Genomic DNA, 60,948 nt, shown 5'->3' with positions numbered 1-60,948 from the left:
AATCATCGTCGGAACGGGCTGTTGAAGGCCTCTTTTTTAAAATATAATTACCGATGGAAGGAGAAAGACTTTTTGTGTAACCTGCCTTTGTGTTAAATTTTGTATTATTGATCAAGTCGAAAATGCTATCTAAAACACATACCACTCATGCAAAAAGAGGTGTCAGACAATTTTTGTTATCATACTGCTTTAATTACATTAAAGATGTCTGTTTCCGTTTTTTCCGTTAAATACCAATTCCTCAGAGCAATTGGTACTTTGCGGAACGGAACGGAACGGAAAAATAAATTAAAAAGTTTAAATCAGATTCAACTTGATCACTGTCTCTAATCATCGTCGGAACGGGCTGTTGAAGGCCTCTTATTTAAAATATAATTACCGATGGAAGGAGAAAGACTTTTTGTGTAACCTGCCTTTGTGTTAAATTTTGTATTATTGATCAAGTCGAAAATGCTATCTAAAACACATACCACTCATGCAAAAAGAGGTGTCAGACAATTTTTTTTTATCATACTGCTTTAATTACATTAAAGATGTCTGTTTCCGTTTTTTCCGTTAAATACCAATTCCTCAGAGCAATTGGTACTTTGCGGTACGGAACGGAACGGAAAAATAAATTAAAAAGTTTAAATCAGATTCATTTTGATCACTGTCTCTAATCAAGGACGACGTGAGGTCAGTCTAGATATCATAATGCATGACTTGCAAATGCGTTAATTTCATGATAATTTATCAGGACAATCCGACATATTCATCTACAGAATATTTTCCGATGTTATACATTATTACACATTTCACCTGTGAAGATGAGATTAAGTATACATTTGTGTTATTTGTATATGGAAAACCGTAAAACACAGAAATTTTAACGTTTGTTTTGTTTTAAAGATTTTTCGAAATTTTGATAAATGCCCCCTTTGGATACCTTAAATGAAATTCTTTTCCGTTCCGTTCCGTTCCGTTCCGTTCCGTAAAGTACCAATAGCCGGTTTCAACTTCAATATTCGTTAATTTTCAGACTACCGCTGTTTTTGACACCAACACTATGACGTCCGGCAAAAGCTTTCTATAGTTATTATTTATATATATAATTGTTATCTGCATTGATATATTATACAATTATAGCCTTTGTATTAGGTCGATACAAGGTATACATATTGACCTCAATTCTAATATGACGTGATTCTTTCACTTTGTGAATAAACCCATGCTCTAAATCAAATAAAATGTTTGCACATGCGTATATTGACTACTGCAAAATAATGAATTTTATCAAATTGGCATGCATTTAATATATTTCATTAACTAAACCACTTAAATGATGCACATGTTGTTATTAATTCATTAATTAGGTCTTTCCACTTTTCTGTGGAAAGACCAATTGTATTTCTTCTGATCATTATCTTTTTTTCCGCCATGCACATTCTGAAATTTTGTTTCGCAATATGTCGCTTAGATATTGATAAAATTGTATCGTATGGTTTATACGCTTTTAAATATCACCCTGCTAAGATAAACAATTTTCTTTGTAAGAGTTATCTCCCCAAACACTGTTTTCCTTGTGTCCACTACTCCTTCGCAACCATAAAAGATTACGAAAAATTTATTTTAATAAATTGCTCGTTATATCCTTCGCATGATTTGTCCTATTTTAACTGAAGCGATATAAACACTCCATATGAGAGTTATTTCCCCTTATGCATTTGATATTAGTAATATGCATTTCTAACTGGTAAACCATAAGTGATAGAGACCTAGGGTCTTTTTATTTAAGGTCCTTGGTCCAAAAAATGAAAATAAGGCCAAGGTCAAAGGTCAAGGTCATATTATAAATTTGGATTTTGGCTTATTTTCATTTATTTTCAAAATACATATAAGATATCAACAAATTATTTTGACTAAATTGTTAGTTGCGACATGTCGTTACTTATACATTTTGGCTGAAAGGTTAAGTAAACAATAAATGGAAGTTTTTGCCCATCTTATGTTTAGAGTTATGCTTAAAGTGATTTAAACCATTTACCATCCATATGAAAGACCTCGCGTCTTTTGATTTAAGGTCATTGGTTTGTGTCCTTGAAATTGAGGTCAAGGTCATTGGTGAATAGAACGTCTATATTTTGACCTTTGCTTTAAATTCATATTTATACATCATATATCCATAGGAACTGACATTCTAGACTGATTTTTAATATTTTAATATCAAAATAGATCTTTACTGGTGGAAAGACGAACAATTGGTTTTTAATTATGACTGTCTTATGTAGCGTTTCGAAATTGAAATATTTGACCTAGATACGACAACCGCTCGTGCTTATTACTATCATTACCAGTCACGTCTCAGTCATTACAGCTGAACGGACGTGCTGGGTCAGCTATCCTTTATCCGCTATCTTCAATGAGGGTTTGCCGATGGATGCATCACACACTTACTTCTTTAGATGACAGAAACCAATCCAACGCTGTACAGTCAGAATACATCAGGCATTATCCGCGTATAACCGGCCGCGTCAGCATAAACTCCAAAACCCATTATGGATGGGGGAGTGTTATGCCGGCTGACGTCCGAGGGCTGTATCCGAGGTGTTGAATAATGGACCATCATTTCACTGTCTCACGACTTTGATGATAATTTCCCTCTGCCTGAACTAATCTGCTTAATTTTTTGTTATAAAAAGCTTTAAAAATATCAAATGCATTGACCCTGCCATAACAACGTTGACTCGGACTAACGATGTCAAATGTTTGAACCGACGCTAATAAGATTGACCCGAATTTATCACTTGGAACTATGAAAAGTTTCAATTTGTTAAGTGGAATCAAATTTCGAGGACGCCATCACGAGTTGGATTTAAGAATTAAATTCTTTTTGTAAATTTACTGGGGTGTAAAAAAGTTGACCGATGTACATTTTGTATGAAGCGCGGAAGTTTTTCCCATTTGGCAGTAAACTAAGTTTCAATGCAAAATACCTTTCGTTATCCAACATAACCTAATATTTCAATCATTTAAGAAATAATTCCTTCATGTCATGCTCTATGCTCATTTTAACATGGGTAGGCATTATATTTGTCAATATTTTACACTGAGCGTGAGCATAGAGCATAACATGAAGGAATTATTTCGATTCTAATAGGACAAATACAGTATTTTTTATAGGTCGAAGCGTACGAAAATACCGTAAAAATGTTTAGCTGTTCCCGTTTCCTCCCCGAGGAGTCTGAACATCACATTTCATATTTGATAAGTTTAAAAAATACGAGCAGGGTAAATATATGTTGTTAAATAGAACATATATTATAAAAGTTTTTGTAAGCTACTTGAATGTATATATTTTATAGGATAACGATGAAAATAACTTTATTATAAACAGTAAATTTGTGCTCATGTGTCGAACATATTTTGTGCTCATTACAACACGGCTTTGTTTACAAAGCGTAATAAGGACGTCATATTAGAATCCTTCGTAAATTATACGGACGCTGTCACGAGCTGATTGACCGTTATGTAACATCCGTTTCACAGATTATAGTGGATATGTTCCTCATGTCGTAAATACAATCGCTTTCTTGTCCCTGAATGTGACCTACCGACATGTGGAACTAGACGGGTGTCCAGTTTTTTGTGGGGTTCGTGTTACTTTAATTTTCTATGTTGGGATTTGTTGTCTGTTGTTTGTTTGTCTTTTTCTTTTTTAGTCATGGCGTTGTCATCTTTCGTCTTTCATTTTCACTGACCTTCCCGCCGAACTTACCTGTTGTATTCATTGTAAAGTTGTTCTTGTCTTTATCATGTATACACTATTTGCCACTGGACAAATAACAACAATCAATAAATCAATCGATCATAAACGAAATGAGGAAGTTTTATAAGTAAAATATCCCTGCATAGTTTTGTTCTGAAGTGCAATGAGTTTACGATTGACAACGGACAATGATCGACGAATAATACTTATGTGATAAATAACGTCTGTTCCAGAACTCTAACTCATTTATCATGAGCTGATGATATACTCATGGACTGATATACCACCCGCAGTGATATATATTAACCCACTGCTAGTATCATGCAATAACAGTTTAAACCTTAATTGTGTCTCCAAAGCGCTTAAATCTGGATTTACTTACATTAAGTGCTAAGAGAGACACTCATGATATCTTTGAACAATGCATTTCATAATGATAAATAAATTCATTGGGTTCAAAGTTTAAAAAAAATCACATTCTCTCAAAGTTATTTGTCCCTCAAAAGTTTTTAAAAGTTATAAATGTTTTTAAATTTCCGATTTAAATTACAGTTCTCCCCTTGATGAGTTAGGGTGTATCAATTCTGGATTAGTTAAGATTGACAATGTAATCTTTGTTTATTAGTATATATATGGAACGCGTAAAGCACATTAATAGATAATCACAGTTTATCGGCGACAATGATAGATTATCGGTCGACCATTATAGATGTACGGCGTAAAGTATACTTTACGGTCGACCATCATAGATGGTCTAATTAATGTGACTCGCGCGCAGACAATGATAGTTACTTCTTTGATAATGCATTTACAGTCGACAAGGTGAATTGTTTCGACAATGATAGTTATAACCTCGACCAAGTGAATTAAAACACTAGTCGTAAATTCGATAAGTTTAGATAAAACCGGAAATGCTAGCCAATTGTAAAATCGATTTTGATTGGCGGTCAACTTTTTTCTTTGGAAGTTAATTCCTTGAAGTTAATTCCTTAAAGCAAAAGTTACCCTTTCTAAAACATGTTCAACAGGTGTTTTAAAAAATAAATTTCGGACTTCACATCCTTGTATTAACTATGATGGTAAAGTGCATCGGACTATTCGTGCAACAGAATGGACATAAGAGGAACATAGTTTCCAATTTTCAATACAGAATATTGAAGCTTCTTGTAAAATTTAAAAGTTCCACACATAAATAATTAAAGTTTTGTTTTCTCTATCGTTTACAAAGTAAAATACCTTTTATTATCATATACATGTATATTTGTATTTTTTCTCTAAAAGGTTTGATTTTTACAGGTAAATGCATATTACAGGTAGCTAGATTATCACATGTTTACCTGTAATATTGCTAAGAGGTGTCAGAAGTTAAATTTCTATAACAACTGGCCCCAATAAACGTTGACATAACAGGGAAAAAGAAATAAAAGTTTTTTTTAAGAATGTTATAATCAATAAACTAATTCGTGACTGTTTAACAGTAAGAAACAAATTTTCAACATTCATAAACAAGAAATCTTTAAAGATTTATGCTCTATGGTTCTTTTTTTGTGTGTAATTATTTGGGTTGTTCTTTTGTTCAGAAATCTATATATCATTTCATATAATATTTTATGAAGTTAGTGTGTCTTTACACTGATTAGGACTCCTAAGTGCACTAAGGACTTATAATATGACACTCTTGACAAGAAGGAGTACTATTACATGTTAAAAAAAAATCATGTTATGTTAGAAATTGATATTTAATGCATAAACTCAAAATAATAAAATAAACAGAATAAAAATAAATGAAGTATTTAACAATGTTAATTTTGCCGGTTTTTCTTTGATTTTACCGAAAATCGATGAACCGCAAGACATGGGTCAAATTACATATCTGATTACTCTATTAATTCTTTAAAAAAAAAATGAAAATTTTAAACTTATTTGCATAAGAAAATATCTGAGACATTATATATGTTTAACATAGAAAATACTTTAAGATTCCGTGATTATTATTTTTAATAAGACATCTATAGATAAAAGCTTAAGTGCACCTTGGTGAATTCAATGTTGTGATGTCATAGCAGATCTTAGAATACAGAAAGTTGTTACTTATAACGATATTTTTATGAATTGACAAAAAAAAGTTTGTCCCGGGTAACCGCCCTTCCCCCCTCTATGATTTGGTATTGCCGAAGTGGGAGGCTAAAGTTTAAAATAAAAAACCGCGACCTAACAGACTACAGAACAGCAGACAGTGGATACAACATTTGATATGTTTTAAAGGCACCGTTGGACACAAAATGATTGCACTGAATAATTTCAACTACCACATGATGCCCTATGAATTAATTGACATACTTGAGCTCGTCTTAGGAATATATTCTCAGTGAACAAAAACGAATTCAGTAAATGTTTACTATAAAAACAGACAACAGACTTGCTGTCTTGAATACAATTGTGGCTTGTATTGTTTAATTCATTTTTAAAGCAACATTTGATCGATTGTTGGTATGTGTTTTCTCATATTTACGGCTGCAATTTTTTTTCAGCTTTGCCAAATTAGTGGAGATAACTCAGATAAAGTATTTTTACAATTATAGAAATGACCTATTTTAATATGTTACATTAGTAAAAAAAAGTTCGGTGACCATATTTTCTTTTTCTTATCGGCGAGCATGTTATAAGGCAGCAACCATTTGATTTTCGGGGGGGGGGGGGGGGGGCTATGGATTTTTTTGTTTCCAGGTTTTGGAGAAAAAAAATATCTGTTTTTGACCCTGAGAAAAAAAGTGTTTGTTTCACCCTCAGCTGCCACTATATGTAATTCTAAAATTGAAAGAAAAAATTGTTTTCGTCTTTTCGCCAAAAAAAAGTTTGTCCAGAAAAAAAAATCCTTGCCCCCTCCCCCGAAATTCAAATGGGAGCTATATACCGTAATTTTGATTACTTTTTTCTCAGTAAATTTTTAAATAGATATAGAATTAATGAGTGCAATTTAGAAAAAAGGAAAATTCATTTACATTCTTCACTCAAAACAAACTTGTTGATGGCGAGATGTTTCAACTAGTCTTTGAAATTTTACTAGGGAAGTCAGAGGACTTAAATTCAACATTCTCTGCAATATTGGATACTGCTAACACCCAACGTTAGATTCACCTGAACCCAACAAATTGCTTTATTGATCACGAAGCTGTTGTCTAGATATATGCCAGATCAACCTTTCCAAAAATAAGTATTAAAGGTTGTTTTCCAATATTCCCGTTGTTTGTGCAGTCAACATGACTCTTCGATAACTAAAAAGAAGAACCAGACTTTCATAAAAAAAATTAAGAAGATGTAGTATGATCGCCAATGATTCAACTCCAAAATAGACCAAATGACACAGAAATTAACAACTGTATGTTACCATATGGCCTTCAATAAGGAGCAAAGTCCATACCGCATAGCTATAAAAGGCCCCAAAATGACAAATGTAAAAACAATTTATGCACGGAATCATGACCGGAAAACAAATATGTTTTACAGCAACAAACGACAACCACTGAATGGATCCTGACTTGGGACAGGCACATATAGAATGTGGTGAGTTAAAACTTATTCGAAGACACTAACCCTCCTAATATCCTGTGACAGTGATAAAACAGTACAACATAAGAATAAACTATTAAATTTAGTGGACAAAAGCTTATATCATCAGTTGGGTACAAACAAAAATACATCTAACAAACCAAAAAACACAGAGTGCTATGACTATAGGATATTCATCAAGTGACTGCTATGATTGTAGGTTATTTTTCACGTAACTGCTTTGACCAAAGAATATTCATGATATTCATCAAGTAACTGTTTCTACTATATAATTTAAATCAAAGTAATTGTTATGATTATAGGTTACTTATTAAGTACATGCTATGCCTATAGGTTATTCATCAAGTGTCTGCTATGACTATAGTTTACTATAGAATATTCGTCATTAAACTGCTATGACACTACGATATTCATCAAGTACCTACTTTGACAATAGGATATTCATAAAGTACCTGCTATGACAATATTATATTTCTCGTGAAACTGCTATCACAATAGGATATTCCTTAAGTAACTGCTATGATTGCAGGATATTAATCAAGTAATTGCTATGACGATAGATCATTTAACAAGAACCTGTTATGACTATATGATAATCAACAAGTATAACTGCTTTGCCTATATGATATTCGTCAAGTAACTCCTATGACAATTTGATATTCAACAAGTACCTGCTTTGAGTTAGTATATGATATTTATAAGGTACATGATATAGCAATAGGATATTCATCATGAACTGCTTTGACTATAGGATAGTCATCAAGTACCTGCTGTGACAATAAGATATTCATCAAGGAACTGCTATTACTATCGGATATTCACAAAGTCCCTGCTTTGACTATAGGATATTCATCAATTCCCTTATTTGAATATATGATATTCAACAAGTAACTGCTATGACTGCAGGATATTCATCTAGTAACTGCTATGACAGCAGGATATTCATCAAGTAACTGCTAGTACTATAGAAAAATAAACAAGTACCTGCTATGACAATAGAATATTCCGCAAGTAACTGCTATGACTATAGGATATTCATCAAGTACCTGATATGACGATATGATATTCATCAAGTAACTGCTATGACTGGATATTCATCAAGTACCTGATATGACGATAGGATATCCATCAAGTAACTGATATGACTATAGGATATTCATCAGGTACCTGATATGACAATATGATATTCATCAAGTAACTGCTATGACTATAGGATATTCATCCATTCTCGTATTTGAATGTAGGATATTCAACAAGAAGCTGTTATGACTATAGGATATTCATCATTTAACTGCTATGACTATAGGATATTCATCATTTAACTGCTATGACTATAGGATATTCATCATTTAACTGCTATGACTATAGGATATTCATGAAGTACCTGATATGACAATATGATATCACTCAAGGAACTGCTATGACTATAGGATATTCATCCATTCTCGTATTTGAATGTAGGATATTCAAAAAACACCTGCTTTGACTATAGGATATTTATCAAAATACTGATATGACAATATGATGTTGAACAAGTACCTGCTTTGAGTATATGATATTTATCAAGGACTTGAAATAGCAATAGAATATTTATCAAGTTCCTGCTTTGACTATAGGAAATTCATCAAGTAACTGCTTTGACAATATAATATTCATCAAGTACATGCTTTGGCAATAGGATATTCATCAAGTAGTTGCTATGACTATAGGATAGTCATCAAGTACCTCCTATGACAATAGGATATTCATCAAGTAACAAATATGACTATCGGGTATTCACCAAGTACCTGCTTTGACTATAGGATATAAAAAAGAAGATGTGGTATGATTGCCAATGAGACAACTATCCACAAAAGACCAAAATGACACAGACATTAACAACTATAGGTCACCGTACGGCCTTCAACAATGAGCAAAGCCCGTACCGCATAGTCAGCTATAATAGGCCCCGATAAGGCAATGCAAAACAATTCAGACGAAAAAACTAACGGCCTTATTTATGTAAAAAAATGAACGAAAAACAAATTTTTAACACATAAACAAACAGCAACCACTGAATTACAGGCTCCTGACTTTGGACAGGTACATACATAAATAATGTGGCGGGGTTAAACATGTTAGCGGGATCCCAACCCTCCCCCTAACCTGGGACAGTGAAGTACGTAACTGCTATGACTGCAGGATATTCATCTAGTACCTGCTATGACAAAAGGATATTCGTCATGTATCTGCTATGACTAAAGGATATTCATTAAGTTCCTGCTATGATAATAGGATATTCATCAAGTAACTGCTTTGACTACAGGATATTCATCAAGTACCTTCTTTGACTATAGGATATTCATCAATTCTCTTATTTGAATGTATTTACATGTACATGATTTGGAGCAGATTTTATTTTGCAGGAATAGATTTGTATTTCAGAAAGAAATTTATTCATAAAATAAGAAGGATTAGCATTTATTTTTAATAAAATAGAAATTGGATTCCAAAAAAAGGAGGGGGCTAGATGGGTTTTGGTGGACATTGGATGATTTACAAAGATAAATTGCATGTACGCATCATGATAGATGTAAATTCTTCAGCTATAATTAGTTAATTTGTTAGTTTTTCCATTTCAGTGGCATGAAAACCCCCAAAATACTAAGCGTATAATTTCGACAAATACTCTCGACTTAAATAATGTCATGAGTAACATTTTGCTCACATTTTTTAAAATTTTACCCCGAACATTTTTCTGAGTAAAAGCAGTTTGAAGTGAATGTCAAAATTTGAACATGACCTTGACCTTGACCTAATTTTCTAAGTTGGGACCCAAGGACCTTGAATAAAGCGACTCTATGTTTATACAGCTTACGGTTTATGAGTTTATATGCATATCACTTATATCAAATGCATAAGGGGAAAGAACTTTGGTGCAATCCAACTCATCATCTTGAAGATATAGCAAGCACTTTGGTAAAATAAATTTGTCGTAATCTTTTACGGTTGTGAAGGAGTAGTGGACACAAGGAAAACAGTGTTCGGGGAGATAACTCTTACAATGTATTTAAGTGTACGGTTTAACAGGGTCAGTTTCAAAAGCGCAATAACTGTTCGATATCATCTGCGAAAAAATCTAGGCGACATCTTGCGAAACCACAATACTACGCAAGAACAAAATGTGGCGGAAGAAAAAAAATAAATCTCAGAACAAAACCAATAGGTCTTTCCACGGAAAAGTTTAAAGACCTAATAATCAAAACTAAATAAATGGGTCTTTCCACGGAGAGGTGGAAAGACCTAATAATCAGAACAAAATCAATAGGTCTTTCCACGGAAAGGTAGAAAGACCTAAGTAATATGATTGTCAATGAACTATGAAAGTTTTACTATTATTCTAGCAAATAACCTTATGTCATCTCCGTGCCTATATCATCGTTCTAAGAATATATGAAATATTTGCCTCTGAACGTTAATCAACTAATAATCGATAATTCATTTATATGTCAAACCATTAAAGGTAACATGGAAACTACGTACAAACTAGTATGATTGTCAATGAACCATAAAACTTATACTATTATACTACCAAACAGCCTTGTCTCTATATTATAGCCCTAAAAAACATGAAATATGTGCCACTAGATGTTAAGCGACCACAATCAAGAATTCATCGCTATATCATTTCAAACCTTATACAGAACATCAATATGACTGACAATGAACTATGGAAGTTATACTATAATACTAGCAAACAACCTTATATCATCACTATATCATAATCCTACACATACATGAGATACTTGCCACTGGGCTTTAAGCAACCAACAAAATATAATTCTTCGCTTATCGTATCAAACCTAAGAAGGTAACATGCAACCTGATTACAAATAATATGATTGTCAATGAGCTACCTATGGAAGTAATGCTATTATAATACAACAGATCGTTGGCGTTTTAATGGGCGGAGTTGCCTTCCTGAAAATATTTGATATTGCTATATTTGACAATGACCATAATAAATTAATAAACAATAAAATAAAGCAATACCTTACAAAAATAATATCAAATTGCACAAAAGAACGAGAAATGATGGATTTAATATATTCAAAGAAGACGGTGAACAAAAAACTATTTGAATTTAATTCCTTTACAAATTGCGAGATTTATTAGAAACAATAGCAACATGTAAAAAATTTGTTTCTGAATATATTCTGTCTACAGATATTCATTGGTTATAGTTCTGCCAAATTAAAATATTTTGATTCTTTCGAGTTTAAGCCGTCTGCCTGTGAGGCTTACTTTCTTTAAAAGTGTTTCACCGTCTATATGATTTTATTGTTTTTCTCTTGATAAACTTTATTTAATTATGTACAATTAGATATTCATTAGACAGTATCTATCGGCCTCTGATGAGGGTTTACCTGGGAATATTCCTGAAAGAACCCGAAACATTGCATATTAAATTCTATAGAATTTAGCAATATAAAGTACGTAGTGTCAGGTCAGAAATATTGATGCTATACCATGAATAAGTAGATTTATGGTTATTTTATACAACAAACAAATAAAAAGCTACTTTCTCGGCATTTCTTTTAATTTAAAAATTAAAATCTGGTCATGATCAGTTGATATTGCAAGAAACTTTTCTGTACCGCATCTATTTGCTAAGGTTTGCTTCTTATTACACAGTGAAATTATATGTGTCCGATTTTCCAATAATTAGTTCTGTAGCCCGAGTTGTGACTGGATTTACAGGTGTGCGATTGCGCAATTTATTGCCCTCCAATTAATCACCTGAAATTAAGCTGGAGGTCAGGAAGTTCTAAATGGATTATCATTTTGTAATTGTTTTTACAACTAAACAAATTACTTTATTTAAACAGAAGCACTGGGCAATACTATGGTATTCAATCCGGAAAAAAACAATATATGTCACGGTATATATATATATATGTGTCTCTGAACATTAATATAAAAAAAAATATGCTTTTTTAATATTAAATAGTTGATATAAAAAAAAACTATTTTGTTATATTAAAAATGATAAATGATGCATTAATACTGATAAATAGAAAGTAAATTATTCTTCAACGACTTGCCATGTATATGAATTTAGTGCCAGTTATAACTTATTAACTTTGTAAAATTATTATAAGTATAATAATTAATATTCCCAGGATTCGTGTCTGTTGATCTCTGTTGCAAACGTAAAAATAATTAATAACTGTAAACTTGCATGTAATTAATTTCGTCTCAATTTTTACAGATAAATACTATTAATTGCCGGTTGTTGAGATCTAGCTAGACGATCAATTTTACTTAAACGTGTTGTCATTTGAATCGATGGATATGATTGGACAAAATTAATTAGCATTGTCAATAACCTATTGTGATTGGGTACATATGAATTGCTATCGAAAACAGGGCGTTAATGCATTTACGAATCGCCCGTTAAACTGTTATTATCCAATAATGTGGTTCCCGCGTTCCTTTATTATAGATTGTCGACTGTTAATGCATTTATGATCGATAATGATAGATTGTCGACGATAATTTCGTAAATGCATTTACGACCGTAAAGTATACTTTACGCCGTACATCTATAATGGTCGACCGATAATCTATCATTATCCCCGATAAACTGTGATTATCTCATTTATGTGGTTCCCGCGTGCCATATATATAAGAAAACCCGGATTGACGCCTTCTTGGTTATGCCATATGTTACCAAATCTTGTGTCATCAAAATAGTTTTAATATAGGTAACCCATTTAATATCTTCATTGAGAAAGTTTTCCCTTGCGTATAAAATAATTGATTTCCTGATTTTTACTGTTTTATATACAAAAACAAAATTGTATTTATGCATGTCGACGAAAAATTTATTTGTATGTTACAAATATTTCTCAAACAGTTAATACTAATATATTAATATGAATTATTAGAGCGTTGATAATGCGTGAACAGCTATAATATAATACACAATAATAGTTTTTATTGGTTTGATAAAGTTTTAAAAACCTCAATCTTTTCTATTTATGTATTTTATTTTCTTCCCTTTTAAAACAGTAAGTAAATCAAAAGTAATATGCATAAAAAAAAACCCAAAACAAACAGATTAAAAACACGCTTTCTAAACGAAAGTAATGTTTATGTTTTCACTAAGGTTATCATTATTTTCGTTTTTATTTAAATTAATTACTAGAAAGCATTCATTTCATCCAGGCAACAATATATTTATACAGTCGCAAATAGTTATGTTTTATGCTTTAGATGTAAATCATGTAAAGTGAATTTGTGGCAAACACATTACAGTTATGTTCTAAGTAAAATTTGAATTTGCTTTAGACGACAATTCTTGATTGGTTAAGGAAATTTTGTTTCACTTTCTAAAGTTGCATTTCAAAGTATATTTGTTTAGTTTGAAGAAAAAAGACACATGTATGGCCTTCCTTTTTTTCATAAAATGATTTCAGCCCCTATTACTCAACATTTATCACATGATATCAAAGCAACAAGGTAATTTTAACAATATCAACCCTTGGTCTATTTTTTGGGACTCTGTGTAAAATATTTGATCTATTAGATTTAAAACCTATCTTTTTGTTTTATATTGTCGAACTTTTAACATACATTTTCACAACTGTCAAATATTAACAAGCTAGACATAAACCTGTTATTTTCTCTAATTTACCAGGCGACCTTTCACTTTAACTATTGTTTATCAATCGAAAGAAATAATTTACGGCAAAACATTCAATTGGAATTGAAAGTAATGAACAAAGCCACAGAAAGAGTTGGATTGTATTAAATGGTCTTAAAGCTTAATTTAGATGATAGATTCAAATCGGGATTTTGATAAACGGGCAACCTAAGTATGTATATAAATGTTTGAATACCATCCTAAAACGTCAAATTGTTCATTTATTCATTAAATAATCCCCACATTTACCAGATAATTGGTTCACTTGGGGTAGCAAGTCGCACTTGTAAAGGCCGATAATATTTTCCGGTTTGTTGTAAATTTTATATTTACTCAATATAGATACACTTTGTCAAGAAGTGAAGACATAATATAATTAATGTAAACAACGATATAGAAATTCAGTTGTTTAAAAAATTCTAAATTAAGAAACGGTTTGAATTTTCATTTGAGTTTGTCTGTAATGTTACAGATTTTCAATTTCAGAGGTCGGAAATAATCTTTTCCATCGTTTGAAATGTAAGATTTTCATAGATTCCTTATTCCTTAAGACATGTTTACGTAACTTTCGGACAGCAAAGGGCAGGTTAAACATGTATTGTCGAAATGCGCATCTGGTGCAGAAAAATTGGTACCGTTATTGTTATTAACAGTATTAGCTCTTTGCCTTTTTTTTTACATAACGTTTTGATAGAAACTTGATACGTTACTTTCGGGCGATTGTTAAAAACTAGAAAATAGGATCACCACACAAAGGTTTGGAAATTTTGTCCTTTTTCCTTCCAAAATATCAAATTTTGTTTCACCCGTTTAAGAATAAGAATGTATATGTATGCATACAATTTTTGCTACTAGATATTATGCAGCTAGCAATCGGAAATCAATTGAAAATCTAATATATCAAATATATAATTATTTATTAATGAAAGAATTTTCGTAAATTATTTGCAGTGTCAATTTGGTATTGGCAAAAATTGCAATACTTTAAGTTCTATTTTATATTCATTTTTTTTATTTAGAACTTTAACAGATTCAATTTATCCAAACGTACTGGTTGAGAATTACATCTTATTAAATTGGTAACTGGTTGCGGGTACCATCTTTGGACTTGGTCGGTCCTAGCATTATCATAATTTATTCTTAAAATATTCTTAGGGTTGATTCTTGGATATCAAGCTTCAACGAACAGACCACTGAGTTTACTGATTTGGTCTTCGATAAAAAAGGTTTAACAGTTTTGTTATAACCAAAAATGTCTTCAAAATATCTATATTTATTAATTTTTTATTTAAAAATGATATATGTTGGTTCAATTATTTATAGAATGGCATTCAAAGCACAACTAGTATTTAAAGTCTTTTCCACTTTCACTAAAGTTAAATATTAGAAGTACGTTTTAACTAATAAACCATCTTACAGAACGATAATCATTCATTATTATATAGAATTTACAATTTTAGAAGTGTCCAAAGGCACAGTATCCCTCGATTTAATCATTATATCTATGTAGTAGGAACATTTTCAAAAATATGCCAAGTTCATATTTTTCTAATATTTTTGAACCAGGAACCCATAAAATAGCACGTTCATACAGTCCAATAAAATGCTTTTAACGCTAATAAAAATGATAGCTTTATCTCTTTAAACAAATGCTGAGAGTAACATCGACGAATAATGTGCGAATATTGACATATAAAGCCACAAATCAAAACAAATACGAGATAAAAGCAAGAAAAACCAATATGTATGTATGTATGGCCTTAAATCAGTCAAATAAATAAGTAATATATAAAAACTTTCAATCTTATCTATCATATTTATAATTGATTCGACTCTCCTGTATATATTCACGAGAAAATATAAATTCGAATTATTCGAAGTTATCGTAGAGAATTCGTGAAAGGAGAGTATTGGGCACGGGAGTTAAATAGTATTGAAAAACTAAAACATTCAAATTACAATATTTGAAAAAAAATTATAACAATGTATCTACAATTTATAAAAGCGATATTATTTGTTCAGCTAGTTTCTTCAGTTCAAAGTCAGTGCCGTCAAGGATGTAAATGTTCGTCAAAAGTAACGATTTGTGTATTCACCCAAATTAATGGAGTTCCAAACAATCTCCCGACAGCAGTTACAGCGTTGACAATTTCAGGCAGTGTATCTAGTCCAAATTCATTTGGGCATCTCAGTTCGTCTGCGTTTACATCTTCCAGAATGTCACATTTAATAATGAGGTATTGCGGGATTGACACAATAGACGCTGGAGCATTTAGAACATTACCAGAATTGAAAAGATTAAATTTAGAATTCAACAAAATTAAGATATTAACAGAGCAGTCATTCCAAGGATTAACAAAGTTAACAGCACTCGATCTGACCGGTAACAAAAAGTGTGACATAAGACCAAATGCATTTAATGGATTGGCAGCTTTATTAGAGCTACGTTTAGGTGAAATGGACTTGGATACGCTTGATTTAAATTTACTAAAAACGCTGCATGGTCTTGCCACCCTTGATCTTCATGGCAATAAAATCAAAACACTGGACTGGACTTTCCTATCGTCGATGACAAATTTGAAGCATATTGATCTTTCCGGAAATCAACTAACAACAATTCCATCTAATATGTCCACACTGTTTACACAAATAGATACAAAGAAAGGGAGCATACATCTGGGAAACAACCCTTGGAAATGTAACTGGGAAATTAAATGGCTGAAAAACATGTCAGTATCATTCAGTTCCGTGTTCAGTTTAGGCAACATTATTTGCGATTCACCTCCAAATCTACAATACATTTCATTAATCAGTGTCCCGGATCCAAAACTAGATCCTATACTTCCAAAGATTTTATATTGTGACCAAACAAAAGTCACCGTGAATGAAGGTTCGGCTGTATTTATGAACTGTACGATAAAAGGCGATCCAATTACTGTCAAGTGGATAAATCCGACTGGAACCTCGTTCCTGTCTTCGTCTTCCCAACTAAATGGACATAATGTGTACGTAAACGGTAGTTTGTACATTGCGGCCACATCGTCAGCCGATCGTGGCAACTGGACGTTATCGGTATCATCTCAGTTCGGCGAAGATCAAAGGACTGTTGATGTTAATGTGATTCTATCAACAACAACGACGACAACGACGACGACGACGACGACGACGACAACCACAACAACCACACCGGCACCAACAACAATTACAACGACGATTCCAACGACGAAACCGACTACGATGCCGACGACAACGCCGATGATAACGACAACTATGTCAACAGCATCGTCTAAGATGTTAACAATGTCGACTGTTCCTACACAAACCAGGGAACCAGAATCACCGGAAGCACCAAATATGTTGATGTATTACGCGGCTGGTGGTGGTGGTGGATTTTTATTGTTGTTGCTCACTATAATTATATGTTGTTTAAAATGTAAGAAATCTGGACATGTAAATGATACTGAACGATTTGATTCAGTGAAAACCCCGCGGAAAACGCCAAGACCCAGAAGGGTAAATGTGGCTCCACGAGCAAATAGTTTGAAACATGCTTACTATTGAGTTTTTCTCCTAATTATCGTTAAGTTAAGAGACTAGCAGCTCAGTTTGCATTATTCATTTATCATTATCATTGCATTGCATATGATATAAATCGAATGGCGTCTAAAATGTGTGTCTTTATATAAGTCTTTATAGTTTGGTCTATTTGGCAATTGCTTTGAGTACGGAAAATTGTGTAGAAAGGCTCCTCTCAATTAAAACAAATTTAAAAACTAAATTTCGACGGAAATGTTAGTTTCAGTTCTTATAAAATCGATTATGCCATCAGATAACCACTTCGTCACTTTTGTGCGTTGCATGTATTTTTACTAAGACCACGTCCCTGAACCAAGTGCAAAAACGATCTCAAATTATATTTTTAAATTTTAACTCGTTCCCACAATTATAGCTGTCTGAAATTTGACCAACAGAACTATAGTATCTTTGAATACACTAATGATTCAAACGTTGAGGAAACACAAGCTTGAAAGATCAATCTATATTTTATGTTAGTTTATTTCCATACGTTAGATTGATAAACAATTTCTAATTCGTAATATAAAAGCAAGTAATTTCTGTGTTTGGCATAACATCAGAAAGGATCCTTAAGAGAATATCCACAATCAAGTAATGCATAGGAGTTTGATGTCATAGTTTTGAACAGTCATATTTTTTATTATCGATTTAAATAATTCATTTCGCATGTTTCGTGTATAAAGAGAATACCACGATCAATGTAGAGGGAGATCGAAAAAAACTATTGAGAGAGAAAAAGAAAGAGAGACGAATGTTAGCATACCTATTTCTGAAAGTATTGCCTGTTATTTATTATTTTACCTTTCCAAATGAGAAGTGCTTATTTTATTTTCTTATTTAATTACTAGTATTTGAATGTATCTGGTATTTTTTCGACGAAAAGAATCTATACTTGATATAAAATGTTCATATTGATACTTGTTTTGATTGTTTATTGTTGGGTTTCTTGTTTAATAATTAAAAAAGGACACTTTTTGATTGTTTTTATATTACATATAAATCCTGTCTAAATTGTATTGACATCGAACAGAAAGTAGAGCCAAGTTTCACTGATTGTTTTCACAGTCGGCTTATTATTTATAAAATAAACTAAGTATTGGTATTTATAAGTTTGGTCTGGAGTTATTATGTTATAATGTCGTTCTTTCGTTTAAAAAAAAGACATATAAATGCATCTTGAGGCCAGGCTTAAGTGTAGAGGCTTGGCACATTTTCAGTATTTAGCAAACATTATAGTAAGAGGGATGTGCCAAAGTTTCACTGGGCAGCTAAAGTTATCACTTTTCATAAGGTTATCAATTTTGATTTTCAAATTGTTATGTATAAATTCAGTTGTGCACCGAAGTACCTAAATGTGCAACACTACACCAAAGAAGTCTTTGATAATAAAAAGTAAAATCTCAAAAAAACTGAACTCCACTGGAAATTGATAAAAGTTCATAATCAAATGGCAAATTTAAAAGCTCAAACACATCAAACAAATGGATAACTACTGTAATATTCCTTACTTGGTACATGCATTTTCTAATGTAGAAAATGATGGATTAAACCTGGTGTTATAGCGTTAAACCTCTCACTTGTTAAAGAGATACCAAAGTGACATTCAAACTCGTAAGTCGATGACAAACTGTAAATGTCATAGCAATTTAAAAAACTGAGCAAAAGATAAACAACAGCCTCTTCAACCTCTTTTACCTCTTATACAAAACACAACATAAATAGTGTTGAGAAGAGCTAACTCCATCACACACTGATCGGATTGGTAGCATGGTGCATCCGTCGTTTTACTAATCTAATTACAAATTCGTTGATAAGTATAATTCAGTGATGTCAGATTGATACGAGGAAAATATCACTCGCTTGTCAGGTTGTCTGCACATTTATATTTTACAATACGATAGTATATCAATATACAGAAAACCAGATAATCGATTTATATTATATGGTTGTACTTTTGTCTTTTGCATGATGAAAAAAGTGTTTTCTTTGTTTCACCAGCAAATCAGAAAATAACTTGATAAGTTCGGGTCAAACTTATCAACGTCGGTTCATTCATTATGACGTCGATGATATATCTGGGTCAAAGTAATTAAGGCCGGGTCAACGTATACACAGCAAAAAGTGCCACGCATGTTTCACGCATGGTAAAGAAAACGTGTGTAAAACATATGTTTTTTGTGCGTTTAACGCATGTTTTTTACAACATGCGTATAACAGGCGTGCAAAAACATATATTAAATATGCGTTACAAAACGCATGAAATATTTCACATGTGTAAAACATGTGTAAATACAAACTCATGTAAAATACATGTTTTACATGCGTTTTACATGAATTTCAAAATTATATTTATTTAATGACTGATTTTTTATCTTTGGCTTATTTTCTTTTAGTTTTGTAGTGGAAATTAACAATTTATAAATGAAAGACATGATTGGAACCGCTTCTTTATCCTTGGTTGGGGAAACCCCTTTGAAAAATGGGCTTTTGGCTGGATCCGCCACTGAAGAATGTAATAACTTGAAAGTTTGAAAAATAAATGAAAATTACAAAAACATGTCTGCCTAAAATATTTAATATTTTTATTTCAAAGCATTTTGTTAAGCTTGAATAGACAAAATTTACACATGGTTAAAATGAAATGCTGTAAAGTATGTAGATGGATTAATGTGTTAACTGACTAAATATACATTGTGATATTTGATATGCTGTCATTTATTGTCTTTTCCTTTACTTCTCATCATTGATGTCCTCCAATAGAAGCATGAGAGTATTATCTGACACAAGTTTTGTAAATTCTATATTTGGATTCAGTTTATATTAAAGTTCTATTCGTCACAGTCCTGTTGCTACAAATGACTGGAACTGCTTCCTAGCAGAGTTACTTCTCCTTTTTAATTTGCCCAAGACATTTCCGTGTGACAATTTCTTCTGTAAACATAAAAAAGGTGATTAAGTAAAAAGACATTTGTGATGTTTATATAAGAGATGTTGAATTTCACAAGAACTGAATGTAACTGAAAGTTAAAAGTTCACGAAAGGCAAATATATACTGAACATTCTTATGAAAAAAATGCGCAAAATCAACAAGTTATTATACTTGAAATAAGTAACAAATGCAGTTTTCTAAAGCAGCTTAACTCCTGCAAAAAAGCTAATCTGCAACATTTATTGAACTCATCCATGACTCTGGCTTGCCAAATTAACCTTTGAATTTGATAAAAAAGTTATAAAAACAAACATGAAGTTGAACAATAGGATTGAGATTGACAATGCAATTTTCATTATACTTTCCCTTTTAAAGGGGAACTATTAATTCCTGTAAAAATAGTTTCTTAGCACTTAATTTTTAAACTAGAAAAAGTCAAACACCTTCCTTTTTAACAGAATTTCAATGCATAATTGATCAAAGCTGATTATTTAACTGGTCTTAGCAAAGGTGGATTTAGAGTGGGGCCAGGTAAAAATTTGGTTGATTATATAGGGAATCACTAAAGCATGACCGGAGCGGGCACCCTCTTAGGCAGTCAGTGGCCCCCTACTTATGAACAAATGATGAAAATTTCTAAAATCCTACAACTCACATAGGCTTGAGAGAGCTCACAATGCTATTTTCCATATCATTTATATTTCCAAGTGGCAACATGTGTACAAACTACTATTATTTAACTTCACCAAAACATTGTATGGGAAAGAGAATGTGCAAACATGAAAAAAAACTGGATAAAATGAAAACTTGTTGCATTTACTTTATCCCTGCAATGTGTTGTTTTGCAAGACAAAATTTTAAAAAGATGAAAAAGTACTAACCTAACTAGATATGCAAATGCATATATAGACATAATAAAGGACAGATTTTTTCTGTAAAATTCCTGTTGCATATTTTCATACCTTCTTCAGATGAAGGATAATTTATAGCATGGCACATTTGGTATTAACTTTGTCGGATTCAGTAAGCAAAATATTTACCACTTGATATCTCTTCTGATTTATTGTTTGTAGGGATGCTGTCCCACTAAAATATACTTTACACATTCTTTTATTCAAAAACAGATTAACTATTAAACAAAAGTTATTGCAGAATAAAACTTCTTACCTGAAGAGTCCATTTTTTCTCCAGTGTCGATTACAAGTAAATTTCCTTTTCTTTTCTTTGGTCACGTTTTTTAAACAGCGTCTACTGTCCCAAAAGTTTTTTGTTATTGCATGTATTGACTTGCTTGGAAACTTTAATAAAAAATATATTAGTTATAGATAATTAAACATGTTAAACAAAAATTGTAAAACGAATTTCTCTGATAATTAGCTTTTAATGAGCTTTCAACTGAAAGTACTATTAAGTTTTGATTGTTTGTCTTCATGTTAGATTTTTTTAGCTTTGTACCAATTCAATGAATCAAAACAATTTCTAACCGATTTCACCACTTTGTTCCTCTTTTGTGCTGTTTACACAACAGTCCCAACATTCTATTTATGCCTGTTCCAAGTCCGGATGAAATTTAGTTGTTGTTTGATGCAGACTCTGCCATATTTGATTTATTTTGGCAAATCATTTTACTTTCTGTCATGTCAAGCCTTGATGGCCTGTTATACATTTTTTGTAGCTGACAGTATGAGCTTTGTTCATTGTTGAAGGTATTAAGGTGTCCTATATACATGCTTAAATCCAGTTCATATGGACATTAGTAGATAGTAATCTCATAGGCAATCATACTACATTGATCTCCTTATTTTCAATATTATTATTCAAAATTGTATTATTTTTAACACATGTATAATTAGTCACAAGGAATATAACTCAAGTTACAATCTAATGTAGCTTAGTTGATAAATCTGCCAGTGTAGTGTGCATTCCAACACAAAATTGTATATATACAATGTATCTTATATTTATTTAACACTGTGTCTGAATTCTAGTCATTTTGCCATGTTTGGAAACCTGGTCAAATGGGCACCTAAGCCACCTTTGATAGTTAATATGGCATAACAAGTCAAATCTGCCCCTTGTTAATTTGGGTAACCCGCAGTAGTTAAGTCCATACCCAAAATTAATATTATGTTTTGCAAGTGACCTGTTGAAGACTCCCATATATAACAGTGGCGGATCCAAAACTTTTCCTAAGGGGGGGGCCCGCTCCAGTCATGCTGCAATGATTCCCTATATAATCAACCAAATTTTTCCCACGAAAAGGGGGGGGGCCGCCCCCCCCCCCTCTTGGATCCGCCTATGCATAATTGTTTTATAAACTATCTAATATAATTGAACTGAGCCTTAAACCTCCTTTGAAAAAGGAACCATATTTTCACATGTAGAATCTAGGTGCTCTATTTATATACAGTGCTGTTTCTCCATCTACCATTGGACATTTAACCAAATTTACATGATCAGCTTGTGTGCTCTCTGTATAAACAATCAATGGAGCCACAATAGATCTGTTAATTCCTACTGGAACCTATATTTATTATAATGAACTTTTATTTCATGACAACTGCACAATACTAGCAAACAATAGTATTTATTGTTTTCAAGTATACAGGTAAAAGCATAGGCGGATCCAGGGGTGGGGCTGGGGGGCCCGCCCGCCCTCCCCCTTTTGTGGGAAAAATTTGGTTGATTATATAGGGAATTCATTGGAGCATGACTGGAGCGGGCCCCCGTTAGGTCAGTCAGCGCCCCCCCCCCCCCCCAAAATAGGAAAAGTTAAGGATCCGCCACTGAAAAGATCAGGAAAGGCAGATTATCAACAAAATCAATGATAAAATTTAAGTGTTTTCTCTTCTTTTTATCCTCATATGGATACACTTCAGTAGAGAAGAGAACCAATAATTACTTTCAAATTAAAGATGAAAACCGTTTTTAATATCAGGTGACAGTTAAAAAATCAATTGCAGAAATGTCCTGAAAAAAGGTGCCGATTTGACTTTAATAAGATGACGAATTAATTACCAGGTGCCCGTGTGTTTTGTGTCCAGTAAAATTATCTAGAAATGACAGAGTTTTTTTCATGTTAATTAATTCACCGTATCGATATACTTACACTGAGTGAGTCTTTGCAAAATTGTTCATTCTGTTAGGTACATAGTGGCAAGTGATAGTCATACCGTATTTTATAAATTTATAAGTTGTACAAAAATAACCGCGGGAAATACCATTACACTGGCATGGAGACTCAGAGGAAATTACGGAATCCACATTCATATATTTTTTTTTAAGGTCCAATCGGTTACATACAATTATTAATCATGTTTACTTGCTTTTATTACTTATAAATCTACGCATGGATTTCAATCATTTAATGCCGTTTAAATGGAATTTTTAATGCTTCGCCTTTGGTTTAATATTAGCCCGTACGGTTCACCCGGAAACGAGCGTTCAGACAGACGACACTGATATTGACATCATGATTCGTGAAGCAAAACGCAAATTTTATGGAAGATATGAGATGCAGCTCGGACAATGTAGGATATCTTCAATCTAGGACACTAAAGACAAGATGGGTAAGAATTCAACTTAATATTTTATTCGATTAACATTTCACGAAGGATTTTTATATGCCATTTCCAAAACTGATTTATTTATCCACAGGACTCAGGAGTTTGAAATCCTATCAATAACGGGGTAAACATATACCAAACTTGAATATCACAGTAGAGCTTCACTCGAATCAATCTTCTGTGATTTATCAAGTTTGAGTAAATTATAAAGACATGCACGAACTTAAGTTAAGACAGTAAAGTAGAACCTGATAACTATGCTTTGGTGGTATCAGGTCCGTTCGCGCCCAATATACTTTCGCACCCTACACGTTCGCACCTCGCACGTTCGCACCCAAGGTCCGTTCGCACTCTACACGTTCGCGCCCAATTTTAATTCAAATTCCAGTTGAATAATTGGAAAATCATCATTGTTGTTTTTAATTGCTTTCGTGTAAATACTGGATGTATTTATAGCTTGGTATGAGTAAAAGATTGAAGATTATAAATGAAAAACACAAAAGATAATTGTTTTTAACAGCTTGGTCCCTTTGATCTGAAACAATGAAACAATAAAATATAGCAATACACTATTATAACCAAAACATGATAAAATTTATTCAAGACTCAAAAAAAAAAAACGTAGTCAGAATCTCACTTCATTTTGAAACAAGTCAATGAAACAAAGTTATACATGTTATAGTAATACACTAACCAAAACATGATAAAGAGTTATTCAACACAAAATAAAACGTTGACAGAATCCCACTTTATTTAGAAAGGAATATTTTATTTTTTTTAACAATACACTATCCAAAACATGATTAAGATTTATTCAACACAAAAAAATGCTGTATCACTTTATTTTGAGACAATGAAAACAATAATTCTTATAAGAATACTACTTGATTACAAAGTTGAAATAGGGCGCGAACATGTAGGGTGCGAACGGACTTTGGGTGCGAACATGTAGGGTGCGAAAGTGAAAGGGGGCGAACATGAGTGGGTGCGAACGTGAATGGGCGCGAACGGACCCGGATTCCTATGCTTTTGTTGGTAGCGAGTGAAACCGGAGTGAAGTTAACACTGGCTTCGTAATATTCCTGTTGTCTTCCCAAGTTCTGAGATAAACTATCAAAGCACGTAAACAATAAGATGTTTATTTAAAAGACATATATATATATATATATGGTTGAATATAAGTTATATACATTACCATAAATATACAGTGGGGCTGCCGCTAGCTAGTCTACTTGTTAATGTTATTGTAACTAACACCTGAACCCAATGAGTGACATCATACTTATAGTTCCTAGCTAGGGACAAAGAGTCCAATAGGGTTTGGAAGTCTGGCAAGATCAAAGTCTTGACAAGAATAATAACATGGCAGTTGGCGGTCTCGGGAGAAAGAGTTACGAAACTATAAGTAACACATTTGTACTAAGACATACCTGCCAACTTTTCAAAATGTCCATGGGGGTTTTACGTGCAAGAAGGCTATAATGTAAAACAATGTAGTCCTACAAAACCTTCAATGGGGCCTTCAAATACATTTTAAAGTTGTTTTTTGGCTTCTCCTTACTTTAACAAGCCTATGGCCATTTTAAAATGAATTGTTTTGTTAAAAATTATGGACAAAATTGATCTTTCAAAATTATTTTTTGGAGCCTTCATGGGGGAAATCCCCCACAAATAGTGACAGTTGGCAGGTATGATAATAATACATTACACCAGACTAGAGGACTGTGAAAACAAGTGACCTGGCATAAAATAAATATCCTGGTCTGGTTTCTCAATCTGGGGTGTCTGGTAAGAACACATTCATAAATCATGTGCATCTTATTTAAGAATGTCATCAAATTAAAATTTTCAGAGAATTGGATTATAAAATTACAGAACCAGGTGCTCTGCAGGGAGCAGCTTTCTACGACCCGCTGAGGGTGAACCATGAATAAGTGCGGCTAGTATCATGAGTATTGACACATCATTCAAGCTTGATACAGCTCTGAATTTGGAGTCTGATCAAATTTTTGACATACATGTAATATGAGTTTCTGACACTAAGCAAATGTCAAGATCTTACAAATCTATTGCGCAATATTATGCAGTTAAAAATTTCTTCTTTAAACTTTTTAAAAATTTTGAATTCAAGAAATTCAATGACATTTTGACATTTTTTTTATTAAATCGCTATTGACAGTAAAAGCTCGTCTGGCCTACTAAACAAGCCCCTGTGAACATCTAAAAAACAATAAATTAAGCAGCTTTGACTCCATAATAATTACATTAGATGTATGTTTCATTATAATACGTTATTCTGATTGGCTAACTAGCAATCTCGTGATATTCCTTAATCAATTGCATTACACAATGCAACTTTTCATTCGTGATGACACGAGGCCCCACAATAAAGTGCACAGGTTAATGAAATAAAAACTTGATAAAAGGCGTGTTTTCATGATCCTATAGGTAAAAATGTAATTATAAGTATTGAATGCTTTTTTTGTAACTTTATAGGGTTGTAAAAGCGTTGACCGTGCGCACATTTTTAGTACAGAATGTACTTCGGTCAACGCTTTTACACCCCAATAAATTTACAAAAAAGAGCATTCAATTCTTAAATAAATGAGATGCTCAAGCGCAGCCAATCATATCTGCTTAAATGTTTTGTAAAGATATTTAACAATGTATTAACAACAGGAAAATTTCCTGAAATATGGGCTAAAGGATTTATTGTCCCATTACATAAAATCGATCTAAAGATTACCCATCAAATTTTAAGAAGCATCACGATAGGAAGTTGTATTTTTATAGGACGACTGCAAGTTCTGGTGGATGGTGACCGGTCTTAGAAAAATATCATAACATATACATGTATACCGGTATGATAGAAAAAAAAATTTCTAAGATAAGTAACTGTGTGGATGATGAATAAATGACAGGGATTTTAACCTCACTGCAATAATATATAATATTGTAGCACTTGATACAATCACTTTTTAAACGACCGCAGAAATTAAAAAAATTTTGGTCGTATATTGGTGTATCACGTTGACGTCGTCGTCGTCTGAATACTTTAGTTTTTCGCACTCTAACTTTAGTAAAAGTGAATGGAAATCTATGAAATTTTAACCCAAGGTTTATGACCACGAAAGGAAGGTTTGGATTGATTTTGGGAGTTTTGGTCCCAACATTATAGGAATTAGGGGCCAAAAAGGGCCCAAATAAGCATTTTCATGGTTTTCGCACTATAACTTTAGTTTCAGTAAATAGAAATCTATGAAATTTTGACACAAGGTTAATGACTACAAAAGGAAGATTGGGATTGATTTTGTGAGTTTTGGTTCCAACAATTTAGGAAGTAGGGGCCAAAAAGGGGCCCAAAAAAGCATTTTTCTTGGTTTTCGCACCATAACTTTAGTATAAGCAAATAGAAATCTATGAAATTTAAACACAAGGTTTATGACCATAAAAGGAAGGTTGGGATTGATTTTGGGAGTTTTTGTCCCAACAGTTTAGGAATAAGGGGCCCAAAGGGTCCAAATTTAAACTTTGTTTGATTTCATCAAAAGTTGAATAATTTAGGTTCTTTGATATGCCGAATCTAACTGTATGTAGATTCTTAACTTTTGGTCCCGTTTTTAAATTGGTCTACATTAAAGTCCAAAGGGTTCAAAATTAAAAGTTTGATTTTAACAAAAATTAAATTCTTTGGCTTCTTTGATATGCTGATTCTAAATATAACATGTACTTAGATTTTTTATTATGGGCCCAGTTTTCAAGTTGGTCCAAATCAGGATCCAAAATTATTATATTAAGTATTGTGCAATAGCAAGAAATTTTCAATTGCACAGTATTCAGCAATAGCAAGAAATCTTAAAATGCACAGTATTGTGCAATAGCAAGAAATTTTCAATTGCACAGTGTTGGACATTAACTCATAAATGCTTTAACCATTTTGCATAAAACTTTGGTGAATTGTTTATATCTATTGACATGAGCTGCCTTTCATTTTTTATAAAGTTTAGATTTTTTTAAGTTTCTGAGTAACAGGGTTGTTCATAAAAAAAAGGTGATTTTCCAGTTTTTATGCCCCACCTACAATAGTAAAGGGGCATTATGTTTTCTGGTCTGTGCCTCCGTTCGTTCGTCCGTCTGTGCGTCCGTTCGCTTCAGGTTAAAGTTTTTGGTCAAGGTAGTTTTTGAAGAAGTTGAAGTCCAATCAACTTGAAACTTAGTACACATGTTCCCCATGATATGATCTTTCTAATTTTAATGCCAAATTATAGTTTTGACCCCAATTTCATGGTCCACTGAACATAGAAAATGATAGTGCAAAGTTCAGGTTAAAGTTTTTGGTCAAGGTAGTTTTTGATAAAGTTAAAGTTACATCAACTTGAAACTTAGTACACATGTTCCCTATGAAATGATCTTTGTAATTATAATTCCAAATTATAAGTTTGACCCCAATTTCACGGTCCACTGAACATAGAAAATGATAGTACGAGTGGGGCATCCGTGTACTATGGACACATTCTTGTTAGTCAATAACTCAAGAATGTTTTCTCCTACTTGCAAGAAATTTTGGTGTATTTTTTATATCTATTGACATGAACTCCCTTTCAATTTTCATAAATTTTAAATTTCTGAGTTACCAGGTTTTATATTCATAATAAAAGGGTGATTTTCCAGTTTTCAGTCAATATCTCCAGAATGTTTTCTTTTTCTTGCAAGAAATTTTGGTGAATTGTTTATATCTTTTGACATGAGATCCCTTACAATTTTTATAATTTTAGATATTGGGTTTTTGAGTTACCGAATTTTATTCATAAAAGATGGGGAATTTTTCCTGTTTTCAGACAAAAACTCAAAAAAACTTTCAGCAGCTGTTCTCGTGAAACTTTTGTGAATTGTTTATATCTTTTGATGGAAGCTCCCTTTAGAAATTTAAAATTTTAGATTTTACATTTCAGAGTTATGGCATGGGGCTCAAAAATGCTTGCAGCAATTCTCATTGGATGGTTTTACTCTGAATAGTAATTTTTTGGGCCCTTTATAGCTTGCTGTGCATTGTGAGCCAAAGCTCTATGTTGAAGACTGTACTTTGACCTTTAATGGTTTGCTTTTACATGTTTTATAAATTGTGATTTGGATGAAGAGTTGTCTCATTGGCACTCGTACCACATCTTATATCTATCATCTTCATTTTGGCTTTCACATGAACACTGACTGTGTCTGTAATTGTAAAGTAATATAAAAATAGTTTCTGTAAAATTTTTATGAAATGGATTTCTTTTTATCCTATAGGCTAGTTATCAAATTTGACCTCCCCTATGTCAGGAAGGTACATGTACATGGCTGTTTAAAAAATTCCACAAATGGTGAAGAAAATGGCAAGGGAGGACGCCTAGTAAATGTTTCAAGTACAATTCAGCAATGGTAAGTATATTTTTTGTATGGTGCAAGATTTTTTTGCTGTGTTGAAAACAATTCGTGGCCTTCCGTTGTTTTTTGCTCTTTGTCAGACTTACTGTATTGAATATATATGTACTTAACTTTGTAAGACAACTTGCTTTCAATACATTATTTATGCTGAAACTTTATTACTATATATTAAGGTAACTTTGCTGTTACAGTCTTTGCCAAACTGAAATTTGAACTTTTCTACTATACATTCAACTAAAACATCTTGAAAGTTCTTTCTGTCTGAATTGCTTTTTGTCTGAGACTTGTTGGTGAGACAGAGTTTGGGATTCACTGCTGTTACAAATAGTAAGCAGAATTTATTAAAAAAGATATATTGCAATAGAGAAACAACTGATAACTTATAAGGGGTATACTATACATGGTATATATCAATGACAATGAATCAACATTAGTAAATACACAGCGAAAAAAAAAAAGAAACACATACAATTGCAAGATGGCCCCTATATGGTTTTTTGAACCTCATGGAAAATTGACCATCAGGTCAAAATACAGCTATGGCAATTTAACCCCCTTGTATGGAAAATTGAACATTGGGGTAAAATATAGATTTTGACTTACAAAAAATGTATATATCTGAAATCAAAGCATTTAGAGCAAATCTGACATGGGGTAAAATTGTTTAATCAAATATTATGAAACTTACACACCCTGATAATATCCACTAAATGCAGATCAAGTAAAAATTTGGGTAGGTCACTTTAACTGTTCCGGAGTTATTTCCCTTATTATAACATTATTCCTATGCAAGAGGGGGCATCATCTGTGTCCCATGGAGATAAAAAAAACAAAATTATGAAAATGGACAAATCTGACATTTTGATTAACCAAATATTTATAGTGAATCTAGTGTTTTATTTAGAGATGTCTAAAAGGATGGAAAATGATGATCCAACATGTATTACAGCTGATTTCCTTATGCTTGCAAAGTAAAACTTTGGTTGGATTGCTTGCTTTGTTTGTATAATTGTTTATACAAGCTTTGTGAATAAGATTGACGTCTTTAAACAATATATATATATAGACATAGTTAAACCTGTATATATATTATATTTGAATTCAATTGGGTGTTATCCTAATATGATTGTACAATATACAAACAAAGCAAGCAAGCTAACCAAAGTTTTGCTCTACATGCATTAGGAAATTAGCTGTAACCCTCAGTGCACTGTCATTGAGAGTGAATTGAAACTATTTGTACCTTTGCCATGTTCATAATCAGTACAAAATGACATCTAATAAAGAATTTATTCAAAACTTAATTTTATTTCATTTATGTTACAGGAGTTTCTGGAAAGCCAAGCAAAATCAAAGGATATTTTCATAGAAAGGACTTCTGTAGGCAAAAAAAGTAGGTATGTGTACAAATATATATTTATATTTATGTAATATTTGGAGAGAGATTTAAAAAAAATAAATGTTTTAATCCTTGCTCTTCCAAACACATTGCAGTTGTTAAAGTTTCATGGGTTACCTATAAATAAATGAATGAAAAGTTTCAACTTAATTCTTATGGTTATAACGCTTTAAAAACTGCTCGATTTTGTAAGTAAAAAGATCAGTTGTGGTTACATTTTGTATTACAAGATTATTTTTATTACAAATATTAATTGCTTCCAATTTTTAGCTACATATATATTAAAGTTTAATATAAAAATAAGAAGATGTGGTATGATTGCCAATGAGTCATTACTCTCCACCAGAGACCATTGAAGAAGAATTTAAAAATTAGCAAAACTCATGCCAAATGTAAAACCAAAAATCATGTGTCTAAGACTTAGATATCAATCAGTTAACATCTTATTGATTTAATTTAGAGAATAGACTGCCATTAATCATAGGATAAGGACATGATCTTGTACAATGCCAAAATATAGGTATCAACAGTTTGTAAAACTGGTCATATGTGTATAACAATAATGTTTAGTTTGGTTTTAATTTACTGATAGCAAAATCAATATTTATATTTATAAAATACTTTCCAGTTTTATTCAAATATGTTGTTATATTAAAAGGAGACAAACATAAAAAAGTAGATGTGGTATTATTGCCAATTAGACAACTCTTCACAAGAGACCAAAATGAGACAGAAAGGCATGTTTAAAAGTCACTGAGGATATGTCATTATTTTTAAAACTAACAACTTACAGTATATGGGAATAAATCAAATTAAGTTTTTAAATGTATGAATGTAATTTTTTTTTCCAGATGAAGACAACTTCAAAAAGAGTGACATTTAGAAGATAGAACATTCTATTGATATTGTTATTATGTCAACAACAAAAAAACATGAAAAGTTGTGTAACGTTTTGAGATTGCTGTATAAAATAAAAGTAAAGTGAAATCAAATTTTTGTAAGTTTTTTGAAAAATTTATGTTCTGCAACAAATAGACAACAGAGAAAAAAAATATGAATGAAATTCTTTAAAGTGGATTTATTGAATTTTTCATTTAACATGTTTAAAAAAATAATACAATCTCAGATTTCTCAAGACATTGGTTATAATCAAACGGGCAAGGGACACAACTTCAAAATTGTATTTAAATTGATGCTAGAGGAAACATCTTATACACTTTTGGGGTTTTCCTTTTCATATTACATGCATAAGTCAACAAATGTGTTTGTCAAAGTTTAACCATAAGTAACATTTTAACAAAAATTGTTAAATACATGTACAACATTCCACAAAATCCATTTAAGACAATTTTGACCTCTTTTTAAAAGAGTTGTGGTATTACTGCCAATGAAACTACAGAGACAAAAGATTGTCGGTTTATATTCCATGAAATATTTCATATCATGGTCTTTTCAATCATCTTAGTGTCAAATGTACCTGATCAAGGTTTTAGAAACATGAAAAGCATGTTACAGATATTTCTTTTGTTTATTGGTGTATTCAAACAGGAAAATTTTAAAGACTAATGAAAAGTGAAGTCTGGTCTGCAATATATGATTCTGATGTTGCTTGTCAAACATGTCAAAAGGAGATTTGTGGTCAAAATAACATGAAGAGATGTTGTATGATTGCCAATTGGACAACTATCCAACAGAGTCCAAATTAAACTGATTAAAGCAATCCAGGGAACAGCCTTCAAAAGTAAACATAAGTCGTCTTGGTTGTGTGGAACATATGGAATGTGAACTAGTAAACTTGACAAAGGTTTTATGGATGATTTGGAATAATATCTTATAATTTGTTTGAAATATGCATTATACGCATGTTTGTTACACACATGCTATACGCATCATTTAAAACGCATATTATACACATGTTTCTTACAACACATGTTTAACGCATGATTTTGAAACATGCGTTTTACATCACATATTTTTCATGTGTAAAACACACGAATAACGCATGTTTTGAACATGCGTTTTACATAACATGTATTTTTCATGCGTAAAACGCATGAATAACGCATGTTTAAAACATGCGTTTTACATAACATGTATTTTTCATGCGTAAAACGCATGAATAACGCATGTTTAAAACATGCGTTTTACATGCGTGGTAGGAAAAAGACGTTTCCCATGCGTTACCAAACATATGTTTTACATATGTAAAACATGTGTAAAACATGCGTGGCACTTTTCCCTGTGTATGACGTCGCAAACAAAAGTAAAATATAAAAAATACCGAACTCCAAGGGAAATTCAAAACGGAAAGTCCATAATCAAAAAACAAAATCAAAAGCTGAAACTCATCAAACGAATGGATAACAAATGTCACATTGCTGACTTAGTACATGCATTTTCGTGTGTAGAAAAGGTGTGATGTGCAATTGTATTAAGAGCTGCGCTAAGTGACACAGACATTAGTACGATCGACAACACAGCATTATTGTTACTGCAATTATTCCTTATCGGCAAAAAAAATCGTCATTCATAAAAGTTTTGAAGGCATACCATCAACTTCATGACCTAAACCCTGTTGTAATAGCTTCCCTGTGTGCAGCAACCCTCTCTGAAGAATTTCATGATAGAAAATGCAGGCTCTTGATTATTGAATCAACTGGAAGATATATCTGCATGCGCTGCTTGAATGTTCCTACAAAGAAATGAAAATTTCACAATTTTGGGCACTGGAAACATCTCTATTGTTAATTTCTAAATGTAACCCAAGCTATAGCTAGTAGACATACACCACTGTACCTGTTGTATCCCTTATTTCAAGTTTGACCGGATAGATTCGGTGAACATACGGTAGTTATAAAACTTTGAATTATTTAGAGAGAGGACATATTCTACTAGTATATAGTGGAACGTGAAGTAAGAGAATAATACTAGTTTCTTTTCATTCATTATAGGAAGCTCTTGTATAAATTGTGCCTCATAAGTCTTAATAATGTTCGTTTCTGGGTATTTTTGTTTGAATTGTTCATCCCTTACACCAGACATTTGTATCTATGTTATTTATTCTAGGCAAATGTTTTAGTACTTTTCAAAGAGACAAAAGCCTTAGATTATATGTACTATAAGTCTATAACAGATGTGTGGAAATTAGAGTAGAATATAGAGTAGGTAGTTTCACAATAACGCCGATGCTCAGCTTTGATTTGTGATACAATTGATTCTAATAATTAAGAAAGAGATTTCGTACAGCACGTGAAAGACCCATCAATGTAAAACTAATTTCCTCGTTGGTAAGTGTGATGGGGGTATATGTTGAGTTTCCATGTGAACTGTCAATACCTCATTCATTATCAAACAGTTGATGTAATGTGATTTACACACAAAAACGATATTGTTTGGGTTTTTTAACCTTCGGGGATATTAACATATTTGTCATGATGCTTAGCAACATTTGGATATACAGATCGATGTACCATGTTTAAACATAGACTGATGAAATATTTATAATTGAAATAAATTACCAATGACCCTACCGCCTTAATCCATTTTGAAAAAAGAATCCGCAGTTGAATTCATCAGTGTTTTGAAGATGTGTTTCCAATTTATGGATTTAGAATCACGATATATTGGTCCTTTGGATAACACATTTTACAGAAAAGTGTTCGGGTCACCAGTAATAACTTAATTAACAGAATTATATAGGATGAGGAACTAACACAGGTGAAGTCAGGAGGTTTAGATTTAAATTTACCAATTTTGAAATATTGCAACTGGACCTTGTAATTATATTTTAGTCGCAATTGTTTTGTTAAGATGCAGGCTGATCGGGAGGTATATTCGAAGGAACTGATTTATGATGAAGGATATTGTCCTATTTGATGGCATCGATACTTTTGTTGGCAACGAAACCTTAAGAAAGGACATTTACAATGTTTCATATTTTCCAATGCGGTCAAGGCAAACTGTTCTGAAAACGAAAGTCCGTAAGCTAATTGAAAAATATTAGCTCGAACACATCAAACGAACGGCTAACAACTGTCATATTAATGACTTGGTACAGCCTTTTCTTATGCGAAAATGGTGGATTATACCTGGTTTTATAGCAAGGTAATTCTCTCCATGTGAAACATCTGTGACTGATAATAACCGAAATAATAGCTTTGAGATTTCCCCCACCTTAGTATCAATATACCAACTTCACCTGTATAGGAGATATACATTACCCAACACATTCGGTATACAAGCTTGCAGCTGCAAATCAGACTTTTTAAAATGTTACCATTGTTGGAGCAGAAAGTTGATTACCCAGGGGTAAATTAAAGAATGTCTCGTCCTTTTTCTAAAAAAAGTTCATCGGAAGTTACCAGGACCTTGTGGAAACATTTTTTGCATCAACTTCACAAATAATACACGATTGTCCTAGATTCTAGATACTGACGTTGGTTATCATCTTAATAACGTGTTATGGTTTTCTTTTATTCGTCTTTGTTAATTATTACTTTTACCAAGGATTTGTATAGTAAGTTACTATACAAATCCTTGCTTTTACTGTTTAGTCTATTTTTTGCAATATTCATTTGACGTGGCTCGGAACATATACATCCTGTCATTGTGTTATTGTACTATCATCAATGGTATTGTATTCTTGCCTTTTGTTGTTGATTATGTGGTTTGTCCTAATGTTTTTTTGTTAATCTTTGTTGACATATCAGCTTATTTTTAAGTGATTAAGATTATAAAACAATGTTGACTGCTGTACCTCTACTTTCAACAGTTTTACCTATTATGTTGGTTTTGTTCCACACATCGTTGTCAATATAATGGAATTTTATGCGATTGTCATACAATTGAAAGGTTCAGCTAGCTTTAAAGCAAGTTTTAATTTGCAATCTTCTAGATGACAAAATATACCAAATCATGAATATGACAGTTGATATCAATTCGTTTTTATGTGTATGAGGTTTTGATAATTCCATTTGCTGAGGGAATTTTCGTTTAGAAGTCTCCTTGGAGTTTAGTAATTTTGTCTTTTAACTTTTTCTTATTGGTTTGAATGATAATTTGGAACAGTGATTTGCAGACATAAGTTGCAAAGAGAAATAATTTTTGAAGGCGGTGGCGCCTAAAGCTTTGTGCAGATAACGGCTTCTGTTTGAAGGGCAAAGGGTCATTAATAGAAACAGCATGGGCATTAGGTGATGGTTAATGACAATGAACACGACTGTGTCAAAGTTGAGGAGCAGAGTTGAATATATTCACCCGGCACATTCAACAAGGAGGCATTCGTTTACCATCAATTAACTCATTGTTAACAAAGGAATGTTCTCGCGAAAGCCAAAAACATAAGAAAAATAAATTGAATAAATAAAAGGGTAAATTAATTAACTGATAAAAAAAACCCGGCTAATACACACGAATATACATTATAAGAAAATGCATATACCCATAATGGAAAACATATAAATCTCTAACGCAGGAATCGTTTTTGACACCGGTTCCGATGATAACTTATTTCCATTTCTAACCACTAAAACATTAGCATTGCCTTTTTTCATTAAGAGACGAGAAATTTTAGAACATGACGCCTTCTTATCGTGATTTTTTTTTTATCTTAATCAAAATGTGAAAATTTTTGTAAAATTACATTAGAAGTTAGTAATATTTGTTTTAACTTTTGAATATAATATAATATTTTTAGCATGTAGATAGCATTAAGTTGTCACGAAGAATTCGAAACCGACGTCATTGAAAATTAAGAATAGCTTTTCTATATAAAATATCTGATATGAATAAATATGACGACCAATCACTTTAATAAATTACTTATTTTTCACCATTTCTAATTAAATTATGACAAAATTTCTTTACTAATTTCTCAATTGACAAATGACCTATTTGACTTTATATAGCATTATTGAGTAAAATTTTATGGTAGCCAGGTGACAGCTTTATCAGACATAATGACCAACGTATAATACACTCAATCCTGTTTATCTGATCTTTTATTTATATTTTTGTAATTCGATTTTCCCATTTATCCGGATTCTGTTGTGACATTTCTGGCACAATTTTTTTTGTCCATGCAGGTATAAAACAAACTTAATTTTCATTAAAAATCCATTTTTCATTATGCAATTTTAATAAGAGGATTTGCGTACATGCACACGTTTTATTGCGTCTGCAAAAAATGCTTCAAAAATATGTGACGATATTAAGTTGTCAGTATTTCCCACATTTATCATTCATGCCATTTATATACAAATATCATAGTACATTTTCTGGACCAAAATGTGTAAATAACTATTCTGTCATACTATGGATTATTTGCATATACATTTTTTCAGTCTTTCGTTGTACCTTTGATGGTATTTGATTTTAGACATGTAGTGAATAAAGTATTGTTCTTGTTGTAAACATTGTTATAAGTATCAAGGAACATTCTTTTACAAAGCATTCAAAGCAAATGAAACCAAAACCTTACAAATATACACTTTAAGTAGATCATGCAAATACAGCTAATTTTGAAACACCCTTAAGTTTTAAATCAAATAGAAAATTACAAAGTTAATGAAAGCGTGACAATTCCATCTCCGAAGAATGGCACGCACATATTGTAGTTACGCTTTGCAGTAAACATTCCCCTCGAAAATTTTCCCACATTAGTTTAACACATAATTGCAGAGTACATGACACGCCTTTAAAACATGTAGGGTTAATTTTTTTTTAACTTAATGGACAGTTATTAAATCCGTTATCTTTAAAAAAGATATATCAAACTTTAATATCATTATGTGTCCTTTTAACAATTTTGCGTTATCATCGTAGCCATTCCAAAGTCAGCAATGCCTTAAATATAGTAGAGAATTGTACTTTTGATAGATGTTAAATTAAAAAGGACACTGTTAACCACCACAAATTGTAAGAAAAGCAATGTATTGACTTTGTTATCTTTTACATAAACATGTACACATTTTACGAATCGCCTTATCAGAAATATGTAGCTCTGATCATACTATTTCATAAAATATAAAAAATGGCTGAGAATTATTTTAAGTCTATTAAATAGGCTTTGGAATATTCGAATATTTAAAACCTTCAGATTTTAAACTTGCGAGCGAAAAAATGCAGGGGGGTCTTACAATTCCTCCTTTATAAAGAATTAAACATCTTCTTTTTAAAAGATATCCCTCTTTAAATAAGAAAAAAGTAAATTAAATTAGACAGCAATCACCAATTAGAAGATTGTGTTTACGAAAATTGGTTCACATGCATATGTTTAATCATCTTTTCCCTGCCAGAGATTCTGATAATAGTATATTTAAAAATTGTTCTGAAAAATAACCATAATTTTGAATTAATATTCAATGTTTCAAGAAAATGCATGCACAAAGTCATGAACATAACAGTTGTTATCCATTCGTTTGATGTGTTTGAGCTTTTGATTTTGCCATTTGACTTGGGACTTTCCGTTTTTAATTTTCCTCTGAGTTCAGTATTTTTTGTGATCTTACCATTTATACAAGATGTTTGAAAAATAACATATAACAGTTTTGAAATTATCCAACTTATCTTGCACGTGCACATATACAAATCATGTGTAATGCACATTGCATGTCTTTTGATAATATTACAAACATGTATTACGAAATAAGACTTAAACTAAAAGGCTTTTTAAAGCTTTCAACGTCTGTAATTTCATGAATTTGAAATCTTTGTTTTACAATGTGTCAATAAAATATTGAGTTATGGTCAATATACGTGATTTAAAGGAAATAAAGGAAAATACAATAGATGCATAATGTAAGTCTCACTAATGCAGAGAAATATATTATGTAATTAACATTCTTTGTTATACCCCCTTAGTCGATGCCGAGTCTTAATTATCACGACATAACAAGTGCATGACTTTTTTAATGACTTTTAGCTTTCTTATAAACAAGAATAAGTTGAAATTGAAGAACACGTAAGCTTATTGTATTGCTACCAATTGTGTAATAGGCTTTTGAGATTACGGTCATTCATTGATCGGATCACATGGATCTTGTGAACTCTATTCGGCATAGATAAGTTTGTTTTACAACACTGACAATAGATATGTAATTAGGTTTTGTTTTTCCATAAAATAATTACAAACTTCTTCGACCTTCTCACTTTGTTGGGATGGTTGTTTTGTTCCCCTTTCCGTTCGATACAAATGCCAGAAATTATTTGCAGGAAATATGTGCATTTATTTGTTAAATATGATTTCATGCAGAATAGTTGTCTTATCAATCTATTTGTCTGTAGTACCTTAGTTACATAATTACCGAATGTCATGTCAGGACGATGTATTAGTTTATAGTATCAAGCATGTTACCGAGTTACATTCCATGGTTTAGGAGAAAAGTACTATCTTTCAAAATCTTTGTCATTTACAATACCAGCTGACTTATTCGCTGCTATTTAGGGCACGCAAAAGCCACGCACTTTGCAACGTTACAAATCCTTGCAATAGCTCAATGAGGGATGAGTATGTAGCCTTTACAAGGAACAAGTTTCTGTCCCTTTTCAATATACCCCACGGTTTCATATAGCAGTAATAAATTCTCCGAACTTTATCCTGAAAAGCCTCTAACACAGGAATAAGTCATCATATTTGCTATTCGCTTGTTTCCAATATTTAGTTACTGAAAAGTTATAATTTACCTGTTATATATTATAAAATAACACTTAAATATTTTGGTGTATTTAGATTTACCTTAATGAGGAACGGTAAAACCCAAACATTTCCAAAAAACAAAAGATGTATGAACATAGGGACCTTACATTAATAACGAGGTCAACTTTGCCGTAGGGAGACTAAACCTTATTTCATATCAATTTCTCAATCTAATAATTAACGGAAATTTAAGAAAACGTTGTGCCAAACATCAGATGAAACCCTGGAATATTTCTTACTGCTCTGTCCTGCTCTGTCGAACCAGAGAAACTCAATCTTAACTAATATCCAACTGCTACACGAAAGCTCAGTATTCAATTCAAGCACAACGGTAGCGAAGTAGATCTTATCCAAGTGATAATTGATTCAAGCACAATTGGATTACTTGAACCCAGTTGTGACAATTCAATCCTAATGGAAATAAAATTTAAATCAAGGAGACTATGCTTTCTACTACACACAAGCAGGTCGCGAATTCTCAATGATATGGATCGAACATGAAGTTAGCTAAATAGACACCTTGAGCATGGGTTACACCACACTTTACTGACACAACTACGAAGCGACTTTAACAGAAATGCAAAATGAGCGTGGATCACGCCACACTTGTCAGGTCAACCATAGTCCATAATGCCTTCTAATGCAAACATATACGTCGATCTCGCCACACTTTACTGGGTCGATGCCACTGCTGGTGGACTTTTCGTCCCCGAGGGTATCACCAGCCCAGTAGTCAACACTTCGGTGTTGACATGAATATCAATAATGTGGTTATTTTTACAAATTTCCTGTTAACAAAACTTCGAAAACTAAGGATTTTCTTATCCCAAGCATAGATTACCTTAGCCGTATTTGGCACAACTTTTTGGAATTTTGGATCTTCAATGCTCTTCAACTTTTTACTTGCTTGGCTTAATAAATATTTTGATATGAGCGTCACTGATGAGTCTTATGTAGACGAAACGCGCGTCTGGCGTACTAAATTATAATCCTGGTACCTTTGATAACTATTTACACCACTGGGTCGATTCCACTACTGGTGGACGTTTCGTTCCCGAAGGTATCACCAGCCTAGTAGTCAACACTTCGGTGTTGACATGAATATCAATAATGTGGTTATTTTTACAAATTTCCCGTTAACAAAACTTTGAATTTTTCGAAAACTAAGGATTTTCTTATCCCAGGCATAGATTACCTTAGCCGTATTTGGCACAACTTTTTGGAATTTTGGATCCTCAATGCTCTTCAACTTTTTACTTGTTTGGCTTAATAAATATTTTGATATGAGCGTCACTGATGAGTCTTATGTAGACGAAACGCGCGTCTGGCGTACTAAATTATAATCCTGGTACCTTTGATAACTATTTACTGAAACTGACTACAACTCGTCCAATAAATTCCTATGAAGCAGTAAGCGTGGGAACGTGGCCACACTACACCTTGTAATGCAGATAACAGTTAACTATCTTAAGTAAAACCAGCAAACCTGCAGAAGAACGATTTCTGCTGATCACATATATACATGTAAATAAACTGTAAATATTGTGGAAGTGTTTCAAATTTTAAATTTCATGACATTGAATTACCTCATATTTTTATGCCGGTACATATGTATATACAAAATACTTTCAATATTCTTTTTAATGATGATAGATGTCTACCTGTGTGACTTATATATTTTAAACATTTAGATATATGTACGTTTGAACTGGTGGTGAAATACTCATTGATTGAGGTGCTCCTTTATTGAAGGAAGTTATGGAATACAAGTTACAAGTTACAAGTTGTCAATAATTTTGATGGTGATATATTTTTATTAACGGGCGGGGGTAATACTAATTTATTTCGGGCATATCAAATCAAATTAGATAATTCATTTTCAATAATGTGGTGCCGACAGAAGCAAAACTTAAATCATTGGGACCCAAGCTACATGTAAACAGTTGTCAATCTGTGCCAGTTTAAGGAGGAAGACATCGCATGGATTCAAAATAGACGACTCAAAGGAAACATTGAGTGAGAGGACATTTTAATTATATCTAAAAAAAGACATTAAATGACTTAGTTAAAATCCAATCATGAATGCCGATAACTTAACTTGATACAGTTTATAATGAATCAAGTCAAAAGGACAATGTCCTATCTTCAAACAAAATATCAGGTGAAAAGCTTTATGCATATAAAAATGTCGATTTATTAGATCTCTATATGTTAATGTATTTCCTTATTTACAGTTTTAATGATTTATATGAATATTTTGTACTTGATTCAACACCATATCATATATTCCCAGTCACTTACTTACTTCAAACACCTAGACGAAGATTTAAGAAAACATTTTCTCCTTTTATAAACATCTTTTAAATTTTAAATAAGACTCTACCGTCATTATTTAGGAAATATACAAAATACTCAGACAATTATACCAAAAGCTTCATATTACTGTTTTCGATATTCGATTTGAATCCGTTTTACGGTCCATGCAATGGGTCTTGTATATAGTGAATAAAATATTTATCGTAAATAGCAAATTTTATTCTTAGCTGTCATTCAGATTGTGAATAAAGAATGGATATACCCTTTTTCAATCAAAATACTGAAATTGTTGAAAAATAACAAGTCTTATAATTTTACTACATTCTGTACTAAAAGTCAAGACCGCTTACTGCTTCTCATTCTTCTTAACCAATGGTTGATGTAAACATGGTAAATCATGGTAAATCAACTCGTGATGGCGTCCGTAAATTACCGTAGGGATGATTTCGACTTCACCATTTGGAACTCTTGGTTTAATACCTTCCTTGTCAGAAGTAACTATATATCAAGGAAATCATAATATGAAATCCAAGCGCGGTAATATCGTATCAATTGGGAGATACATACTCCGTATGCAGGCGCTGCTCCTGAATTGGTACAATATTTCAGTTTAAAAATTGTGCAGGCGACCAACACAAATAACTTTCCTTCGATCATAACGCAATTATGTTCTAATAACAAGAAGGTGTTCATAGAACACGGATTCCCTACTCGCACTATCATGTTCAGTGGATCGTGAAATGCGGGTCAAAATCTAGTTCGTCATTGCATTTAGAAAGATCGTATCATTATCTGTATTTGGCAAACTTTTAGGATTTTTTGGTCCTCCATGCTCTTCAACTTCATACTTTATTTGGCCTTTTAAACATTTTTTAATTCGAGCGTCACTGATGAGTCTTTTAAAGACGAAACGTGCGTCTGGCGTAAATATAAAAGTTTAATCCTGGTATCTATGATGAGTTTATTTGGAACATATGTACTAAGTTTCAAGTTGATAGGACGTCAACTTCATCACAAACTACCTTCGCGGACAAACGGTACGACGAACGAATGGACGCACAGACCAAAAACCTCAATTCCACTAGGATGGGCATGAAAAACCAACAATCGCTGTTTTCATGTTCTTTAGGAAAATGTACTGGTTTCATGTACGCCAAACAATAAAACAGTGTACAATTTGAATATTCGAACAAATATTAAATTAACGCTTAAAACTTTCTGCATAGACGCAACAACTAATATTTGAACTTGAAAAAGATTTATTTGTCATTAAACAACACAAATTAAGCATTCATATATTACACTCTAATGACTCTGTTTACAATATAAAAATAATGATTACAAGTAATATTTTATTTACAAAATCATGATTGTTTTCATTAAAATATAAATATGAATCTATACAAAGAATCTTTAATTGAATTTTCTATTCTGCTAAGTAAAATTATTAAAGCAATGCAATAAACAATAGTAAATCATATATCTATGCTCCCTTGAGGATGTCAAATGCAGTAATCTTCATTCTGCATTACATAAAAAGCTGGCATGCTATTGCTGCACATACAACTAAGAATAAGTATCCTACGCTCCCTATATTTTGCGGGGCAGAATTCCATTTGAAAGTAAAATCTGTCGAAACATCTTGAACCATGACGGCGTTCGTTGCCAATGTTGGTGTGGTAACGTTTGGTGTCGTTTTGGTTGTGACAATCTTAGACGATGTTGTCGGTATGGTTTTCGTTTTAATCGGTGTTATTGTCGGCGTTGGTGTCGGCGTTGTTGTAATTGTTGTTGGTGTCAGCGTGGTTGTTGTGGTTGTTTTTGTCGTCGTCGTCGTTGTTGTTGTTGATAAAATTACATTAACATCAACAGTCCTTTGATCTTCGCCTAATTTCGATGATACCGATAACGTCCAGTTGCCAAGATCAGATGACGATGTGCTTGAAATGTACAAACTACCGTTTAGGTACACATTATGTCCAGTTTGTTGTAAAGGAGAAGATGCAAACGAGGTTCCAGTCGGATTTATCCACTTGACAGTGATTGAATCGCCTTTTATCGTGCAGTTTATAAATACAGCCATGCCTTCGTTCACGGTTATTTTTGTTTTGTCACAATTTAAAATCTTTGGAAGTATTGGTTTGAGTTTAGGATCAGGAACACTGATAAATGAAATGTACTGAAGATTTGCAGGTGAATCGCAAATGATGTTTCCTATACTAAACACGGAACTGAAAGAAACTGACATGTTTTTCAGCCATTTGATTTCCCAGTTACATTTCCAAGGGTTATTTCCCAGATGTATGCTCCCCCTCTTTGTCACTATTTGTGTGAACAGTGACGACATGTTAGACGGAATTGTTGTTAGTTGATTTCCGGATAGATCAATATGCTTTAAATTTGTCAGCGACGATAGAACAGCCCAGTCCAGTGTTTTTAATCTATTGCCATGAAGATCAAGGGTGGCAAGACTACGCAGCGATTGAAGCAAATTTAAATCAAGAGTTTTCAAGTCCATTTCACCTAATCGTAGCTCTAATAGAGTTGATAATCCATCAAATGTATTCGGTTTAATGTCACATTTTCTATTTTCGGTCAGATCGAGTGCTGTTAACTTTGTTAACCCTTGAAACGACTGCTGTGTTAATGTCTGAATTTTGTTGAATTCTAAATTTAATCTTTTCAATTCGGGCAATGTTCTAAATGCTCCAGCGTCGATTGCATCAATTCCGCAATACCTCATAATTAAATGGGACATTCTGGAAGATGAAAACGCAGACGGACTGAGATGCCCAAATGAATTTGGACTAGATACACTGCCTGAAATTGTCAACGCTGTAATTGCTGTCGGAAGGTTGTTTGGAACTCCACTAATTTGGGTGAATACACAAATTGTTACTTTTGACGAACATTTACATCCTTGCCGACACTGACTGTGAACTGTCAAAACGTGGAGAAATACAGAAAGGATACACAGATAGTTTAGCAACATTTCGTTCTACAATTACGTCTATTTCTATCAGTAAATTTTTGGAGAATTTGGATCTTTGATACTACAACCCCTCCTTTAATTGTATTAGAACTTATCACGTGACATAATGGTGAAGGTTTTAAGCATAATTTGTGATAAGATACTAGGATTCTTCCGTGTATTTTGGTTACTATTCACAAAAAGCTTAAAACAGTAATCCAGTTCTGCTTTCCTTGCACGTTTGTATTATTGTATTGATAGTTTATGGGTCATGTCTTTATATTACTGGTTTTATTACCACCCAATACACATACATGATAAATCCTTTTCAGCCTATCTGATCCACATCTCAGGTCAGTTTAAATTTATGATCTAATGCGATTTATAATGAAACATATATCTAAGACTAGTTCAAGAGGCAACTTACAACTGGACGTTGTTTTTTAAAAGCTACTGTAATCCGATATTTTTCTGAACTTTGACTAGTTAAAAATTAGCCAATCAATTTTATCTCTACATTAAAGTGTTTCGATTAGTCAGGGTATTTGCACCAAATATCACTTTACGAAAAAAAGGAAGAAAAATTCGTGTTACATTAACATTATGTGACGAGTATCTATGTTTTGTATAACAGAATAAATCGAAAAGATATATGCATGCACGTATATTACTAAATATATATGTGGGGTTAACACGATCAAAAGGTGACAAATCCGTCAGTAAATTGTACATCTGGGCTTTGGGATAATTGAAGCTTCACATTATTTGTGGACCTTTAAAAATAGGAGAAATAGTGATTCCACTGTACATCCAGGGGATTACATTCCACCCTTTGTAACTGGGTTAGAATTCCTGTTTGGACAGATTTAGGTATTGAATGAGTTTCCATGATGGTGTTGAATGTTTAGTTTAGTACTGGTGTTATCATTGTTAAGCGTTCTCAAAATTTGCTGTGCTTTCTGAAGATATTCCTATGTTTATTTCTTTCATTCAAGTAATTGGAATATATCATAAAATATAAAAATGTAACATTTAAGACGATTTTAATTTTTATCACGTTATCTTTTAGTCTAGAGTTTTAGTTTATTGAACATGTTGAAGGACCTTTTGTCTGATCTTAAAATATGCTTTAAAATGTAAAAATATTCGAATTAGCTCTCGACGCGATATAGCCTGTTGGTGCTAATGCAGCGTAAAGCAAACATGAAGCAATCAATTCAAGTTTTGATCTCATTTTCAATATGTGGGAAATATTTTGCTGGGTTTAAAAATTTCCTTATGGTATTTCTCATCGAGACAAATATTGCATACTTCCATGTACAATTTGTCGTATTCATAATCGTTTTACACAATTAAGTCCTCGTCATATTTGGCAAAAGCTTTTTTTTGATTTAAATATTAATATCATAAGGTAATGAGGATATGGAGTATGATACTCCGTTACTCCCTCTATTACCAAACATGTTGTTTTATTTTCTTGATTTTCGGTTTTTAATTATCTTATAAGTTTATAAGATAATTTTATTCTATCAGTTGACTGACAAAAGGTTGCGGGATCCGTGATGGTACAAAGTCCTTCATAAAATATTTATAAGTATAAGTTATAAACCCCATTTGGTTTGAATAGGCACCTTGACCATGATATAAGGTGTTAGTATAAAAGGAATGTGAGTTGGAGGTGGAAGTACCATTCTGGATTGCAAGTTCAGAGAAGTACTAATGCGTAATAATATAATTATTTAACAGGACCAATCCTTGTTCCATTACTTCGTTTTCTTGGTTGCTTCATTGTTGTTTTGATTTGTAGGAGTGGTTATGAAAAGAACAATAATTACTATTATGCTGATGATTGTATGTATTGCTCTGGTGAGTGTTCATAACTGGATTACTATCATGCATTACATGTTGAAATTTTGTATCCTTTCCTAAACTTTTCCTTCGTGTATTTTGTGATGTGTGTTTCGTTGTTTCTATTAACGTTTTCATTTTCAAGACTCAGAATTCTGGCTCTTTTGAGGGAATGTTTATTTTTATCGTCTATTGTTGTTGGGATTTTCTTCTTCAAGTTCTTCTTGATTGGAAAGTTACTGGGTATGGTTTTTTGTATCCAGGAATAGTTATCTTAGCTGTATTTGACAAAAAACTTTCAGAATGTTTGGTACTCAATTCTATTCAACTTAATACTTTATTTGAATTCAATCTTTTTTATCTGCTTCATTGTTGGTCTTTTGTAGAAGAGTCACACGTCTGACATACAAAGTTTTAGGCCTTGGTATCTTTGAAATTATTTTGTTACGATAACTGTTATACTGTTTAATCAATGTCTAATTATAAAAAAAAATAACTATTATTTATATAAAAAGAAAATTCTGAAACTAAATGATAACTCTATCGTAGAACATGTATACCTGCAATTTTTTTCAAAATCTCTTTAGGGGATTTAAAGCACAAGTTGCCCCCTTTTATATTATCACAAGTGTTTTTAATCTACAAGTGTATTGTATGAAAGAGTATGTATGTGGTTAATTACCCTCTTAACTCATTTGAATGTCTGTATTGAGATGTTCACTGTATCATATAAAACAATCTTAAGTCATATCAACTCCTCTCATTTGGGATATCCCAATTTCAGGTTGGCAGGTATGAACATGAGCATCAGAGATAAGTAAGTTTTTTTTTTATCTGATAACAACATATATTAATACTTTTTATATTTTATTCTTTAAATTTTCTAATGAATTAGTCTTTCATATACTTACATATATATAACAATTTGTATATGAAAGATTAGGAAATAACATGAATGAAAAATATATGTTTTATTACATATCAGATAAATATATCACAGAATACAAAACAAACCAACTCTTCTTTTAAAAACCAAATCCTATAAGACATGTCAAACTAAATGGTGTCCTTTGTCACATTATTATATATCATTATCATGTTCTTTTTTCAGAAATATATCAAGTAAGAAAATAAAACACTTTTTGAAACATGACTTTAAATAAATTAGTTTTACCTATTTTGTGTCATGGGAACTTAAGCAAGCAAATGTTGAGATAAAGATAATTTTTTTCTGACAAAGCATTGTATTAAAGATGTGTTATCTCTGAAAACATTTCATAAAATGAAATACATTCTTCCTGCAATTTTTAAAAGCAGCAATTAAAACAAAAACAAAAAAAATGTTAACAGAATTGTAATACAACTCAGCACAGAATCTCTTATTTGATTTTCTGTACGTTCAAGTTAAAATGGATGGAATATTTTCAAGTTTCCATATAAATATAATATTTTACACAAAATATGACCCAACGCAATGCACATTGACATGAAAATAATACAAAGTTGAAATATAAAAATAAATTTCCTTTTATTGTTGAAAAAAAAGAAAGAACAGGGAATTACAAAATTTGATAAGCCACTTACATCAATATAGACCAAAATTAATACAAAAAGGCACCTCTTTAAGTTCATTTAAGAGTTAGACTGGAAGACAGAAGAAATTAAAGGTCATTACTAATGCTGTCTATTAAAATATTATTCGAACGGCCTGCTAGCGGGTAGGTACATGGCCGGCCTATCACGTTTATCGCTATTATGAGGAAATTCATAATTGAAATCAAAGCACTTATATTCAAAAGAATTATGAAACATAGAATTCCATTCAGTATTTTAAATAGACACTTTAAAAAAAATATTTGATAAGAATTCTATGTTGTGGAAATGAGTATCAACACAAAAAGAAAGAACACCCATATCATATGATATTCATTTGAAAAGAAATGTTTAAATGGACTATTGTTTCTTCTTATGTTTTTTTTTCCAGGGGAGGGATAAAATAGAGTTAATCTTGCTCTTTTTTTTAATGAGAAGAAATCATTGTATCTTTTAATTCTTTCCTTTGCAATAAACCACAAATATTCAGCAGAAAATGTTCTATTCAATACTGAATCAACAAAGATGTGTCCAATGATAATTTAATTGTTTGTAGTATTTCAGCTAGCTGTAGTTTCAGTGACAGATGATGTATCATCGGTCACCTCAGATTTAGTTTTAGTATCATCTACTTTTTCCTCCTCTTGTGGCTCTTGCTCCGTCTCCTCAGTCACTTGAGACTGTGGTGGTGGGGGCGTTGGCTCTCTGGGTTTTGGCTCTTCTTTTTCTGTAGATAAAATATTGAAAGATTTGAAAGATCAGACAAATTAATACTTGATACAAAAACATCATAAACCATCTCATTATATATAATTTTAAAGTTTTCCAGAAAATAAATCTTAAATCATAAAAAGAGCAGTTCCTTGTGCATGGAATTTTTATAATCTGTGTATTAGAAAAACATATATGAGCATTTTTATCTATTGAAAATAAAATATTGCAAAATAAAAAAAAAAATGTTTTTGTATGAATGCAGAATATACTCTTCAGCAAAGACATAACATATTATAACAGAGAGAAAGGCAGCCACACAGAGAAACAAACAGATTGACAGACAGACAGGTTTATTCCTATTTACTTCCAAAACTTGTTTGTCAGGGTATCATAATAACATTACTAAATAAATCCAACCTCTCAACAGTAATAAGATGTAAACTTCTGGATAACATACATCAGGAAATATAGCTAAACTTCATTTTGGGTTAGCAAAGAGGGATAAATATATGAGGAAATATACATTAACAATAAGGGCCTAAAGTACTAGTCAAAGACATCTGTCATTTTCATTTGTAAATTTTTGGCCTAAGTTTTTGTAAAATCAGTATTATTGAAATGATGTCTGCATAATAATGGAGACGAGAGGAGACAATTTGATATAAATTATTCAAGGGTTTCTATGAGGAGTTTCTATGAGGAGGGGTGTTTTTTGCCTTTATTTGCTTTCATAATTTTTTAGTCTAATATATTGAATTTTACCCATTTGTTATTTTTCATAAGGATTTTGCAGAATGCAAAAATATAGGGTCCATTTCTCAATGATTTACGGAAAACTAAAAAAAACACCATAATTTTGATCTTATATATATTATTCATGAAGACAAAAATGTTCTATTCTCTTTATTCATTAACCATTAGCTGGTATACTTGTATTATTTTATTAACACCATGTTATAATAACATTGTTAGAAGTTAAAAAGCAATATTCCTCGTACCTAAAAATTCTTCATGATCAAAGTAATGAATGTTATCTTTTCAATAAAACACTCCATGCATAATTATAACTTCTTGAATAATATAAACAATGAGGATTATAATCTCATCCATGCTTTAAAATAACACTCAGCAAAGTTGTTATAATATTTTTTGGTAAGCCAATTATAACATGTCATCAGAAAAAAGCAAAAACACAGCAGTTAGCTGCAAAACATTTCAAACCAAAGTTTATTTTGTCAATTCACTCTTACCTAAGCTCCCATTCAGGAACTAACAAATAGAATCAATTTTATTTACAGATTCAAATTGATGAATTGGCTAAAAAAAACCATATCTTCTGTTAATCAGAAAATTTTCCAATGTTTTTTTTAAATTATTGTGAACATTGCCATAGCATAGAATTTGTAATAAATAAAAAAAATGCTTTTTAAATTTTGATAAAATTTTTTAAATGCAATATTTCCTGAAAATCATTGAAATTTCATCTATGTCCTTTGATAAAAATTCCAAATGATAATGTAGCCAAAAAATTTCTGGACAAACAATACTTATTAGAGATAAAAAAAATAAAATATGAAGCTTGACAATGAATACATTGACTCGACATACATTGTAGAGACAGAAAACAATTTACATTTACAAGTTTCTGTACCTATCATGCCTATTACTTAACCAATTACTAAAAGTTAAAAAAAAATAATATAGGTATTTGAACAAAAGGCACAAAGAATGCATCTATTCAACCACAAAAGGTTGAAATTCGGACAAAACATGAGAACTCCCATAATCAATTGAATAATGGACTTTTTTTAGCATGTCTGAGAAATTTCTTTTTTCTTATTTGAAAATATGTTCTACTGACTGTAACACATGCATGTTTATATTTATATTGCTGTCTGAAAATACTGCAACTCAACATTATGATACAGAAAATGAATTGAATCAAAATTAAATTAAGAGAAAGCTCTTAATTTTTTTTAATAAGTTTAGATTTTCAAATATTTTAGCCTCAAGCATCACTGAAGAGACCTTAATTGAAAAAATGTGCATCTGATGCATTAAAATCAGTATTGTTTATAAATGTTGTTATCATACTTGTGATTGCATGATAGCTTACTTTTTTCTTATAAAAAAGGCTTTCCATTTTTACACATAAATAAAACTACATCTAATTTATACAGTAGATATTTTAACATTTATATAAACAAACATATCAAAGTGCAAATCATTTATGAAATCCTTTACAATACACTGTAAAAGTAAGTGACATCTACATTTTTTTCTTTTTTTTTAAACAGAGCTGCAAGTAGAAAGAGGTTTATGTGTATAATAATAATACAGGTAGGAAAACTTACTAGGTTCTGGGAAGGGTTTTTCAAATTCATCAACTCTAGCATTCTTCCATTCAATCAATCTTTCCAATGCAGGGCGAGTTCCCATCACTGTGTGGCTGTCTAGTCCTTTCATCATCTTGTGGGCCATAGCAATACCGAACTGTACCCTGTTGGTACTGATGGCTTCTTTGTCTCCCAGGGACCGTGATAAATTGTAAGATTTACTGAAATATTCTGTTGCCTCTGAATATCGACCCTAAAAATTAAAAGAAAATCTAACTTTTATAATGGTATAAATGGGTGAATAATTATTACATGAATATGCAGAGCAATATATCTCGTCTTGCACTTGTTCCTTAGGTAATGCAAACATATTACCTTTAAGCACATGATTTATGGTTATGCTATGTCCTTAGCAAAGTAAAATACATTATTAAGTATATAGGTAAACCCTACACTCAGGAATTGACACCCACAACTTTTCATGATCGAAACATGCTACAAAAGGCAACAAAGGCAATTACATTTTTTGAAAATGTGACATGTAATTCTATATAAAATCCACAACAGCTTACCAGAGAATTAAATATATTTCCTAAGTTATGACAAGCTTTGCTGAGAGCCACTTCCTCTCCACTTTTCTCAGCTACTTCAACAAATTTCTTCAGGTAGGTGATGCTTTCTTCAACTTTACCTTGTCTGTAAAATAAAATCTTTTTATGTAAAAAACAAACATGAATTACACAACTATTGTCAACTAGACCAGATTATTTTTTGATTTTTAAAAATTTTCATTGAATATATTATCCTTCTTTGTTTATGTGCGGTGGATTCATTATTATTCGTTTGATTAATTCAGTCTGCACCAAAACCTTTTTCATCTACTAGTCTGGAAACTAAATATCAAAGTTCGAATCAATATTTACTAGTCTGGGGCATCGGACTAGTGGCTAACGATGCAGACTGAAACTAAATGAATCCACATTACTATAATCAGATGATTGCATGGTAATCTACTTAGTTATATAATGAATTTCTGTATTTATGATATTTTCAGTTTGAAGTCTTTCGTAATAGATGCAAAAATTTAGCAAAAGTCTATCAAATAAAGATAAATGAATAAAAAAAACTTTGATACCACAATCTGTAAATATTGGTTTGTAAATTATTTGGACTTTAAACATTATCAAATTGTGTGTTTAAAACACAATCAGAAAATTAAAAGTTTCAATTTCAAATTTGTTGTTTGACTTATATTCTGTTTGTTTAAAACAATCTTTAAGAGTGTAATGTCTTGATATTTGTGCTCACTGTATAGGAGATAACTCTAGTTAAAAATAAAACCTACTTTGCATAAGCCTTTGCGATTGCATCACAAGCTTTACCAATTCCTTCACTGTCACTCTCAGCTGTACAGATTTTCAAATATTCATTTAAATGCTGAAATATAAATTTAAACACCATTATATAAAATAACAAGATGTGGTATAACTGTCAACAAGAGACTAAATAAACAGTTCATGAATAATAAAATGAAAAATGATGACAAAACTGATTTCCTAAACATATGAAATGAACATCGAGGACAAGGTAAGATAAGAATCAGAGAAAAGTCCCCAATTTTTGTTCAAATTAAGAGTCCCATGCCAAATATTATGATGTTATATTTTTAAAGTTTGAAACCTATATTTTTGTAAACTTCAATGGTTTTGTCAACTTTTGCTGATTTTATTCATGTTTACTGGGTTAAACAACTTCATATTCATGAAAGGGGTATAAAATTTCAGTTGATTTCACTTAATTTTCAAGTTGATATACCTATAAAAAAAAGAATAATAAACTAGACTTTGTTAAGATAACACTTTTTATTTCAGTACTTGAATGATTATTAAGTGTGAAAATTGAGCAGTTTTGTTCTTAGTTACTATAACAAAATATGTTTTAACTGTTCAAGTGGAAATGTATGTAGTACTACAACTGGATGTGGTGTTTTATGTGCAGACCGGGATATGAAAAATATATTCAATAAATCACTTTACCAACATCCATTATAATATAACATCATTCTGTGCTAAAACAGTACAAATAAAACTGTAATTAATTCAATGTGTGTAAACCTTCAATACTTTTCAATTAGTCTGACGGCTAACAGAACAAACAAGAAATCTGAATAAAAAGAGGTAAACTACCAACCAATAGAGCAGTCTCTCCATCTCCATTCTGTTCATAAGCATGACCTAATCTGTAGGACGCTATACCTTGTAACTCTTTGTCTTGACCTAAAATATACACAACATTCAAATAAAAAAATATCAGTGACATGTTTACATTGTATCGTCTATAATAGACACATCCTCTTGATTATACCATAGTATGTACTGGATAAGGATAGACGAAACTATTATTTCTAATTTATTCCATTGTTTTAGACACATGATTTGTTTTTAGTTTTAATAATGTACATTTTTTTAGAGTTTCTGATGAAGGTAAATCCAGAAAAGTTGCTTTGGATGCATGAAATATATAGTGTTGTTTTCATATCTTATAACCTTATTTTTATACTCATTGTTTATAATTTTGACAGTTGACACATTAAAATAAATAAGTATAAAAGATATTATGAATTACGAATTAATCATCAGTAATATATATGGTTCATTTTGAAATTTACTTGGGCCCATGCTTGCAGACAAATAATGAGATAACTATTGAGTTTGAAGCTTTGAGGGGATGTCCATCAGTAGTTATACTGTTGCAAATTGAGTTGACCTTGCAACGCATAGTATATATATATTCCGGAATTCAAAATGTAAGCTTCCTTTAGTTACAGACAGGTAGATAAAGAATTTTAAGCTAATTGTCATCCAATCAGAACCATTAATTTGATAAATAAAAACTAGATGCATTATAATTATTAATAATTGATATGAAAATTGAGAATGGAAATGGGGAATATTTTAAAGAGACAATATTCTGACCAAAGACCAGAAAATAGCAAAAGCCACCAATGGGCCAGGTCAACACAGCAAGAAAATAATGCACCAGGAGGTTAATAACTTACTTTCTGTTGCTAATTTTAAGGCCTTGATCAAATAATCTAATGATTCTTGTGGATCCTCCTCTTCTATACTAGCAGCTATTGAAGAGTAAATCCTCCATAAATTGATACAAGCATCTGTGTGGAATGTTAAGTTATCTGCCTGTATCCATTCTCTATGGTCCACAGAAAGTTTATAATAAGCTTCAAAATGTTCAGCAGCTGATAACACATCTCCTGAGGGTAAAAATCAAATTGGTTCAGAAAAATATATCATCATTTTGTAAAAGAAGTTTATTTTGATACATGTATTCTGTTTTTGAGTGTGGGCCAATTAACTACAAAAACCCAAGAATGGTCCATTTCTTACCATATTTTATGTTTAATTTGTGTGCATGTTTTCTTTTCTTATTCTGCACAAAATTGGTATATCAATTTGTATTTATGAAATGACTGAATAATAGCCAACGATAAATCTTACGGAGCCATAGATCATATATGATACATTACACTAGTATAATTGAAAAATTTCCAAAACATGACGCAAAGATATACCTTTAATAAATATAGTAATTTGCGATATGAACTGGCACAACTCTAAAATTCCAAAATGACAACAGTTAAGATGTTACAACAACTGCCTGAAAATACATTCCCGATAAATGGCACTGGAGGATCAAAGCTGGTATATAATATTTCAAATTTGACAATTGTAGAGTAATTAAAACAGAGGCTGTGTATTTAGACATCCCAAATAAATGGCAAATTGATAATGATTAGAAAAATAAAATGACGATACAATGTATATAGATAAAATTTTTAAACAATACAACGAGTTATAGCTTGCATAATTACCTTGTTCCTCTAAAGCTAATCCAACATTTAAATATCCTTGTGCTTGTGTTTTTCCATTATCACCTTTGACCTGGGCACTGGTTTGTAAACAAGTTGTAAAAAAATGGTCAGCTAACCACTTATCTCCACCTGATTGAAAATATCTGGCAAGTTCGTATCTACTTCTGTATACTTCACCAAAATCACCTGTAAAAGAACACAAAGAATAATAATTGCATACAATGGAGTTCATAATGTGTAAATATTGTATCATGATTTGATACATAACATTCAAAATAATGATATTTCAAACAAGGGAATTAATCTGATTTTAATAGTGCTTTTTCAAAAGTGACTTAAACATTTTTTTAAAAGGGTAGACAATATAATTAAGGTATTTTAGCTGAAACACATGTATTTTTTCTTAGCCTTTATGTTTCTGTGACTCATTTGGCATTTTCTTTTCCCTAAATGGAAAATTTTTTTAAACATAAGCATTTTTTTTCTATTTTTATAATTGAAAAAGTACACATCTTCAATGGCTTAGATGATATTATTTAATTCTTGAATTCTTACATCATGATTTTCATTGATCAAACAAGTAAAGCCAAAACCTATGAGTTTGTGAGTTCAGATCTGCTTTCAAAAAATTTCAATACTCATGCCATAAACAATAAATTTTAAATTGAGCTATTGAAATTTATTTGCAACCTACATGTAGATACATGTACAATATAAAATTGAGAATGGAAATGGGGAATGTGTCAAAGAGACAACAACCCGACCAAATAAAAAACAACAGCAGAGGGTCACCAACAGGTCTTCAATGTAGCGAGAAATTCCCGCACCCGGAGGCGTCCTTCAGCTGGCCCCTTAACAAATATATACTAGTCCAGTGATAATGAACGCCATACTAATTTCCAAATTGTACACAAGAAACTAGAATTAAAATAATACAAGACTAACAAAGGCCAGAGGCTCCTGACTTGGGACAGGCGCAAAAATGCGGCGGGGTTAAACATGTTTGTGAGATCTCAACCCTCCCCCTGTACCTCTAACCAATGTAGAAAAGTAAACGCATAACAATACGCACATTAAAATTCAGTTCAAGAGAAGTCCGAGTCTGATGTCAGAAGATGTAACCAAAGAAAATAAACAAAATGACAATAATACATAAATAACAACAGACTACTAGCAGTTAACTGACATGCCAGCTCCAGACTTCAATTAAACTGACTAAAAGATAACCCCTAACGGGAAGGATTGTGCCTGATGTTCATATGATGAAATCAGAAGAACATAACCCGTGTCATGCCAACAACTGTTTTTAGAATAAATGTGTTTAGTTCCGATGCAAAGACCTTATCAGTGACTCAATATTAACGCCAAAATATGCAATCTTTAATGAATTGACAACAGTATCGTAATTATATCCCTTCTTAATAAGTCTATTCAAAGGTTTTGTAAGTTTCTGAGGTGAATACTGACACCTTTGTGCTTTATAAAGAATATTTCCATAAAAAATTGGATGTGAAATACCTGAACGTATTAGAAGTCTGCATGTTGAGCTATATTTACGAATGATGTCTTTATACCGATGATAAAATTTAGTAAATGTTTTGACTAGTTTGTGATATCGAAAACCCTGGTGTAATAATTTTTCAATGTATAGTATAAATAACAATTGTTCAATATTTTTGAGCTTGGACAAAGAAAAATAAAATCTTTATAAGTTTCAAAGCTAAGTTAACTAATACATGCACTAGCATTCACAGTGTACATTTGCACTACATCAGAAAAACGCTATAAAAGAACCTTAAAAAATTTAATTATTTTTTAATTCTAATTCCCTAAAGGAGTAAGTTCGGTAAGGGCCATATTTGGCCCTAATTATAAAGTTCATAGTTACAAGACAATAAATGCTTTAAGTTGCCTTAAAGACATGTGAGAAAGTTAAACAGAACTGTTTTTGTCAAAGTTTCATTCTAACACGTTGATTTTTACATCCCAAAAAGGTCAAGATTAAAGGATTTTTGTGAAATTTGAAAAAATCAGCTGGATTTCAACCAAATAAAGCCAAGGACCAGGAAACATAGAGTGCAGGCGTCGACAAGCTTAATATTCAAATAAGACATGTGAATATTTATGTACATATGCATTTATATTGTTCATTTTATGCTCTTTGTGAGTTTTCTTGAATAAATAATTTGAATTTGAATTTGTGAAATGTCTTCACAAACATTATTTTAAAAGATCTTTGTTGTCGACATATGCGCTCTATGTTTCCTGTCCAATAATCTATGGAAATTTACCCATTTTCATTTATTTTTTCGTGAAAAATCAATATGAGTACAACTTGTGACGTCATAATGAAACGCAGAAACGTGAAATTTTCAATAAAATGGCTTATATCCTATCTAGTCAATGTATTAGCTATAATTTATCGTGATATTAGTAAATAAATCTGAATTTGAAATTTACGCTAAAAAAGGGGGCCATTTTATGACCTTATCGAACATACTCCTTTCATTGATAGTCATGATTGTATACCTTTCCTTTCAGCTTCCTCTGCTTTACACAAATGTTGTTTTAACATGTCCAGTTTTTCATGTTGGTCTTTTAACATGACCATTGACCACATTAATGACTCTTCACCTTGTCTTTGTCTTTCTTCTTCTTGTTGTTTTATAAGTGCAAAAAGTTCACTGAATGATTTATGATATCCATCTTGTAGCATGTCTAAGCACAAGTTATGTTTATATGAATTTCTGTACCTATTAAAATATGAAATAAATGTAAATACAAAATGTTAATCTGACAAAGTCACTTCTGTAAAGTAAAAACTGCAATTTTATAGTTGATATAATACAGTTTGTCTTTTTGGAAGTCTTTTAATTTGTCTGTCCCAACATCCGGAATTCGGTCAATGGTTATCTTTTCTTATTTCCTAAGTAAAGTTTCCCTGTATTTTACAGGATTTCTTTGTGTTTTTCTCATCTTTGTAGAACTTAGATAATTTTTATTAAATCTAATTAAAACTTGTCTAAAACTCAGGGAGATTTTGTATTTTGCTTATGGTATAGAAAAGTTAATTGTTGAATATGGTAGCTAACCTTTTTTTAATGTAAAAAATCAAAAGTTAAACACATTTGCTTAAAAAGCATTACTGATTGCATTGACTAAAAAAATGTGGTGGTTATTTGAAATGCAACTAGACCATCACACTTCAGCATGTCAATCATTACCTCTATGTATATACCAATAACATATATTTATATATACATGTACATTCTATATATAACAATATAAATAATAATTACAATGTACCTTGTGGTCTGCTTTTTGCTTAGTTCAGGTTGTTGTTGTCTTAATTTTTCTTGCTTAAAAAACAAATCCCTTTCAGCTTTGCCTGGTACTTTAATAGGTTGTAATCTGCCACTTGGTGGGCCTCTAGGTGGAGTGGGCATGAAAACATTTCTATTTCCAACACCATTTTGCCCTCTGTTGTTTATCGGCGGCAATGTCGCCGCCATGTTCACAGTTCCCTAACCTATAAAATAATAGAAATTTTAAACATAATGTTTTGACATTTCATTCAAATCAATAGTTTGGTAATAGAAATTTGATTGTAACAACTCAAAATAAATCTGATTAAAAGATAAGAAACTCAAACCTTTCTTATTTTTATAATAAACAAAAGCAATTAGTTTTCATTGAGGCAAATATAATAACAGGAAATGACACTGAGGTTGAGAGTTTGAATCCTGCACAGGGCAAGAGCACTGGAGTCCAATCCTGATAGACATTGGTGGTTCTCCGTTTTAACTCTGGCTATCACCAAAACAAAAACGATGACTAATTAAAACCCAAGTAAACTGAACAAACTCTACTAAACCAAGTTGAACAAATAGGCATATTTACACTTGTATGCTTATTTGTCCTTCAATAATTAAAATCACACACAAGTTCAGGTGAATTAGATTTCACAATATATAAAATTTGACATCACAAATTAAAAAAAGAATGTTGTTCAACGTCAGGTTATTTCGGAGCATATTTAAAGGAGACAAAACTCAGCTAAATACCAAAAGTGTAAATACATGTCATTTTTGGAAGTAGGCCTTTCATATATACAAGACACACAAATTATATAAATTAAATAAATAATATTCACTATTGTCATTAATAACTATAAAATCAGTATTTCACGAACATAAAATAAAATTTTCAGGTAATTACCTTTCTGCTTTTTTGTATAATCAGTTTAAGAGTTTTTTTAAGAAATCCCATGATAGTTGATAAGGTACATGTACCTCAAATGACCAATTAACAACGTTATTATTATAATTTATAATTAAATAATATACAATTAATGCCTTTTGATGAGGTAAATATGCGGTTTTATTGACTTTTGAAAAATGATATTCACTAAGGCCGACGGCCGAAGTGAATATCAGTTTTTCAAAAGTCAATTAAACCCATATTTACCGAAACAAAAGACAGTAATTGTTTTATTTCATATTCCAAGAGAAGAACATGTAATTAAAGAATAACATATACCAAAACAAATTTTACATGAAACATTTAACCGTAACATTGCATGTAAAAGCGTGTGACGTTTAGCGCGGTGAATAACACTTTCTCAGGTGAATATGCTTTTTTATTCAAAATCCAATTCATATAGAGAAACCTACTAATATAATACCAATATGGAATAATATAGTATATTATTGCATAGCAATATAATATTTCACACAGAAAGTAACCAAAAGTTAGCGATAATATTTCACACAGAAAGTAACCAAAAGTTACCATGCAATAAATTCCAATATTGCACTAGTGCAATAAATCTTCAAAATTCATGACGTTATCAACGACAAAATCTAAGTTTAAACCAATTTTTACTTTCAAATATTATATTGCTATACAATAAAAGGGTTATTGCATGAATATTGTCCCTCGTAGAACATATATATTGCACTCACAAGCTCGTGCAATATAACATTCTACTCAGGACAATATTCCCCAATATTCATGCAATAACCCTATATTATATTGTATTTTATAACTTAACAAGAGGCTGTCACAACGACAGCAAACCGGATTTATTAACATTTATTTGTGTCCTGGCAATATCACAAGAACCATAACTGATGAATGCTGAAAGTGAAAATTGTCAATATCAAATTTGACCTCCATTTTGTAGTCAGTATCAACATATTAAAATTTGAAAAGCTTAGATTGAATGGTTCATTAGTAAATGCAACAACGTGAATGGAAACGATCTTTCAAGAACCATAACTCCTGAACGGTAAAAGTCAAAATCGTCATTATTGAACTTGACCTCTATTTTGTCATCCGTAAGAACATATAAAAATTTCAAAAGCTTTGGTTGAATGGTTTATGAGAAAATGCACGGACACGACTGGAAACACCATTTTTCAATATTTCAAGAACCATATAACTCCTGAACGGTAAAAGTCAAAATTGTCATTATTGAACTTGACCTCCATTTTGTCATTGGTAACAACATATTAAAATTCGGGAAGCTTTGGTAGAACAGTTCATGCGTAAATGCACGGACACGACTGGAAACTCCATTTTTCAATCTTTCAAGAACCATAACTCCTGAACGGTAAAAGTCAAAATCACCATTATTGAACTTGACCTTCATTTAGTTGTCAGTAACAACATATTAAAATTTTAAAAG

The 60,948-nt window shown here is 31.7% G+C and overlaps 3 protein-coding genes and 2 long non-coding RNA genes across 7 annotated transcripts in view; 2 read left to right on the top strand and 3 right to left on the bottom strand.

Annotated features, from left to right (window-relative positions):
- The first annotated feature begins 15,976 nt into the window (after nt 1-15,976).
- LOC139486937 (leucine-rich repeat-containing protein 4C-like) lies at nt 15,977-18,421 on the top strand. Its single transcript, XM_071271979.1, has one exon. It carries the CDS (start codon nt 15,987-15,989, stop codon nt 17,562-17,564), a length of 1,578 nt encoding a protein of 525 aa, XP_071128080.1. The 5' UTR covers nt 15,977-15,986; the 3' UTR covers nt 17,565-18,421.
- A 1,717-nt stretch (nt 18,422-20,138) lies between these two features.
- LOC139485076 (uncharacterized) lies at nt 20,139-23,792 on the bottom strand. Its single transcript, XR_011655248.1, has 3 exons — nt 23,618-23,792; nt 21,676-21,806; nt 20,139-20,510 (listed from the first exon to the last, which is right to left on the bottom strand). It is a non-coding gene; the product is annotated as an uncharacterized lncRNA (long non-coding RNA).
- Nucleotides 23,793-23,930: 138 nt separating this feature from the next.
- LOC139485075 (uncharacterized) lies at nt 23,931-31,889 on the top strand. Of its 2 annotated transcripts, none has more exons than XR_011655247.1 (4): nt 23,931-24,077; nt 29,361-29,492; nt 30,825-30,891; nt 31,749-31,889. It is a non-coding gene; the product is annotated as an uncharacterized lncRNA (long non-coding RNA). The 2 variants fall into 2 exon arrangements; XR_011655246.1 differs by having other exon boundaries at nt 30,825-30,895.
- Nucleotides 31,890-43,149: 11,260 nt separating this feature from the next.
- Nucleotides 43,150-44,834, bottom strand: LOC139486936 (leucine-rich repeat-containing protein 4C-like). Its single transcript, XM_071271978.1, has one exon. It carries the CDS (start codon nt 44,664-44,666, stop codon nt 43,437-43,439), a length of 1,230 nt encoding a protein of 409 aa, XP_071128079.1. The 5' UTR covers nt 44,667-44,834; the 3' UTR covers nt 43,150-43,436.
- A 2,743-nt stretch (nt 44,835-47,577) lies between these two features.
- Nucleotides 47,578-60,948, bottom strand: part of LOC139485074 (tetratricopeptide repeat protein 29-like) — a 15,114-nt gene continuing 1,743 nt past the window's right edge. The window contains exons 2-11 of one of the 2 annotated variants that reach the window (XM_071269192.1): nt 58,566-58,788; nt 57,789-58,012; nt 55,260-55,445; nt 54,429-54,641; nt 53,561-53,646; nt 52,716-52,807; nt 51,943-52,066; nt 51,389-51,623; nt 50,285-50,303; nt 47,578-49,047 (exon numbers count right to left, since the gene is read on the bottom strand). In XM_071269192.1, the coding sequence (XP_071125293.1) occupies nt 48,987-49,047; nt 50,285-50,303; nt 51,389-51,623; nt 51,943-52,066; nt 52,716-52,807; nt 53,561-53,646; nt 54,429-54,641; nt 55,260-55,445; nt 57,789-58,012; nt 58,566-58,771 (1,446 nt within the window). In that variant the 5' untranslated portion in view covers nt 58,772-58,788 and the 3' untranslated portion in view covers nt 47,578-48,986. The remainder of the gene's footprint in view (nt 49,048-50,284; nt 50,304-51,388; nt 51,624-51,942; nt 52,067-52,715; nt 52,808-53,560; nt 53,647-54,428; nt 54,642-55,259; nt 55,446-57,788; nt 58,013-58,565; nt 58,789-60,948) is intronic. The other variant, XM_071269191.1, reaches the window with a different exon arrangement.

The sequence above is a fragment of the Mytilus edulis genome, chromosome 8, assembly GCF_963676685.1.
Source record: "Mytilus edulis chromosome 8, xbMytEdul2.2, whole genome shotgun sequence".
Taxonomy (NCBI): Eukaryota; Metazoa; Mollusca; class Bivalvia; order Mytilida; family Mytilidae; genus Mytilus; species Mytilus edulis.
The sequence above is the reverse complement of the archived record's forward strand: the minus strand, read 5'-3'. Positions and strand labels throughout refer to the sequence as shown.

Bases quoted from the DNA above. Each gene is read 5' to 3' on its own strand.
- LOC139486936 (XM_071271978.1), bottom strand. From the start codon at position 44,666: ATGTCCCATTTAATTATGAGGTATTGCGGAATTGATGCAATCGACGCT.
- LOC139486937 (XM_071271979.1), top strand. From the start codon at position 15,987: ATGTATCTACAATTTATAAAAGCGATATTATTTGTTCAGCTAGTTTCT.